Here is a 60,175-nt window from a genome sequence, read left to right on the forward strand (position 1 = left end):
GGGTCACTGCAACCTCCGCCTCCCGGATTCAAGTGATTATCCTGCCTCAGCCTCCCGAGTAGCTGGGATTACAGATGTGCGACACCACGACACCATACCCGGCTAATTTATGTATTTTTTTTTTAAATTTATTTATTTATTTATTTTTATTGATCATTCTTGGGTGTTTCTCGCAGAGGGGGATTTGGCAGGGTCACAGGACAATAGTGGAGGGAAGGTCAGCAGATAAACAAGTGAACAAAGTTCTCTGGTTTTCCTAGGCAGAGGACCCTGCGGCCTTCCGCAGTGTTTGTGTCCCTGGGTACTTGAGATTAGGGAGTGGTGATCACTCTTAACGAGCATGCTGCCTTCAAGCATCTGTTTAACAAAGCACATCTTGCACCGCCCTTAATCCATTCAACCCTGAGTGGATACAGCACATGTTTCAGAGAGCACCGGGTTGGGGGTAAGGTCACAGATCAACAGGATCCCAAGGCAGAAGAATTTTTCTTAGTACAGAACAAAATGAAAAGTCTCCCATGTCTACCTCCCTCCACACAGACACGGCAACCATCCGACCTCTCAATCCTTTCCCCACCTTTCCCCCCTTTCTATTCCACAAAACCGCCACTGTCTTCATGGCCCGTTCTCAATGAGCTGTTGGGCACACCTCCCAGATGGGGTGGTGGCCGGGCAGAGGGGCTCCTCACTTCCCAGTAGGGGCGGCCGGGCAGAGGCGCCCCTCACCTCCCGGACGGGGCGGCTGGCCGGGCGGTGGGCTGACCCCCCCACCTCCCTCCCGGACGGGGCGGCTGGCTGGGCGGTGGGCTGTCCCCCCCACCTCCCTCCCGGACGGGGCGGCTGGCCGGGCAGAGGAGCTCCTCACTTCCCAGTAGGGGCGGCCGGGCAGAGGCGCCCCTCACCTCCCGGACGGGGCGGCTGGCCAGGCAGGGGGCTAACCCCACCACCTCCCTCCCGGACAGGGCGGCTGGCCGGGCAGAGGGGCTCCTCACTTCCCAGTAGGGGCGGCCGGGCAGAGGCGCCCCTCACCTCCCGGACGGGGCGGCTGGCCAGGCGGGGGGCTAAGCCCCCCACCTCCCTCCCGGACGGGGCGGCTGGCCGGGTGGGGGGCTGACCCCCCCACCTCCCTCCCGGACAGGGCGGCTGGCCGGGCGGGGGGCTGACCCCCCCACCTCCCTCCCGGACGAGGTGGCTGCCGGGTGGAGACTCTCCTCACTTCCCAGACGGGGTGGCTGCTGGGCAGAGGGGCTCCTCACTTCTCAGACGGGGCGGTTGCCAGGCAGAGGGTCTCCTCACTTCTCAGACGGGGCGGCCGAGCAGAGACGCTCCTCACATCCCCGATGGGGCGGCAGGGCAGAGGTGCTCCCCACATCTCAGACGATGGGCGGCCGGGCAGAGACGCTCCTCACTTCCCAGATGTGATGGCGGCCGGGAAGACGTGCTCCTCACTTCCTAGATGGGATGGCGGCCAGGCGGAGACGCTCCTCACTTCCCAGACGGGGTGGCGGCCGGGCAGAGGCTGCAATCTCGGCACTTTGGGAGGCCAAGGCAGGCGGCTGGGAGGTGGTTGTAGCGAGCCGAGATCACGCCACTGCACTCCAGCCTGGGCGCCATTGAGCACTGAGTTAACGAGACTCCCTCTGCAAACCCGGCACCTCGGGAGGCCGAGGCTGGCAGATCACTCGCGGTTAGGAGCTGGAGACCAGCCCGGCCGACACCGCGAAACCCTGTCTCCACCAAAAAAATACGAAAACCAGTCAGGCGTGGCGGCGCGCGCCTGCAATCGCAGGCACTCCGCAGGCTGAGGCAGGAGAATCAGGCAGGGAGGTTGCAGTGAGCTGAGATGGCAGCAGTACCGTCCAGCTTCGGCTCGGCATCAGAGGGAGACTGTGGAAAGAGAGGGAGAGGGAGACCGTGGGGAGAGGGAGAGGGAGAGGGAGAGGGAGCTAATTTATGTATTTTTAATGGAGACAGGGTTTCACCATCTTGGCCAGGCTGGTCATAAACTCCTGACCTCAAGCAATCTGCCTGCCTCGGCCTCCCAAAGTGCTGGGATTACAGGCATGAGCGACTGCGCCTGGCCCATCATTGAGTTTTAATAATACTTGTAAGTTTTAAATTAGTACAAGACCCAGGCATGGTGGCTCACCCCTGTAATCCTAGCATTTTCAGAGGCCGAAGCAGGAGGATCGCTTGAGCCCAGGAGTTCAGACCAGCTTGGGTAACATAGTGAGACCCTGTCTTTACAAAAAATTTAGAAATTAGCCAAGCGTGGTGGCACGTGCCTATAGTCCTAGCTACTTGAGAAGCTGAGGTGGGAGGATTGCTTGAGCCTGAGAGGTTGAGGCTGCGGTGAACTATGATCACACCACTGCACTCCAGCCTAGGTGACAGAGTGAGCCCCTGTCTCGAAAAACAAACAAATAAATAAATAAATTAGCACAAGTGGTCACATAGAATTGAAGTAACTTAAGGTTTGTTTCTTTACCTTTAAAATCACTGTGTCATCATTGCTTATTCTGCAATAACTGCTTAATCTCAGGAATATGTTGCATCATGGAGTTGGAGACCCCAACAGAGCTCAAAGCCAGCTTGAATGATTCCAAACTATGAAAAAATTACTTTCAAAATGAATATGTGTAGCTGAGTCTGTGTGTGTCAAGAGGCCAGTTATACAAGTGGGATTTCTCCCAATTGACTTTGGCACACATGTTTATTAAAAGCTAAATACGGGCTGGGCGCAGTGGCTAATGCGTGTAATCCCAGCACTTTGGGAGGCCAAGGTGGGTGGGTCGCCTGAGGTCAGGAGTTCGAGACCAGCCTGACTAACACAGTGAAACCCCATCTCTACTAAAAATACAAAAAATTAGCTGGGCATGGTGGTATGCGCCTATAGTCCCAGCTACTCGGGAGGCTGAGGCAGGAGAATCGCTTAAACCCAGGAGGCGGAGGTTGCAGCGAGTGGAGATAGCACCACTACACTCCAGCCTGGGAGACAGAGCGAGACTCCATCTCAAAAAAAAAAAAAAAAAAAAAAAAGCTAAATACAATTGGTATTCGGGAGCTTTGCATCGGTGGATGCCACCAACTGTGGATAAAAAATATTTGGGGCCAGCCGGGCGCGGTGGCTCAAGCCTGTAATCCCAGCACTTTGGGAGGCCGAGGCGGGCGGATCATGGGGTCAGGAGATCAAGACCATCCTGGCTAACACGGTGAAACCCCATCTCTACTAAAAATATAAAAAATTAGCCGGGCGTGGTGGCGGGCGCCTATAGTCCCAGCTACTTGAGAGGCTGAGGCAGGAGAATGGCGTGAACCCGGGAGGCAGAGCTTGCAGTGAGCCGAGATTGTGCCACTGCACTCCATCCTGGGTGACAGAGCGAGACTCCGTCTCAAAAAACAAACAAACAAACAAACAAACAAAAACATATTTAGGGCCAGGCATGGTGGCTCATGCCTGTAATCCCAGCCAAGGGATTTAATTGGGAGGCCGAGGTGGGTGGATCGTGAGGTAAGGAGTTCAAGACCAGCCTGGCCAAGATGGCGAAACCCCATCTCTACTAAAAATACAAAAATTAGCCGGGCATGGTGGCAGGCACCTGTAATCACAGCTACTCGGGAGGCTGAGGCATAGAATCGCTTGAAGCTGGGAGGTGGAGGTTGCAGTGAGCCTAGATCGTGCCACTGCACTCCAGCCTGGGTGACACAGCAAGACTCTATCTCAAAATAAATAAATAAACAAATAAATTAGCCAGGCTAATGGTGACATGTGTCCATAGTCCCAGCTACTCCAGAGGCTGAGTCAGAAGAATTGCTTGAACCAGGAGGCGGAGGTTGCACTGAGCCGAGATAGTGCCACTGCACTCCAGACTGGGCAACAGAGGGAGACTCCTCCTCCTTTTTTTTTTTTGAGACGGAGTCTCACTCTGTCGCCAGGCTGGAGTGCAGTGGCGTGATCTCGGCTCACTGCAACCTGTGCCTCCCGGGTTCAAGCGATTCTCTTGCCTCAGCCTCCCGAGTAGCTGGGATTACAGGTGCGTGCCACCACGGCCAGCTAATTTTTGTATTTTTAGTAGAGACAGAGTTTCACCATGTTGGCCAGGGTGGACTCCTCAAAAAAAAAAAAAAAAAAATTGGGGAGGGCTGGGTGTGATGGCTAACACCTGTAATCCCAGCACTTTGGGAGGCCACGGCAGGCAGATCACTTGAGGTCAAGAGTTCGAGAACAGCCTGGCCAACATGGTGAAACCCCATCTCTACTAAAAATACAAAAATTAGCCGGGCGTGGTGGCACACACCAGTAGTCCCAGCTACTCAGGAGGCTGGGGCAGGAGAAATACTTGAACCCTGGAGACAGAGGTTGCAGTGAGCCAAGATCATGCCACTGCACTCCAGTCTGGGCAACAGAGTGAGGCTCCACCTCAAAAAAAAAAAATGGGGGGAAAAAACTGAATAAAATATAATAATACAACAATTAAAATAATACAAATTTTAAAAATAATACACTATTTACATGGCATTTACATTGTATTAGGTATTATAAGTAATCTAGAGATTACAAAGTATACAGGAGGATATACATAGATTATATGCAAATATGAAGCAATTCTTTTTTTTTTTTTTTTTTTTTTTTTTGAGACAGAGTCTCACTCTGTCACCCAGGCCGAAGAGCAGTGGTGCGATCTCGGCTCACTGAAATCTCCACCTCCCAGATTCAAGAGATTCTCCTGCCTCAGCCTCCTGCATAGCTGGGATTACAGGCGCACGCCACCACGCCCAGCTAATTTTTGTATTTTTAGTAGAGACGGGGTTTCACCATGCTGGTCAGGCTGGTCTCGAACTCCTGACCTCAGGTGATCCACCCGCCTCGGCCTCCCAAAGTGCTGGGATTACAGGCATGAGCCACTGCACCTGGCATATTAATAAATTTTCTATCAGAGACTTGAGCATCCAAGGATTTTGATATCCCTAGGGTCCTGGGACCAATCCCCTGAGAGTACAGTGGGACAACAGTAATAAATCTGTGCTAATTTTTTTTTTTTTTTTTGAGACAGAGTCTCGCTGTATGCCCCAGGCTGGAGTTCAGTGGCGCTATCTCAGCTCACTGCAACCTCTGCCTCCCAGGTCCAATAGATTCTCCTGCCTCAGCCTCCCAAGTAGCTGGGATTACAGGCCTGCGCCACCATGCCTGGCTAACTTTTTGTTTTTTTAGTAGAGACAGGGTTTGGCCATGTTGGCCAGGCTGGTCTTGAACTCCTGGCCTCCAGAAATCAGCCTGCCTGGGCCTCCCAAAGTGCCGGGATTACAGGCGTCAGCCACTGCGCCTGGCCAATCTGTGCTAATTTGAAGCTTACATGTATAGTATTAAAGCTCAGCTGTTTCCGGGTGCGGTGGTTCATGCCAGTAATCCCAGCATTTTGGGAGGTTGAGGTGGGCGGATCACCTGAGGTCAGGAGTTCGAGACCAGCCTGACCAACATGGCAAAACCCCGTCTCTACTAAAAATACAAAAATTAGCCGGGTATGATGGTGGGCACCTATAATCCTAACTATTCGGGAGACTGAGGTAGGAGAATCACTTGAACCAGGGAGGCGGAGGTTGCAGTGAGCTGAGATCACGCCATTGCACTCCAGCCTGGGCGACATCGTGAAAGTCCGTCTCAAAAAAAAAAAAAAAAAAAAAAGCTAGGCTGGGTGCAGTGTCTCATGCTTGTAATCCTAAGCACTTTGGGAGGCCGAGGTAGGCAGATCACTTGAGTCCAGGAGTTCGAGACCAGCCTGGGCAACAGGGTGAAACCCCATCTCTACAAAAATATACAAATATTAGCCGGGTATGGTGGTGTATGCCTGTAGGCAGAGCTACTTCGGGGGCTGAGATGGCAGATCATTTGAGCCTGGGAAGTTCAGGCTGCAGCGACCCATGATTGTGCCACTGCACACCAAGCCTGGGCAACAGAGCGAGACATTGTCTCAAAAAAACAAAACAAAAAACCGAACAATTCAGCAATAAATAGAGCCACTATTTAGAACTCAGACAGTGAAATATTTTTTTCAAAAGTATTTTTTTAACATTGTTTAGAATGTCAATGCAAGGTAATAGTAAAAAGCAAACTGACTTTTAGTCATTTTTATCTTGGTTCTTAAATTCTCTACACATGATGCACTTTTATTTCACACATCTGGGGCAGACCCTGCCCATCATCCTACCCTTGGTAGGCCACCGCAAGCCATACTGGAATCCAATTCGACCTGGCAACTGTGGACCAGAGGGGAGTGACAGGGGCTGCCCCTTGGGAGTCGTTCAAGTTTTTAACCCTTAATTCAGAGGATATTCTCAGGTATTACCTCCTACAGGAGGCCTCCCTTTGACAGTCTCTCCCTGCTTGAACCCAGGTCAAATATTTTTCCTTGTCAGGTATGGTGGTATACACTTGAAGTCCCAGCTACTAGGAAGGCTGAGGCAGGTGGGTCCCTTGAGCCCAGGAGTTTGAGTCTAGCCTGGGCAACTTAATAAGACCCTCATCTCTAAAGATTTTTTAAAAAAATTATCCTTTATATTCCCAAAGCACTGTGTGCTTAATTCTGTCACTGACCTCGCACTGTATTCTATTTTTTTTTTTTTTTTTTGAGACGGAGTTTCGCTCTTGTTGCCCAGGCTGGAGTGCAATGGCGCGATCTCGGCTCACCGCCACCTCCGCCTCCCAGGATCAAGCAATTCTCCTGCCTCAGCTTCCCGAATAGCTGGGATTACAGGCATGCACCACCACACCCTGCTAATTTTTTTGTATTTTTAGTAGAGATGGGGTTTCTCCATGTTGAGGCTAGTCTCGAACTCCTGACCTCAGGTGATCCACCCACCTCAGCCTCCCAAAGTGCTGGGATTACAGGCGCGAGCCACCGCGCTGGCCTTGTATTCTATTTTTATATATTCTTCCACTTCTAGGCTGAATGCACTGAAGGCAAAGACCATGTCCTTACCAGCCAAGTGCGGTGGCTCACACTTGTAATCCTAGCACTTTGGGAGGCGGAGGCAGGAGGATCATTTAAGGCCAGGATTTCAAGACCAACGTGGACAAAAAACGAGATCTGTTTCCACAAAAAATTTAAAAATTAGCCAGGCATGGCGGTGTGCACCTGTGGTCCCAGCTACTTAGGAAGCTGAGGTGGGAGAACCACTCAAGCCCGAGGGGTCCAGGCTGCAATGAGCCATGATCACGCCATTGCACTCCATGCCCTGTTGGTCAATTAGAGCTCAATGTTCTGGCCACACTGGGACATGTCTAATATGGCTGTCCCAAAGTGGAGTGGTTTGGGGAAGGGACTGGCAGTACACAGGAGGTGATGTTGAGCTACCTCAGGATATTACGGACCCTCATGGTGGGAAGCGGACCTTGCAACTAAGACTCTTATTCTGTGTGTTTGTTCAAGGAATGCCTTGCCCATATCACTAGCCCTAATTTGCAGATGAGGAAATTGAAGCTCACAGAGGTCAGGAGGGTTGCCCAGTTATAGAGTGAGTCACTGGCCAAGCCTAGAGTAGAGCACACATCTCCTGCAGCCAGGACATCAGCCATAGGCCTGTGGTCTGGTCCATGGTGGACCTGGCAGTTCCAACCTCAACTGCCTTGCCAATGTGCTCATGTAACCACCAGGGGGAGCGAGATCGCCATTCATTGGGAAGCAGGGCACAGGCTTCGGGTTGGACTGAATGTTCCTTTGAGAGGGCCCACGGGCACACACAGTGGAGCTGGGGAGTCCTGTTTAAAGAAAGATTGTGTGTGTGTTGAGGGGCGGGGGTGTTGTAACAGAGCTGGAGTTCAGGAGCGTTGGCGACTGGGATGAAGAGAGGAGGAGGGAAGGGCATTTTGCTGCCTTTGTCTGGCCCTGCCTAGTCTGGCCCTACTGGGGAAAGGGCAGAGCTGGGGAAAGGGAGGGATCTCCAGAGGGGATGGCTTCTGCCTCCACCTCTGCTCTCTTCAGGCTCAGTCACGGCCTGAGGAATTGACATTCCTCAATCTGCAGCTGGAAACCAGGAAATCAGACCTGGAGGCTACCTCCCTGCAGCCTGGGCCAGTTCTTCCAAAGCCCTCCCTGCCCCCCAGGGCCCTGCTGCCTCAGAGGAGCCACACTCCAGGCTCCTAAAGGCTGAGTCTCTCCTAGAACTTCTGTGTTCTTCCCTCCTTCCCTCCTGGCTCCTCTTTCCTGAGCTATGGGATCAGACCCTTCCTGTGAGCACCACATTTGCATAAGAAATTGCTGTCCTGGCTCACACCTGTAATCCCAACACTTTGGGAGGCTGAGGCAGGAGGATCACTTGAGTCCAGGAGTTCAAGACCAGTGTGAGTAATATAGCGAGACCCTGTCTCTACAGGAAAAAATTAAAAATAATTAACCAGGCATGGTGGTGTGTGCCTGTATTCCCAGCTACTCAGGAGGCTGAGACAGGAGGATCCCTTGAGCCCAGAAGGTTGAGGCTGCAGTGAGCCATGATGGTGCCACTGCACTCCAACTTGGGTGACAGAGTGAGACCCTGTCTCAAAGAGGAAAAAAAAAAGAAGAGGCCTGGTGCGGTGGCTCATGCCTGTAATTAATCCTAGCACTTTGGGAGGCTGAGGCGGGAGGATTACTTGAGGCCAGGAGTTCAAGACCAGTCTGGGCAAGATGGCGAAACCCTGTCTCTACCAAAAATACAAAAATTAGTCAGGCATGGTGGCATGTGCCTGTAGTCCCAGCTACTTGGGAGGCTGGGGTGGGGGGATGGTTTGAGCCAGGGAAATGGAGGTTGCAGTAAGCCAAGATCTCATCACTGCACTCCAGCCTGGGAAACAGAGCAAGACTCCATCCTCCCCACCCCCCAAAAAAAGAAGAAAGAAAAAAAAAAGGAAATCGCTATCCACAGAGTGCCAAGTCAAGTCAAACTCATGGCCTGTTCCCATCTCTCACCAGGATTGGTGCTCCTGTCTGGACTTCTCACTACCACTCTTCCCCTCTTTCCTCAGTCCCTTCTCCAGGTGGTAGTCCTGATCATCTTTTCTCAAATTGTTAATCTGACTATGTTGCCCATCTGCTGAAACCTTTCAGGCACTTTCCCAGCACTCTTGTAATAAACTCTTACTTAGCATGGCGCATGGGTCCTTCGTGGTCTGGTCCTTCCCACCTCTCTGACACCGTGCTCCCTCTCAATCTCTAGGTTCCGGCTACACTGCCCATGCTCATTATGGGGACTTCACGTGTGCTGTTTCCTCTGCCTGGAATCTCACACCTCTTTAAAAAAATTTTTTTTGAGACAGAGTCTCTCTCTGTCACCCAGGCTGGAGTGCAATGGCATGATCTTGGCTCACTGCAATCTCTGCCTTCGGGTTCCAGTGATTTTCGTGCTTCAGCCTCCCGAGTAGCTGGGATTACAGATGTGAGCCACCACACCCAGCTAATTTTTGTATTGTTAGTAGAGACGGGTTTTTCTTTTTTCTTTTTTCTTTTTTTTTGAGACGGAGTCTCACTCTGTCACCCAGGCTGGAGTGCAATGGTGTGATCTCGGCTCACTGCAAGCTCCGCATCCCAGGTTCACGCCATTCTCCTGCCTCAGCCTCCTGAGTAGCTGGGACTACAGGTGTCCGCTACCACGCCCGGCTAATTTTTTTGTATTTTTAGTAGAGACGGGGTTTCACCGTGTTAGCCAGGATGGTCTCAATCTCCTGATCTCGTGATCCGCCCGCCTCGGCCTCCCATAGTGCTGGGATTACAGGCATGAGCCACCATGCCCAGGCTAATTTTGTATTTTTAGTAGAGACGGGGTTTCACCGTGTTAGCTAGGGTGGTCTCGATCTCCTGACCTCGTGATCCGCCTGCCTCGGCCTCCCAAAGTGCTGGGATTACAGGCTTGAGCCACTGTGTCCAGCTTATTCACTGTCTTTTAAAATTTTAGTTTGGTTTGGGTTTTTTTGTTGTTTGAGACAGGGTCTCACTCTGTTGCCCAGGCTGGAGTGCAGTGGCACAATCACGGCTCACTGCAGCCTCAACCTCCTGGGCTCAAGTAATCCTCCCACTCAGCCTCTTGAGTATGTGGGACTACAGGTGTGCACCACCACATCTGACTATTTTTTTGGTATTTTTTATAGAGACAGGGTTTCGCCATGTTGCTCAGGCTGGTCTCAGGCTCCTGGACTCAAGAGATCCCTGCTCTTCGGCCTCCCAAAGTGCCAGGATTGTAGGAGTGAGCCACTGTTTGTCATAATTGTAATCGTAATTGTACATTTGTTTGTAATATTATTTAATTAATTACTAATAAAGTTCCATGAGGTAAGAACCATGTCAATTTTTGCTCATCTAAAAATCTCCAGCACCTCTGAGCCTGGTACATAATAGATGCTCAATAGATGTTTGTTGTTTGTTGTTTTTGTTTTTTGTTTTTTTTGAGACAAGGTCTCACTTGGTCGCCCAGGATGGAGTGCAGTGGCGTGATCTCAGCTCACTGCAACCTCAGCCTCCTGGGCTCAAGCGATCTTCCCATCTCAGCCTCCCGAGTAGCAGGGACTACAGGCATGCACCACCAAACTGGACCAATTTTTGCATATATATATACGTATATACATATATATATACGTATATATATGTATATATTTTTTTGAGACGGAGTCTCGCTCTGTCGCCCAGGCTGGAGTGCAGTGGCATGGTCTCGGCTCACTGCACTCCACCTCCGGGTTCACGCCATTCTCTTGCCTCAGCCTCCGGAGTAACTGGGACTACAGGCACCCACCACCATACCCGGCTAATTTTTGTATTTTTAGTAGAGACGGGGTTTCACCGTGTTAGCCAGGATGGTCTCAATCTCCTGACCTTGTGATCCACCCACCTCGGCCTCCCAAAGTGCTGGGATTACAGGCGTGAGCCACCGCGCCTGGCTTATTATTTATTTATTTATTTATTTTGAGAGGGAGCCTTGCTCTGTCGCCCAGGCTGGACTGCAGTGGCACAATCTCGGCTCACTGCAAGCTCCGCCTCCCGGGTTCACGCCATTCTCCTGCCTCAGCCTCCCGAGTACCTGGCACTACAGGCGCCCGCCACCACGCCTGGCGAATTTTTTGTATTTTTAGTAGAGACGGGGTTTCACCGTGTTAGCCAGGATGGTCTCTATCTCCTGACCTCGTGATCTGCCCACCTCGGCCTCCCAAAGTGCTGGGATTACAGGCGTGAGCCACCATGCCCAGCCCTGCATATATATTTTTTCTATTGAGGCAGGCTTCCACCTGGTTGCCCAGGCTGGCCTCAAACTCCTGAGCTCAGGCAGTCCACTCGTCTCAGCCTCCCAAAGTGCTAGAATTACAGGTGTGAGCTACTGTGACCAGCAAGATGCTCAATACATGTTCTTTGAATGAATAAGTACATTTATGTTACACACTCCTCTCCATCTCTATCTCCCGAGCATGAGCCTCTATCATCTCTTATCTGCACCTCAGCAATCACTTCTTGGTTTGTCTTCCAGTTTATAATCAAGTTTCTGTCGATCAGTTTCCCACCAAAAAGCCAGAGTGGTCTAATAAAATAGCCTATTTGGCTGGGCGCGGTGGCTCACGCCTGTAATCCCAGCACTTTGGGAGACCGAGGCAGGGGGATCCCCTGAGGTCAGGAGTTTGAGACCAGCCTGACCAATATGGTGAAACCCCATCTCTACTAAAAATACAAAAATTAGGCCAGGCGCAGTGGCTCACGCCTGTAATCCCAGCACTTTTGGAGGCCGAGGCGGGCGGATCACGAGGTCAGGAGATCGAGACCATCCTGGCTAACACGGTGAAACCCCGTCTCTATTAAAAATACAAAAAAATTAGCCAGGCGTGGTGGCTGGCACCTGTAGTCCCAGCTACTCGGGAGGCTGAGGCAGGAGAATGGCGTGAACCTGAGAGGTGGAGCTTGCAGTGAGCCGAGATCGCGCCACTGCACTCCAGCCTGGGTGACAGAGCGAGACTCCGTCTCAAAAAAAAAAAAAAAAAAACAAAAACAAAAATTAGCCAGAGGTGGTGGTGTGTGACTGTAGTCCCAGCTACTCAGGAGGCTGAGGCAGGAGAATTGCTGGAACCCCGGAGGCAGAGGTTATAGTGAGCAGAGATCACATCACTGCACTCCAGCCTGGGCCACAGAGCAAAACTCCGTCTCAAAAAAACAAAACAAAATAAAAAAAAAACTGCCTATCTGATCATGCCACCCTTCCACCCCCTGTTGAATAGCCTTCAGTGGCTTCCCATGGCCCTTGGAATAAAGTCCAAGCTCTTGACCACAGCCTTACAAGGCCTTGCATGGTCTAGCTCACCTCATGCCAAGCTCCACCTCCTCAACTGACATTTCTTAATTCAACAAATATTGAGTGCCTGTTCCACCAGGCTCTGGGGTGAGCAAAAACAGACTCCTTCAGCTCTGCTTAGTCCTCTAGATACTTGAACATACCTCCTTCCCATCCACAGCCTGTGCATGTGGTTTCCCTTGTTCTGGAATCCTCCTTTCCCTCTCCTTCTTTCTCTACCTTCCTGACTTTGCCCAGTCAACACCTACTCACCCATCAGATCTGATTACACACCATTCATTCAGGGATATCTTATCTGACCTGAAGCTAGTTTAGGTCCCCCTGTATACGCTCTTAACTGCTCCCTATATTTGACTTCACAGCACTCACCACATTTTCTATTTTTACATTTGTTCCTGTGGTGATTTGGTGATTTGGTTTATACCCATCTTCCTTGCCAGGAAGCGCCAGGAGCTTCTATGTCTGGTTTTTGCTTACCATCGTTTCCCTCCAGTGCTCAGCTGGTGCTCCACAGGCAATTTACTGATTGACTAAATGAATGAGTAAACGATTCCCCCATAAGAGTATTCAGAGTTCTGCCCTTCAGGGAAATGTTGGCCCTCTGCCTCACTGTACATAGGAGCTGGTGGGTGATGGCTGAGGAGGGGAGGCCGAGAGGGGCATACATAGGAGCTCTCACCAAGCAGAGAGCTGAATGAGTGTGCTAGTCCCTTCCTGCCCCTTACTGTCCCTAGAGCGCTGTGACTTAGCCCTGCCCACCTCTCCAACCCCATCTAGCACCTCTCCCCTTTGATGCTCCAGCAAGAGGAGCTCCTGCTCCTTTGTCCCTGGAATTCCCAGCCTCCTGCATACTGACCCCTCCACCTGCAACTTGCCTCCTCCTTCCTTTCACAAGGCTGGCTCCCCCCTATCCTTCTTCAGGTCCAGTTTAAATGCTGCTTTTTTTTTTTTTTTTTTTTGAGATGGAGTCTCGCACTGTTACCTGGGCTGGAGTGCAGTAACAAGATCTCGGCTCACTGCAACCTCTGCCTCCCAGGTTCAAGCGATTCTCCTGCCTCAGCCTATTGAGTAGCTGGGACTACAGGCGCGCACCACCACACCCGGCTAATTTTTTGTATTTTTAGTAGAGATGAGGTTTCACCATGTTGGCCAGGTTGGTCTTGAACTCTTGACCTCGTGATCTGCCTGCTTCAGCCTCCCAAAGTGCTGGGATTACAGGCATGAGCCAGCATGCCCGGCCTAAATGCTGCTGCTTTTTTTTTTTTTTTTTTTTTTGAGACAGAGTCTCCCTCTGTCGCCCAGGCTGGAGTGCAGTGGCGCGATCTCGGCTCACTGCAACCTCTGCCTCCCAGGTTCACGCCATTCTCCTGCCTCAGCCTCCCGAGTACCTGGGACTATAGGCGCCCGCCACCACGCCCGGATAATTTTTTGTATTTTTAGTAGAGACAGGGTTTCACTGTTAGCCAGGATGGTCTCGATCTCCTGACCTCGTGATCTGCCCACCTCGGCCTCCCAAAGTGCTGGGATTACAGGCGTGAGCCACCACGCCTGTCCTGTTTTTGTTTTTTGAGATAGGGTCTCACTCTTGCCCAGGCTGGAGTGCAGTGGCACAATCAGGGCTCACTGCAGCCTTGACTTCCCAGGCTCAGATGATTCTCCCACTTCAGCCTCCTGAGTAGGTGGGATTACAGGCATGTGCCACCACGCCTGGCTAATTTTTGTATTTTTGTTAGAGATGGGGTTTCACCATGTTGCCTAGGCTGGTCTTAGAACTCTTGGGCTGAAGCAATCCACTGGCCTTGGCCTCCCAAAGTGTTGGCATTACAGGCATGAGTGCAGTGTTTTTTATACCTAATCTCAGATGTGACACACCATCACTTCTGCCGTGTTCTATTGGCCACTCAACCCAACCCTGATACAACATAGGAAGGAACTACACAAGGGTGTGAATACTAGGAGGTAGGGGACATCATCGAGAGGTCATCACAGAGGCTGACGACCACATTGTCAAAAATGAGGATGCCGCTGGCTCACGCCTGTAATCCCAGCACTTTGGGAGGGCGAGGCAGGCGGATCACAAGGTCAGGAGATAAGAGAACATCCTGGCTAACACAGTGAAACCCCATCTCTACTAAAAATACAAAAATTAGGCAGGCGTGGTGGCTGGCGCCTGTAGTTCCAGCTACTCGGGAGGCTGAGGTAGGGGAATCGCTTGAACCTGGGAGGCGGAGGTTGCAGTGAGCTGAGATTGCACCACTGCACTCCAGCCTGGGCGATGGAGCCAGACTCCGTCTCAAACAAAAAAAAAAAAATGAGGATACCTTTCCTGAAGCCCCCAGGAGGCTTCCCTTCATGTCTACTGGCTGAAACTGTGTCACATGTCCATGCCTACACCAGTCAATCAGGAGGGGTTTGGGACCATTGTTTTTGGTCCCAGTCACAATCACGATTCACCCCTGGGGCTAAGATCCACCTCCACTGAAGCACAGGGTGCCATCTAAAAGAAAGATGGCTACCTGAATAGAGATTATTTGGAATGAGGAAGGGGCAATGGGAATAGATGTTGAGTGGGCAGCCCACAGTGTCCACGACACTCACTCCAACCTGGGCGTGAGTCCAACTAGACTATAAACTGCACAAGGACAGAGATTACATCCTTTCTGACTATTGCATCCCCAGTGCATAGCCTACTGCCTGACACAGAGTAGATGCAACAGTATTTGTTGAATAAATAAATGAATGAATTCATGACTAAACTGGAAGACCATAGGGCAGGAGTTCAGGACTAACACCACCAGCCCGAGGCTTCTTCAGTTCTTAGAACTCAGGAGGCCACCTGCTCCCACCTCCGCCACCAGCTCCAACAACAGGCAGGATTGGCAGAATTATTCTTTATTTCTGGAGACATTTAATCAGATGCAGTAACACTGATTCCAGGCGAGGGCAGGGGGCATGGGTACCCCTGAAGCAACCAGTATCCTGTGGCCCAAGGTGTCCCCCATCCCCAGACCTGGGATCCCCCTCAGTTACAGTTAAATAGAGAGAGGAAGATCTCCCCAGGGGGCTTTGGGGGGAGGGTCTGCCTCCTGCACCCACCCTCTCCACGCAGAGGAGTCTGAGCACAAGCTATTTACAGTATTCACATCCACTGTACCCCACCAAATCAAGGCAAATACTACAGGTGGCCCCTCCCCAAGGGAAGAGGCCAGAGAGGCTGTGAGTGTATATGTGTGTATGGGGGAGAAGGGATGTCTGCGCGTGCGAGCACACGAATGCACTGAGGGGCAGATCTGGCTCCAGCCAAAGAGACATCAGTCTATAAGGTGCAGATTAAAAACAACAGAGAGGACCCACCCCCAGGGGCCCAGGCCACTTCCATCTTTGTTCTGTCTTTTTCTCCTCCAGACATCCTGGTAGGTGATGCAGAGGAGCCCTCACAACTGTGCCAGGATCCAAGGCAAACCCTCTTAAAGGACTTCTGGGGAAAAACAGGAAGGGAAACAGTCAGGGCAAACAGCACTCAAGCCCAGACAGCTGGGGGTCTTCAGGGTGGAGCAGGAGAGGGTGCCTGGCAGAGCCAGAAGAGAAGGCAGGGCTGAGGAGTACAGGGAAGGCTGCTGGGAGGAATGGAGCTGGGTCCAGGAATCAGGAGATCTACCTGTGACCTGCGGGGGCTGCACCACAGCTTTCTTGAGGAAGGCTTCTGCCTCTGCAAAGGGCAGGAGTGCCTCTGGTGTTCGGCTCAGACTCTTGTCCCCAGAGGGTCCCTTGGTGGAGAAGCCATTCTCCTGGTGTGCTGGGAGAGGCTGCAGGCCATTCACCAGGGACGCTGGCAACTCCTTGCTTGGGAGACTGTGGATGCAGAGGCCAAGGCTCAGCACCTCACCTCCTAGGAAAGCCCAGGCCACCCCGCAGCTCCAGCTGCAGTCTGCCTCCCTGCTCAGGGACCCTGGGATTGGAAGCTGGTACCTCCACTGAGGCTCCTGTGGGATGGGCTCCTCTTTCTGCACAGCCTCCTTCTGCAGCCCTGGGGACCGAGCCTCCACAGCTTTCACAGGCTCTGTCACAGGGAAAGAGGGGCCATCAGCCAGGGGCTGGCAAGAGAGGTGAGGATGGAAGAGGAGGAGGATGGCAAAGGGAAGGGAGGTGAGAGGAATGGGGGCTTTACCTGGGCTGGAACCGTTGGCGTTGGCCTCCTTGCTGTCCTGCTTCTGCTTTGAAGAGGAAGAGCAGTCAGGCTCAAGGGACAGCCGGCCCCAGCCACTTCGGACTGAGTTCGGCCCTCCCCTTGCCCGGGCCGCGGCGGCCTCCCTGACAGCCTCGCTCTCCGTGGCCATGGATGCCTTTCCGCAGCCTCCTTTTCACACCCTGCCCCCCCACGCCCAGCACTGCCCTTCGGGGGAATTCTGACCTTGGTTTCAGAAACTTCTGACTTCCGAGTCCTCTTCATGATCTCCTCCAGACGCTGTTTGGAGGCCGCATATCAGTTAGGCTCGAGCCCCGCCCCTAATCCTAAACCTCCCACCAGCCAGCCCCGGCCTTGGAGTCTTAGGGCCTCCCAGCTCATAGCAGCCCTCTCCAGGACAGGAACTGGAATTTGCCCCAGCGCTTTCCCGTCCCGTCCGCTCTAAGCCCAGGCCCCGCCCACCTGGCCCGCCCTGCCAAGGCCCCGCCCACAAATCCCCGCCCAGGTCCGCGCACCTTTCTGCGCTCTTGCCGCTCTTGCTCCTGCTGCTGGAAGTGCTTTTCCCGCTCCAGACGCTGCCGCTCCGCCTCTTCCCGCGACCGAGCTTCGGCCTCCTCTTTCTGCCAAAGACCCCCATGAGCGTGGGGCACTTGACTCCAGCCTTCCCTCCCGGCCCGCGGCGCCGGCGCCCAGCCGCTTCCCGCCCGCCCGCCGGGGGCACCTGCTTCTGCAGCCGCTCCTGCTCCTCCTGCTCGGCCTGCGCCTTCTCTCGTGCCTCCTGCTCCTCCCGCCTCCGGGCCTCCGCCTCCCGCTCCGCCCGGGCCTCGGCCTCCCGTGCCAGCTGCTCCTCTCGCATTCGCCTGGGGGACGGAGCAAACGGCTCAGGCTCGGCCTCTCCTTCTTCTCCAGCGCCCACGAGGGCCCCCTCAGTCCCCGAGGCGCACTCACTTGTCCCTTTCTGCCTGCAGCCTCCGCTCCTGCTCCTCGCGCTCCCGCTGCTCCCGGGCCTGGCGCCGCTTCTCAGCCAAGAGCCGAGTGGCTTCTTCTCGGTCTGTGGTGCCGGCCATTGGTTTGCTAGGGGTCACCGGGGGAGCAGGGGCTGGGGGTGAGGTCAAGACAGCAGCGTCTGGAGGGGGATCCGGGATCAGGCGTCAGCACACCCACGCAGGCACCGCCGTCATCTCCCAGCGGCCTGTGTTCTGGGCCTGGGGCTGCTGAGGGCAGGAGTCTCCTCTTTCCATGTTCCACTCCCAGTCCTCAGGCATCTCTGGCGGCCCACACCCCCACACAGGAGAAGCTGGCTTCTCTCGCTCGGCCCACCCCTCCCCTCTCTTCATTCCTACCTGTAGGGGTCTCCGCGGGGGGCTGCTCCTTCTGGGGCGGGGCTGGGGTGGGCGAGGGCGCCGGCGAAGGTGCCGGTGAGGCTGGGGCTGCTGACTCCTTCTCGTTACTGGCCCTGCGCTTGCTCTGGCTCTTGTCCTCGGGCCCTGCGGCGCTGGGGCTCTCCTTTGCCTCCTCCTTCCTCCGAACCCGCCCCTTGGGGGATGCAGTGGTGCCTCGGGGGGACGGTGGCTTTGGAGGCAGAGTGTGGCCTGGCCCTGGGCTGGGGCAGGGGGAGGCAGGCCTGTGCCAGGATGTGGAGGGAGAGGATGGCCTGGCCTTGGATTTGGGGCTAAGAGAAAAGGGAAAAGGGAAGGGTTAGGAGACACACACATCCACACGCTGAGAACTTGTTCCTTCCTCTGGGAGGTGCCCCCTCCCCCAGGCTACATCAGCGCCGCCCCCCGCCCCCTTGCTCTCACAGAAACACACCATTCCCTTTTAGAGCATACACCCTAGTTTGTAATGACATGTTTCTGTGGGATTCTTTGATTATTGTATGTCCCCCGCCAATAGCCTGTAAGCTTAATAAGAGAAAAAACCACGCTTGGGTTAGCTCAGCAACGTGTCCTCAGCACCTTGAGTGCTACCTGACAGGTCCATTCATTCAGCAGGTTTTGTTGTTGTTGTTGTTGTTGTTGTTTTTAAGACAGAATCTGGCTGACCCCCAGGCTGGAGTGCAGTGGCATCATCATACATAGCTCACTACAGCCTCGACCTCCTGGGCTCAAGCAATCCTCCCCTTGGCCTCCCAAAGTGCTGGGATTACAGGCGTGAGACACTACCCTGGCCCTTCAGTAGGTATTCACTGAGTGGTTACCAGGTGCCAGGCACTATTTTAGGTGTTGGGGTACTTCAGTAACCAAAACACTTAAAAAAAAAAAAAAAAAAGAACAAAAAGAAAAATGGAGGCTGGGCGGGGTGGCTCACACTCACACATGTAATCCCAGCACTTTGGGAGGCCAAGGCGGGTGGATCACCTAAGCTCAGGAGTTCGAGATCAGCCTGGACAACGTAGCGAAACCCCCACTCTACCAAAAATACAAAAAATTAGCTGAGCGTGGTGGCGCGCCTGTAGTCCCAGCCACTTGGAAGGCTGGGGTGGGAGGACAGCCTGAGCCCGGGAGGTCAAGGCTGCAGTGAGCCGAGATTGTGCCACTGCACTCCAGCCTGGGTGACACAGGGAGATCCTGTCTCAAACAAAACAGAGAAAGAGAAATCTACCCTCAAGGAAGTTGCATTCTAGAGGTGGGTGCCCAACAAATATTTGTGGGTGATGAATAAATGACCCGGTGAGGGGCAGGGTCCCTCGCACCGCCCGCGCCCACCTGAGCTCAGAGGCGGTGCTGGCGGAGAGGCGGGCACGTGGGGAGGCGGGCAGCGACTGGCGCTTCTTGAGGCTGCGCTCCCGGGCTAGGGCACTCTTCTCCTTCTCGTTTTCCCGCTCCTTGTCCTTCTTCTCCTTTTTCTGCACCTGGCAGGGAAGGAGGAACGGAAGAGGAGAGTAGAGGTCAGCAGCGCCCGCGTTCCCCAGTTCCAGGCTGCCTGTCCCCACCTGCGCGGCCACTCGAGCCAGTAGAGCCACTCACCGGCGAGGCCTCCGGCCGGCGGCGCACCGGAGCGGGGCTGCCCCCGGCGCTGGGCTTGCGGCGCTCCCCGCGCTCACCGGCGGGGGCGCAGCGGTGCACGCTTCGGGGGACGCTGCACGGCGTCAGGGGGCTGGCGGAGGCCGAGCGCGGGCACACCGGCACGGCTGCAGAGGGATGAGTGCGGTCGGGTTGCGGCCCGCGCGCCAGGCTGGCCCCTGCCCGGCCCCACGTGGGGCCTCTCCCAGGGTCGCAGCCCCTACCCTGGTCCCGGCCGTTGCGGGGCAGTGTGACCGCGCTGCGACTCCGAGCAAGGAAGGAGAGAGTGGGCGTCATCAGACGATCCACGATGCTGCTCTCCCATGCGCTCAGCTGCAGGCTGCGATCTGGGGGTAGAAGGCCAGGCGAAGCCGGTCACCGTGGGGGCCGTAGGAGGCAGGAAGAGGCAAGGGGGCAGACCAGGCACCATCCCCATGCCAAGGCCAAGGCTTCTCACCCGGGAGTCCTCTCCCCACAATCACACCGGGGCCACACTTGTCCTCCCTATGATCTGGACTTCCACTGCAGACCCAGGCAACCAGACACTTCCCAGGGCAACATCCTGCATCGGATGAGGGTCCCCGCCTACAACGCTCCCCAGGTGAAGGGGCCCTGAACCGCGCATATAGGAAGGAGCCATCCAGGATTGGAGGAAAACCCAATTGCCCTCTGCCATGTCCCAGTGTAAGGTCTTGCCCCTCCTGCTGTCAGAGGGCTGACCCAGCCGAGGCTGTCCCATGGATTCAGGACAGTGAGGGTCCTTGTGCTCCTCTGACCCAGCTTTTAGCAGTCCTGTGCCAGGGAGAGGCTGCTAGGGTGCCTGCCTGCCCTAGGCCACCCTGCTCTGTCCCCTCAGCTGCTGGGCTATTTTTAAGCCTCAGTCAGGTGGGGTTGGTACAGCAGCTGATTTGGTTGCTAGGCAACAAAGCAACCAAACAAATGCAAGAGAAACTTATAAATAACTCCTACCATGGCTCCTTCACATATGAGCACCAGGGCATGGTGGGAATGCAGGGGCTATGCCACCTTGGTTGGCTCAACTCTGGGACCAGCCAAGGCCATGGCTGGGGCTCTGAAGACAGAGAGGGCAGGATTGCATGGGCCCTCTAGGGTGGAGCCAGAATGAGGGACCCCTCCACCCCACAGCACCCAGGCCAGTCTGACACATGGGGACAATGCCACCTGGCTAAGGTTGGCCCAGACCAGCTGGCTGTGGTTGCAGAAAAGGCTGCCTGACTGTCCCCACCCCCAGCCACCACCTCCAACTTGCTCTTGAGGCCCCTGCCAGGCTTCCTGCCCTCTGCGGCATTATGCTTTGTCTCTGTTCTCCTCTCCTACAGGGCAACCTCTGTCCTCAGGGTCCAGACCCATATGCCGGCTCCCCCGAGGGGCACAGAGCCCTGGGTAAGGTAGAGTGGGGATGGGGACCTGGAGTATGTGAGGGCTCCAGGGACCTGGTGTTCTTGCTGAGCTCTGGAGGAGGCTTGGTGGGAGCTACAAGGGGCTCTGGAGGGGGAAGGGCTGGGCCTTCTCTTACTTCTACTGGGGGAGTTCCAGAGCGTGGCAGAGGACTTTGAGAGCCGCTTGTTGATTATAGAGTCCACGTGTTTGGGCAGGTTAACTGCCGACACGGAGCACCTGCTCCCACCTGGAGGGGGAAAAGACACGGCATTAGGGCCGGGCCCGGCAGGAGCCAGTGGGGGGCACCGAGGCCTTCCATGCAGGATGCTCCGAGGGCGGGGTGGGAGAGGGAGGAGTGGGCAGGCTAGGATGAGGAGCAGGAGGCAGCCTTGGCCCTGGGAGAGGGAGGGTCGGGGGTAGGTGACCAGAGACAACCTGGGTTGGGGGAGCCGACGGAGAAGGAACAAAGGGAGGAGATGAGTAAAACTAGAGAAACTACAGCTTTCCTGGCCAGACCAAGGAAGCCATTCCTTACGGCTGAGTACTGCAACCCCTCCCCATAACCACCCAGCATTAGCACTTGCTGACACTGCCCAGCCAAGGCGTTATGGATACAACACCCCCGTACTGGGATAAATGCAAAAACGCTCCTAAACAGGACCTACACAGTCACAGTCACTTGCACAAATCCACGTATTCATCCAGAATCACAAAAAGACATGCAGACACAGGCATATAGAGTGGCAGATACTTCGGCATGCACACATGTGTGCAGACATGCACAGGGACAGAGACACAAACACTAACAGATAGTGTGTCAGACCCAGATGCACACAAGCCACCAACACATCGAAGCAACCTCATCATGACATTTGTAGCAGCTCACATTTGTTGATGCTTACCATGTGCCAGGTACTGTGTGGGGCACCACACACATGTGACCTCATTTGATCCTTCAAACATCTATCTACCACCTCAGGGGCAAGTAGTATCACTATCCCCAGTTTATAGATGAAGAAAGTGAGACTTCGAGAAGTTAAAGGTTACGCTGCAAGTGCCAGAGCTGGAACCCAAGTCTGTCTGACTTAGGAGCCCTCACTGAGGTACACAAGGTCACAAACACGCCAAGGCAAACACATATTAAGACACACAATGCACGGGTCCAGGAGCACATAAACGGAAGATACACAGCTAGAAATACTGAAACTTGCCATTGCATAAAGACATCCAAGCACAGTGGTACATACATGCCAGCAAAGAATCAGACCAAAATCCATGGTGGCCCTACGCGGAGAAAACTCAGAGACAAAAATCTACCTTCCGAGACAAGGAGTGACAGTTTCTTTAAGATCCAGTGTCTGTAGGGCATTAAAGTCTTTTATGTATCAACAACTAATAATAATTGACAGGCGCAAAGAAGGCTAATCCTAAAATGACAGAGGTTTGAAGAGCAAACCAAATGGAGAGAATCCATCTCTGATTTGATAGTGGAAGTCCTTGGGAAGGGACAGTTTGGCTTACAGACCATTCTAGAAGACACAAGTCACATAAAGCAAGGCACACCTGCTGCAGGGAGCCACCAGCTTTTTGTAGGGAAGTTGTTCCCTTCCCTTACTTGCCATCCCAGCCTTGCCCACCCACTCCCCAGCCCCTCCAGCCTACTCACTGGTCTTATGTCCTGGAGAGCTGTGGTGCAGGGCCCCTGCCCAGGACCAGCGCTGCTGCCGGATTTCGGCCCATGTCTTCTTCACTGACCGTTGGATGGCTGCTTCATAGCGCTCCTGGGGGAAGGTGGGGAGAAGAGAGAGATGTGGACTCAGAACATTCATCGAATTTGGGATAGAGGCCCTTCTTCCTCCTGTGACAATGCCTCCCCCACTCCCTTCCCTTGGAGTCTTTTCCTGACTCATTGCAGGTAACCAAGGTTACCAAATCCTTGCTATGATTAAGGACCAAGATCCCTTTCAACTTGTTCTTGGGGAGCTTTTCACTGTTCTTGAGTCATTTCCTGAGTGCATGAGTTGATTCTCTGAGGATTGGGTGGACTCCCCCTGCCTGGGGCTCCCAGGCAAGGCCACATCTCAGGCACTGAGGGTCCTGACCTTGGGACTATGTGTTCCCTCTAGCCTGAGGCCCTCCCAGGTAGGGCCAGGTGGCCATTTCCTTCATTTCCTCACCAGCACTCAAGCTAGGGCTTTACCCATGTCACAGAGCTAGGCACGCTCACACAGATGCATACCTGCATACATACAGACACATGGGGTACATGTACGAACACAGGTACTGACAGTAAACAGTTACAGGGGCCTACAGTGGCACATTCAGAAGCAAATGTGCCTGCAGTTGTACAAGTGCCCAGATATTCTAACACAGGGACACAACTGTAGATGTGAACACAAATAGGACCACACAGACACAGATAAGCCAGAGCCGTGAACATGGATGTACACACTGCACCAGTATGCAGACGGTGAGCACACGTGTACACGGATTCACGGAGACCCATCCTGCACCTTGTTTTTCTCGAGCTTCTGCCGCTGCCGTTCCTCCAGGGCTGCACGGCGTTGCTCGGCTTTAAGACGTTGCTCCTCCAGCCGGCGCCGGCGCTCCTGGAGCTGCTTCTCCCGCAGCGCCTTGGCCTTCTCCTCCTTCTCCAGCCACACTGCCTTCTTGGCCGCTGTGGACAAAGGAGCCTAGTGGCGTGTGTGAAGGGTTCTGCAGAAGGCCCGGGCCAAGAACATTTCCTCCAAGTGGCCAGCCCTGCTACCCATGCCCTGGGTGGGTCTTTCTCCCGCCTGCTTAGGTGGAGCTTTCAGTCTGAGACAACCCCCTCAAATTGAGAGGCTTACTGAAGACAGGACTCAGGAGAGGCCTATTTCTCCTCCATTGGCCTTATGGGCTCTCAGGGCTGAAGGAGAAATGAATGCTTTAGTGCAAGATCCCCATCTGACCTGGGGGGCCTACCAGACAGATGTCCACATACTGTGATTAAGAGCATGGGATGTGGGGTGGCAGGAGGCTTCTGGGTCTGAATGTCAGCTACTCTACTAGCTGTGTGTCTTAAGCAAATGATTTCATCTCTCTGAGCCTCTGTTTCCTCCTCAAAATGGGTTGAGGATTAAATTAGATGTGTGTCCTGCTCTTAGCATAGTGCACATAATTAAGTGTTGCAGAAGTGTTGGTTTTTTTTCGTTTTTTTTTTTTTTGAGACGGAGTTTTGCTCTTGTTGCCCAGGCTGGAGTGCAATGGCACAATCTTGGCTCACCACAACCTCCGCCTCCCAGGTTCAAGCAGTTCTCCTATCTCAGTCTCCCGAGTAGCTGGGATTACAGGGATGTGCCACCATGCCTGGCTAATTTTTTGTATTTTTAGTAGAGACAGGGTTTCTCCACATTGGTCAGGCTAGTCTCAAACTCCCGACCTCAGGTGATTCGCCTGCCTCGGCCTCCCAAAGTGCTGGGATTACAGGCGTGAGCCACTGCGCCCCAGCCTGTTGGTGTTATTAATAGGATGCTGATGATGACAATGAAGAAGATGATGAGGCTTCCTGCTCACTCACCCAGGTACTTGGCCCGCTCTTCTCGCCGCTCCTTTGCCAGCTTGTGTCTCTCTCCTGCCTTCTTCACCTCTGAGCAGAGGGAACAAGAACAGACAGGTCAAAAGGCTGTCCCCAAAGAGGAGTCAGCCTCAGATCCCTCCCTCCGGGCCTCACCCCATCCTTTCTTTATCTCCTCTAGGGCAAACAGGACTCTTTCAGTTGGCATGATCCAGGGCCAGGACCCTGAGCCAAGAGGTTTAGGCCCAGGCCGGGGTCATTACACACACCTTGCTTGGTGGGAGTGCTGTTGGAGGCTGGCACTGCTGTTGGAGATGGCTGGCTGCTCCTTCGAGGAGGTCTGGCATCCCGTGGGCCCGTGGCTGGTGGGGTGGGTCCTCTGCTCTTTGCTTCAGAGGAAGGGGACTCTTCCTGCGGGGGGGCTGGCCTAGGCCCGACCTGCCCTGAGGGGCTCTCTGGTTCCAGTGGGAGCTGCTTAGAGCTAGTGGCATTCTTCATGGCAGGAGGGGTGTCCGGGGGAGTGTCGGGGACCAGGGCTGACATCGGTGGTGGTGGGGGGGAAGGGTCACCTTCTGGAGAAGGTCTTGGCTCTGGGGGCGTCCTGGCGACCACAGCTGAAAGACCAACACAAGAGAGGAGAGAGGTCAGATTGCTCATCTGTGCCATCAGCTCCATATGTGGCCCTCTCCCTTGTTCAACCGACTTCTTCATTCACTTATGTTTGAGTTATTTCTATGTGCCGGGCCCTGTTCCAGATACTCATGATATAATGGTGAGAAAATAGCCATGATCCCTGCCTCTGTGGCGCTTACCCTCTAGCAGGGCAGACAGACAAATAGCTAGGCAACTACAGTAGAGAATAAATACTATGTCTGGGGCAGCAAAGCAGAGATAGTTAACCTATATGGGGAGGGCTTGCTGAAGAAGTAACAACCAAGCTGAGATCCGAAGGATAAGCTGGAGTCAGCAAAGCAAGGAGGAGAGGTGTTGGCAGAGAAGAGTATATGTGAAGGTGCAGAATGGAGCAGGGTGTGTTGGAAAAGCTGAGAACAAGCTTGTAGCACTTATTCGTGCACCAAATGCACTGATTTGTTTCCATGTCTGCCTCCCTCTCCTTTCTGCTTTACTTCTGGGTGACTGTGCCCAACCCAAGGTCTGTTCACAGAGGGTGCCAGTGCTGGGCACATGGGACTGACCAAGAGGAAGGACGTAAGTATGGGCTCTAGTGGAATGCTTTGCTGTGAAGATTCCATTGGCAACAAGCTACGTCCACTTTATAATCTTTTTTCCCCAAGCCACACCGAAATTTCTGCTTTTAAGACATGACTATTGTAGGAATCCTGTAAAAGACATCGAAGTGAAGTAAGGGAGCCACACGATTTGACATATACACATGTGGGGCAATTGAGAGACAGGCTTCAGAGTCAGTCAGATGAGGAAGATGGGAAGAGACGGCTTGTTTCCCCAGCAGACAACCATGGACAAGCCAGTCAAGCTCCCTCAGCCTCAGGTTTTTTTGTTTTGTTTTGTTTTGTTTCCCCCCAAGTCTACTTGCTGCTAGTGAATTTTTCAAGGGTCTAGTTAGTTCCTTTAAGTCCCTTTTTTTTTAATTTTTATTTTTTAAGAGATAGGGTCTTGCTATGTGGCCCAGGCTGGATTCGAACTCCTGAGTTCAAGAGATCCTTCTGCCTCAGTCTCCCAAGTAGCTGGGATTATTACAGGCCCATGCCTGGCTCAGCCTCAGTTTTGATACCTGTAAAATGGGGATAACAAGCCCAAGCTAGTAGGGAATGTCAGCAAGGTGCCTGGCACTATCCACATGCCAGCCAGCAAACAGCACTCCCTGTTGGTCTTATGAAGCCTCCTGGTCTCCCAAACAGAAGCTTCTGTATGTTGAGCCCTGGTGCCATCTGCTGCTACCATCCAGGCACTGAGGAGATCAATGGGAACACAGCTACCAACTTGCTTAGGGAGCAGGGCCGGCATCTGTGGGAAGCTTCATCTAAGGAAACGTTTTTCATTTTTTTTTTTTTTTTGAGATGGAGCTTCGCTCTGTCACCCCGGCTGGAATGCAGTGGTGCAATCTGGGCTCACTGCAAGCTCCGCCTCCTGGGTTCACCCCATTCTCCTGCCTCAGCCTCCCGAGTAACTGGGACTACAGGCGCCCGCCACCACGCCTGGCTAATTTTTTGTATTTTTAGTAGAGACGGGGTTTCACGGTGTTAGCCAGGATGGTCTCAATCTCCTGACCTCATGATCCGCCCGCCTCGGCCTCCCAAAGTGCTGGGATTACAGGCGTGAGCCACTGCCCACCGCGCCCAGCCTTTTTTTTTTTTTTTCAAGACAGAGCCTTGCTCTGTTGCCCAGGCTGGAGTGCACTGGCATGATCTTGGCTCACTGCAACCTCTGCCTTCCAAGTTCAAGTGATTATCCTGCCTCAGCCTCCCAAGTAGCTGGGATTACAGGCACCTGCCACCATGCCCAGCTAATTTTTGTATTTTTAGTAGAGACGGCATTTCACCATGTTGGCCAGGCTGGTCTCGAACTCCCGACTTCAGGTGGTCTGCCCGCCTCGACCTCCCAAAGTGCTGGGATTACAGGCATGAGACACCATGCCCAGCCTCAGAATTTTTATACACATTAGTTCTTTTTTTTTTTTTTTTTTTGAGACAAAAGTCTCACTCTGTTGCCCAGGCTGGAGTGCAATGGTGTGATCTCGGCCTACTGCAAATTCTGCCTCCCAGGCTCAAGTGATTCTTGTGCCTCAGCCTCCCGAGTAGCTGGGATTACAGGCATGAACCACCATACTCGGCTAATTTTTGTATTTTTAGTAGAGATGGGGTTGTGCCATGTTGGCCAGGCTGTTCTCGAACTCCTGGCCTCAAGTGATCTGCCCACTCAGGCTCCCAAAGTGCTGGGATTACAGGCATAAGCCACTGCACCCGGCCTTATATGTTATTAGTTTTAATCCTCACTGACAATAGTTATGAAGGAGTCCTCATATAGATGAGGACAGTAAAGTAAAAAAAAGATGAAGCAAAAAAAAGAGGTAATTGGAGATCATTCAGCTGGTCAGTCAGGGAGCCTGGACTTGGACCCAGTAGCTATCATCAGAGCCTGTCCTTACCCATTATACCCTCCTGCCTTGTTGAAGGCAATATGAGGGAATAGGTGTTATGCAATAAATTATCTGAGGCTCACACTATTTTCCCCCTCATTCCTTCCCATCCAGCTTTCTAGGATCCAGGCAAGAGCCCCAGCTGAGGCCCTGTCTTCCCCATTACCCCTCCAACTCCACCAACTCCTAGGCTACATGACAAGCCACCCATCTCTTCCCACACCAGCAGGAGACGGCTGCCTAGTCATTGCTAATCTATTTCCCAGCCAACTGCAAACTCCTTTACCAATTCCAGTAGTCAACAAAACCAGTTACTCACTCTAGTGAGTGCTTACTACTCACTAACAGTGATGCACCCTGTGTCCTCGCAATTCTGAGAGGCAGAGATTCTTATCCCCATTATACAAGTGTGGCAACCAAGGCCCAACCTGCTAAGTGATCCACACAGAGTCGTAGAACTAGTATGTGGCAGAGTTGGGCTTTTTTTTTTTTTTTTTCTGAGATGGAGTCTCACTCTGTCGCCAGGCTGGAGTGCAGTGGTGCGATCTCGGCTCACTGCAACCTCCGCCTCCCAGGTTCAAGCAATTCTCCTGCCTCAGCCTCCAGAGTAGCTGGGACAACAGGCAGGCACTACCACACCCAGCTAATTTTTGTATTTTTAGTAGAGACGGGGTTTCACCATGTTGGCCAGGCTGGTCTCCATCTCTTGACCTCGTGATCCACCCTCCTCAGCCTCCCAAAGTGCTGGGATTACAGGCGTGAGCCACCGCACCCAGCCTAGAGTTGGGATTTGAACTCAGGACTGTCTGAAGCCAAAGCCTGGGTGTGTAAGTATTAAGCTTGAAGGTTGAGGGTGAGGTCTGTTTATTGCCATTCTCCAAGCACCTGTGCGTGCTGCAGGTGTTGCAAGGAAAACTGGTAGGCGGGTGTTTGTCTACACCTAGGCAAATCACACCCACCAGGCAAGACAGTCAGTGAGTCCCCAGCGAGGTCCCGACTCGCTATGTGAAAGGAGGCTGGGAGGAGGTAGAGGAGTGAGGCTTGGAAGAACCTGCACCCAGGCATCAGATGCAGTGGAGCAGAAAGGTCACAGGCTTCAGAGTCTGACAGGCCTGACTGAGGACCTCGGCTCCCAGCAAACCTTGGGCAAGCCCTGAGCCTGTGTAACCACAGTTCCCTCATGGAGTTGTTGGCACACATGGGGAGTTGGTACAGACGGGTACATCATCGGTGGCACCTGGCAGGGGCTTGGTAAGCAGCACCTGCCCCGAAGAATATATCCATGTCTCCTCATCTCTGCCAGGAGGAAATGCTTCAGCCAGGCCTTACCCCCACTGCTCTGCAACATTGCACTTCTCAAGGACACCCGTGACCTCCATGCTGCTAAATCCAGCAGGCAGTTTTCCAGCCCTCATCTTCCTTGGCCACTATGCAGCTGCATCTGCCACAGTTGATTTCTGACTGCTCCTTGAAACACTGTCTTCACCTGGCTTTGAAGACAGCATATTCTCCTAGTTTTCCTTCTACCTTGCTGACTGTCATTTCTCAGTCATCTCTGCTGATCCTGCCTGAACTTCCCAATCTCTCAGCGCTGGAGTGCCCCAGGGCTGAGTGGAGGACCTCATTTATTTTCTATCCACACGCACTCCCTTGGTGACCTCATCCAGACTCACAGATTTAAATACCATCACTGCTGACGACAACCAAATTTGTGTCTCTAGCCCAGGCCTCTCCCTTGAGGTCTAGTTTCACTCATGCAACTCCCAGCTGCTTGACACCCCTGTGTGTCTCAAAGATGCCCCCAATTTAACACATCCCAAACTGAGCTGCTGATCTTCCCCCAAAAGCCTGCTTCTCCCCATTTTCCCCATCTCAGTTAATGACAACTACATCACACCCCATGTCTAATCTCTCAGCAAATCCTTCTGCCTTTATCTTCAAAACAGATCTCAAATCTAATCATTTCTCACTATCTCCACTTCTATCACTTGGATCAGAGCTACTATCAGCTCTGATAAAAGATTCCCTGCTCCAGTCTTTGTTCCCCCTGGGTCTTTTCTCAACACAGTAGCCAGAGTGATTCTGTTTAAAAATAAGTCAGATTGGCCGGGTGCGGTGGCTCACACCTGTAATCCCAGCACTTTGGGAGGCCAAGGCAGGCGGATCACGAGGTCAGGAGATCGAGACCATCCTGGCCAACACGGTGAAACCCCGTCTGTATTAAAAACACAAAAAATTAGCCAGGCGTGGTGGCAGGCGCCTGTAGTCCCAGGTACACAGGAGGCTGGGGCAGGAGAACTGCTTGAACCCGGGAGGTGGAGCTTGCAGTAAGCCCAGATAGCGCCACTGCACTCCAGCCTGGGTGACAGAAGGAGACTCTGTCTCAAAAAAAAAAAAAAAAAAAGTCGGATCACGTCACTCCTCTGACAAAATCCTGCAATGACTCCTCATCTGAGGGGAAGAAAAAGCCAAAGTCATCATGATAGCCTATTAAGGACTCCCCAGGATCCTGACCTCTTCGACCTTGTCTCCTCTTCTCCCCCTGCTCAGTTTTTCAGCCACCGTCCCTTAAGGGTGTTGGGGAGATTTCTGCCTCAGGGCTTTGTACTGAGGAAACAATATTTCCTCAGTGGCTGTTTCTCTGCCTTGAATTCTCTGCCCCCAGATTCTGCGTGCCTCATTCCCTCCCCTCCTTCAGGTCTTTATTTTGATGTCACTTTTAAACGGAGCCTTCCCTTAGCCCCTATTTAAAACTACAAACTGGGCTGGGAGCGGTGGCTCACGCCTGCAATCCCAGCACCTTGGGAGGCCAAGGCAGGTGGATCACCTGAGGTCAGGAGTTCGAGACCAGCCTGGCCACAATGGCGAAATCCCGTCCACTAAAAAACACAAAAATTAGCTGGGTGTGGTAGCATGTGCCTGTAATCCCAGCTACTCGGGAGGCTGAGGCTGGTGAATCACTTGAACCCAGGAGGCAGAGGTTGCAGTGAGCCAAGATTGCACCACTGCACTCCAGCCTGGGTGACAGAGTGAGACTCCGTCTCCAAAAAAAAAAAAAAAAAAAGCTACAAACTGCAGGCGTGGTGCAGTGGCTTATGCCTGTAATCCCAACACTTTGGGAGACCCAGACAGGAGGATCCCTTAAGGCCAGGAGTTTGAGATCAGCCTGGACAACATAGTGAGATTCCATCTCTAAAAAAATTTTTTTAAATTACCGAGGCATCATGACATGCTGAAATAGAGACTGAGGTTACAGTGAACTATGATCATGCTGCTGTACTCCAGCCTGGGTGACAAAGCAAAACCCTGTCTCTAAAAAAAAAAAAAAAAAAAGAAAAGAAAAAAAAGAAAAATTTTAAATAAAATTAAATAAAGGCCAGGCAAGATGGCTCACACCTGTAATCCCAGCAATTTGGGAGACTGAGGTGGGAGGATCACTTGAGGCCAGGAGCTTGAGAACAGCCTGGGCAACACAGCGAGACCCTATCTCAACTAAAAAATAAAAAACAGCTGGGCATGGTGGTGCACACCTGTAGTCTCAGCTACTTAGGATGCTAAGGCAGGAGGATACCTTGAGCCCAGGAGTTTGAGGCTACAGTGAGCGATGATTATACCACTGTACACCAGCTTGGGCAACAGAGTAAGATGCTGTCTCAGAAAAAGAAAAAAAATTAAATAAAACTACAAACTGCAGTTGAAGTCTCCCTCCCAGTTCCAACTGTAGATTTTTCTTTCCAAGTCTTCTTTTTCTCCATAGGCATTAACACCATTTTAAGTCTCCCACTGCTAGAATATTAATCTCTATGAGGGCACAAATTTTTGCCTATTTTGTTAGCTGGTCTATCTCTAGGGCCAACAGAGCCTGGCACATAGGTGCTCCATAACTATTTGTTGAATGAAGAAATGAATGAACTACACCCAGGCAGATATCATCACCACCATCATCGCTCTCACCTGGATGACTACAACGTCCTCTCACTGCTCGCCTGTACCCATTCCCACTCTCTGCTCCACTGAGCAGCCAGAGCAAATGCAAATCTGATCACGGTGCTCTTTGCCACTTGAAACTTGTCAGTGGCTTCCCCTTCTTGAACTCACCCTACTAGTCCAGTATAATCTGAAGTTCCTGACTCCCTCCCCCTACTTCTTGGATCTCCTCTCCTACCCTGCACCCCCCTTGCTCTCTGAACTCCAGCCACACTGACCTTCCTTTAATGCTGATGACCATCCACACTCCCTCCTGCCACGGGGCCTTTGCACATACTCTCTTTTCTTAGCTAACTCCTATTTGCCCTTCATATGTTAGTTCAGTCATCACTTCCTCATGGAAGCCTTCCTTGGCCTCTCTGATTAGGATAAATTCCCTTGTTGTATATAGTCATGGTTTCATGTGCCTTTGGAACACTGTCACTGTTATGATTTTAAACTTCCTTGCATGGTTCTTTCCTTATTGTCAGCCTCCTCCTAGAAGGTGAGGGAGCCCCACAAGAGCTGGCCATGTCTACTTTGCTCACTGCTGCATCACCAGCAGCTACCACAGTGTCAAGTATACGGAGATAGTCATAAAATATTTGAATAAACAGTATAGCACAAATAAAGTGCTATACTATGAGGCTGCCCTAGCCTAAAGCATATAGAAGGAGATTTTTACTCTAATAAAGAGTAGATCCAGGCTGGGCACAGTGGCTCACGCCTGTAATCCCAGCACTTTGGGAGGCCAAGGCGAGCAGATCGTTTGAACCCAGGAGTTCGGGAGCAGCCTGGGCAAACGGCAAAACCCCATGTCTACTAAAACTACAAAAATTAGCTGGGCGTGGTTGTGCACACCTGTAGTCCCAGCTACTTGGGAGGCTGAGAGAAGAATCCCTTGAACCCAGAGGTGGAGGCTGCAGTGATCTGAGATTGCACTACTGCACTCCAGCCTAGGCGACAGAATCAGACGCTGTCTCCAAAAAAAAAAAAAAAAAAAAAAGTATATATCTATGTGGCAACTTATAGCAAAAAGATAAACATTTGAAGAGAAGCAAAACAACTCCATCTCAATAGTGTTTGGGCAGCTTCCTGGACTAAGCCACACAGGTAGAAGTTAATAAAAATAATAATGAGTGTTTACTCCAGCAGCTCAACAAGAAAAACTTCTCAAGAGGCAAACAAGAAGTTTGGAACTCCTCTTGTGACCTGGCACACTATTGACCCTGAATACAAATATTTTCTTCACAATTATGCCAACCCTGATGAAATGTCATTGGCACAGTGTTATGTGGAGCAAATCACATTAAGCCAAAACTCCTTGGTTAGTTATCTATACAGTATGGTTAATCTATTTATGATCATTCTCGTTTTTAACCATCAAATATGATCCTTCGGCTACTTAATTTTATCTTATTTTTGGTCTATGCCAGATTGTGAGGTTTTGCCACTGTCAGTTTTATTTTGCTACACTAATATCTACCAGAAGTATTTGTTAAGAATGAGATAAGAGACAAATAATTTGTATTTATTTCTTGGCACAAAGAGCATTAGCAGGGCAAAGGTGCAGTGGTGGGTTGCATTGTGGGGTCAAAAAGTCCTGTCTTCCTAAGAGCTCCAAGAGGGGCTGTGCCTGGGGTCTGCAGAAAGATCAGGGCCAAGTCCCTCAGAGAGACTGTCACATGTCTCAGAATACTAACACCCCATCTCCACCCTCTGAGAGCTGGCAGTCCTTTCCTTTTGTTTCTCCCTCCTCCCACCCCAACAACTCTTGTTGGGCCAAATATTCCTCTCACAACACTGATAACTCAGTCTAGCTTTTCTGTTTGCCTGCCACCCCCTGCCCTTGTCAGTGTGAGAGCTTATCAAGAGAAGAAACTCAGTCTTAGTCCTTTTTGCAGTCCCAGAGTTTTATACAGGACCTGCCTGGCACAGAGTGGGAGTTCTGTGTCTGTTTAATGAATGTCCGATGGGTGGGTGGGTGGCTGGGTATGGAGATATGTGGGTGGGGGTACTGCAGAAAGCTACCTAGCTAGTGTGTATTTAGACCCTCAAGCTGCTCCAAAGCTTAGTCTCTCTAAACACTAAATGTCATGTTCATCTCAGAACCTGCATGTCCCCAGCCAGTTTCCAGGCCCAAACTAATTTACTGAAGCTCTAACATAAACCAAGCACTTTCCCTATCCCATTTGATTCTGATGACAATCCTAAAAGGAAAGTTCTATGATGGCCCCCATTTCACAGGTGAGAGAACTTACTCAGACAGATTAAGTGGATTGTTCATGCCAGTGTCAGAGGTAGGATTTGAATCCAGAGTTGTCTGATGACAAAACCCTTAAAACCCTTATGTCGTGCTATTTCTGGTAGGCAGTCACATCACCCCGCCCTGAAGCTCCTGCGTGTTCTCTGAAGAAGGAAGTGATTCCGTGGTTCCCCCAGGGAGACTTCCCCCACAAAAGTGAAGGGTGCAGGTGGGGCAAGCAGGCACTGAGCTCAGAGCACAGGAATGTAGGGAAGGCAGGCTCCTGCCCAGGCTGGCTCCCAAGAGGTGGGAAGTGAGGTAGGGGAGAACAGCCCACCTCCAGGGGCAGCGAGAGGGAGTGCCTGGGTGAGGGCTGGTTGTGGCGTGGGGGGTGCACAGACAGCACCTCAGGCAGGAAGCATGGGAGAGGCAGAGGCATGAGGCCGAGAGAAGACAGAACAGAGATCAGCACCTCTAGCAAGAGCCCTCCTGGCCCTCACTGCAGATTCCTAGGTGACAACACTAGAGCAGGCGAAGACAGAGGCAGGCAGAGGGCAGAGGCACACAGACGCGCACACAACAGAGACAGACACCAGACAATGTAAACAGGGCCTGCACAATGGCGAGAGACAAGACATATTCTCTCTCTCTCTCTCACACACACACACATACACACACACACACACACAGAGGAAACAGACTTACTGGGATTCAAAACTCTACACATATCTGAGACACACAGACGTACCCACAGAGTACGGGGCCAGGTACCTCCTTTAAGAAACAGACAAAGCCTCAGAGACACACACAGCACACAGAGACACAATGTCCCCGGAATATTTATACAGCGTCATCCAGGTCACTTCTGCTCCTTCTGAGCAAATTATTTCCCTAGGCCCAGAGAAAGTCCGATTAACAGGAGCAACAGCTAATGCTTTTGTCAGGCACAGCTAAACACGTTAAACTCATTAGTTCATTTAACCTTTGCCATAATCCTATGAGGTAGATATTATTACCCCATTTTACAAACGAGGAAACAGGTTCAGAGATTAAGACACTTACTTAAGCTCCACAGCTAGTGAGTAGCAAAGCTGGGGTTTGGACCCAATCAGCATGACGGTCTTTACCCTGCCTGCATCCCAGTGGGGACAGCCTCCTGGGTTCCTTCTCCTGGAGAGATCTGGGCTGGGAGAATAGGAGGTCGGTAGAAAGGGCAAACTCTGGGGAATGCCTAATTGTGGGGCCAGGAGAGGAGGGACCCTTAGGGGGCAGCATTATCCTTGGCCTGGACAGAGCTAAGCCGCCTCCGAGAGGGAGTGCCCTAGGAGAGGGCAGCGTGCTCCAGCAGTTGGGCAGTGGGGCACTGGGACCAGGCCACTGGCTTCTGTGGGTGATAAAGCCGGGAACCCGACTGAGACTACAGATCTGAAGGAGCTCTCTGGCCCGGCTGGCGGCCATTGTTCCCAGCCTCCAATCAGGAGCACCCACTTCCTGTTATTTTAGGCGGCAGGAAATGACCCCATCCCGCAGCCTGGGCCCCACCACATCCCTCCCTCAGCCCCAGCAGGGCTGCCCAGGCTGTTGCCCAGATGCTGAAGGCAGAGGCCCAACCTCAGGCCAAGGCCTAGAGATGCCCCCCCAGCTGGACTATTACCACCACCTGGGTCTGGGGCCTTCCTCCTGGTTCAACTGCTTAGGCTCCAACCTGGCAGGCTTCCCAGAGGACCCTGGGCTCTGCTGGGGCTACCTCTGCCAGCCAGGGAAAAGATTATGAGGTCCCCAAGACCAAGATGCCCACAAAGGCCAGTCACGGGAGGGAAGCAGGCCAGACCTTGTCACTGGATAGCTTAGCCATGATAATTCAGCTTAGAGGTTTAGGGCACAGACTTCAGAGTCAGACAGATTTGAGTTCAAATCCTGCCTCTGCCAGTTGTTAGCTCTGTGACTTTAGGTAAGTGATTTCATCTCTCTGAGCCTCATCTGTAAAATGGGGATAATGCTAGTCCCTACTCATGGGACTGTGGTGAGGAACAAATGAGACAATGCCCGTGACATGCTGAGCATTGTGCCTGGCACAGAGAAGGCCCTTAATGAATAGGAGATAATAAGTCAGAGATAATTAATGGGAAATAACTTGATTCATCGGGGAGTCTCTACCTGGCTCACATCATCTCTTACAACTGCTGAGGAGCGCTAGTAAGGGCAGCAGTACCATGTTCCCTACGCCTTCCCAGGCTCTCTGCTCCCCTCAGGGCAGAGCTGCAGCTGAGAAGTGGTGGAGGAAACACTGAAGGCTGTGCCCCTGGGTGCCAGGCAGAGCTACCACCAGCCAACAAAGCTGCATTATCTGGGTCTGGCTAGTTGGCTCCCTCAGTAGCCCCAAGGCCCAGCAGGGACCTAAGGACATGGGTCCCAGCTGCCTGTGGCCTAACTTCCAGCCTGGGTCAGACCTGAGACCTGACCTGATGGCCCTCAAGTATGGCCATTCTAGTCTGGGCCCAGCTTTCAGTCCCTTCCCTCAGCCCTTCCCCACTATCATGTTGGGAAAGGGGACCTGAGCTGGCCTAGTGTCCCTTCTACCTCATTTGCATATGCGTGACTGCATATTAGGGGCTCATTAGAGGCCTCATTATTGGGCCCACCAGCCCAGGAAGGGACTAGGAAGCTGTCATTGGGAGGTGCCAGCCAGCTGGCTGCTGGATGTATGGCCACAGCCCACTGCGCCAGTCTCACCAACGTCTACTCATCCTTTCAGATCCACCTCAAATGCTGCCTCCTCCGTGAAGCCTTCCACAAGCACAGCCCACTGCACACTATCACCATTATACCTGGTTTCCCTGCAGTGAACACATCTGCCTTCCTCGCCGGGTTAAGAGCTCCCCAAGGGTCAAAACTCCGTCTGATTCACTTCTCTGCCGTCCACATAGACTACACCGAGCTGGCATACGGTGGGGCATCAGCATGGGTGTGCTGGATAGCCGGTTGCACCTGTTTCTTGGGTCTTCTCTCCTGTTCCCACTGTTCCACTTCAGGTATGGGGCCCCTCAGTTCCCTGGATACACCCTAGCTCATGTCTGCCTAGAACTCTCCTTTCCGCTGCCTTCTTGTCCTATACTTACCTCCTACAATTCTAATCAATCACATCTCAGGCTTCTGACGGAATTAAAAATAATGACAAAAAACAAATAGCTAGGCTGGGGGTGGTGGCTCACGCCTGTAATCCCAGCACTTTGGGAGGCCAAGGTGGGAAGACCACGAGGTCAGGTGTTCGAGACCAGCCCGGCCAACGTGGCAAAACCCTGTCTCTACTAAAAATACAAAAATTAGCCGGGCGCGGTGGCAGGCGCCTGTAATCCCAGCTACTCGGGAGGCTGAGGCAAGAGAATCGCTTCAACCTGGGAGGCGGAGGTTGCAGTGTGCTGAGATCGTGGCATTGCACTCCAGCCTGGGTGACAAGAGCAAGACTCTGTCTCAAAATAAATAAATAAATAAATAAATAAATAAATAAATAAATAACAAATGGCTAGCACTTATTGGGCACTGGCTATGTGCCAGGGCCTAGTCTAAGTGTTTTCTGTTTTCATCTAATTTAAGGATGCCAATGTCTCTATGAGATAATTTCTAGCATTATTCTCATTTTACAGATGAGCAAACTTAAGACTTAGGTTAAGCGACTTACTGAGGTCACACAGAGGTAAGTTATGAAGTGGAGACTTAACCTGTTTAATTCCAGAATCTACACTCTTAAACAAATTGACTTCCAATTCCTGCTCCCACCCTCCCCTATATTTCATACCTCCCTGCTGGCACCGGTTGCAGAAGCATAACCACAGTAATGGTAATAACACTTTATTGCAGGTGTCTGGTGTCTGCGTGCCAGATTCCTTGAGTTAAATCATCTCTAACCCTCACATCAACCCCACAAGGTTGACAACACTGCCCCTATTTTCCAGGGGCAGAAACTGTGGCTCCAGGAGGTAAGTCACTTGCTCCAGTCCAGTAGCCAGTACATGGCTAACTGGGATTTCCATCCAGGTTTTCTGACCTGAAAGTGGTCCCCACACTTGTCCTCTACTCCACGCCACCCCGTTACTGCTCAGTGTCCAAGAGCAAAAAGGAACTCAGAGGGAGCAGGGTTCGTGTCACATGCTCTCGGAGTGTCAGGCCCATGCCTCAGACTATCACAGGGCACATGCTGTGAGCACATTTACTCCCAGAAAGCCCCACAGAGGACTCCTGTCACCTTTGACTATTCTGTGTGGGGAACTGCCACCATCCTGATCCAGGTTCTCATGTGACTCCATCTAGATCCCTCCCAGTATAGAAGAGTCCTCCCAATGCAAGAAGCCTATATGCAGTCCGCCCACCGGCCCCTGACGCAGCCCTCCCCGCCCACCGAACGTCCCCCCTGCCCCTAGGAGAGCCAAGCATCTCACCCATGCTCTCATATTCAGTCTAGGCATCCTACCCAAGTACCCTAATTATAAACTAGCCACCAGCTCAGGCTCTGTATCCCAGTCACCACCCCCATTCAGGCCCCCAACTATACACCAGTGCCAGAGGCCCTCAGGTGCAGAGGGCCAGTAAGCTGAGGTTGGACTCAGGCTGGGCCTCCCTGGGTGTCCCCTCTCAGGTTCAGCCAAACCAGGACAGACCCAGCCACCCTTGTTTCCAGCCCAGCCTACAAGCCTCCTGAAACCCACCAGTCTGATGGTAGCCTCCCCTCCCTGTTCTCCCAGGTCCCACACCCAGACAGTCCCCTAGAAGCATCCTCGCTGGCATGGGGAGGAGCCCACCCACAGCCCATCGGCCCCACCTTATCCTGGGCTCTCCGCACCCACACCAACTGTTTCATCCTGTGCCCACACCCCAAGGGGCAGGGAGGTGACAGGATTAGGCTCAGGACTCCATGGGGGTGTGGGGATGGGGCCACCTCCCCCCTGAGTCAATGGGAACAGAACTTGGGTCCCCAGTAATCACGTTCTTCCCTCCCCTTCCAGGAAGAAAGAGAAATCGCCTCCCTCCAAAACCAAGCCCAACCAGAAACCTGTCCCCACCCCCTCATCAGCTGCTCCCAGATCCGAATGGGATTTGCAGAAGTCCTGAGCACTGGTAGTTGGTGGGGTGAGGGAGGGGAGGGGAGCTTTGGTGGTCTAAGGTGTGGGCAGAAAGAGAGAAAAAAAGAGAGTAAGGGGGGAGGTATCAAAGCCTCAGGCTGGGGAATGATGTGGCAGGTCCAGGGAGTGCCGGCTCGGAGCCTTTACCTCATTCTCTAGTGGGAGATTCGGGCCCAGAGAGGCTGGGAAGGAGGGCAGGCAGGAGAAGCAGATTTACTTCTGTCCCCCTCCTCCCCGAATCAGGCTGGGTGGGCTCCAGAGTAGGCCTGGCTGCAGGGGAGGCGGCCCACTCCCCAGCTCCCGCCCTCGCCCCAAACAATGCCGCCTCCCCCTCCCCCTCGCCTTTATCCGGCGGGTTACTTGGCAGCAGCGGCTAGAGACCTCCCTCTCCCCTCCCTCCTTTCCCCTCCCCGCCGGCCCGCAGCAGCAACAGGCCCTTTGCGCGGCAGCTGGACGGATGGGGTGGGGGCGAGGTCTGGGCCAGGGCCTGAGGGTACGGGCACTAAGGCCGAGGCGTCGGTATGCAGGGCCCAGGCCTGAGAATATGGACCCCCGAGACACTCAGGCTGGGGTCACATGTGCCACGGGGGATGGGGAAGGGGACGGAAGCCCTAGCTCAGTAGAAGAGGATCTTCAAGGCCCGGGGTGGATCGGGAAGGGACGTGGGGGCGGGGAAGCTGAGATGGCACTAAGCTGGGGCAGAAGGGTCACCCCAACAACTCCCGCGCGGGGTCCCTGCGGCTCCCGACGCCCGATGCGTCCGGCACCCGGGGTGGGGGAGGGGGAAGCTGTCAGAGGATGCATCGCGAGCCTGGAGCCGCCGCCGCCGCAGCCTTTATTTTTAAACTTCCAAGTGGTCAGAGGGCGCGGCAGCGGAGGGGTCCCCGCCCAGCCGGCCGGCCTCATCCTCGGCCGCCCTGCAGCCCCTCCATCTACCCCCATCTCGCCTCCGCGTGGCTCCCGGCATACCTGGGGGTGCGCCCGCCCCCAGCTCCGCACGCGGGCCGCTCTCCATGGCTGCGGCGTCACTGGGGGTCTCGGGGTCTCAGCGGCGGCGGCGGCGGCGGCCAGTGGCCAGGACAGGGGTCCCGCGGCGCATCACGCCCGGCCCGGCCCGGCCCGGCAAGTAGCGACTCGGAGGCGGGGGCGCTCCGGGGAAGGTCGAGGCAGGTGGCCCGCGAGGCTCGGAGGTGCCGGTCGCCCGGGGTCTCTCGGCTGCGGTCGCGAACCCGTTCCCTGCCCGGCGCCGGCCCAGTCCCGGCCTCGGCCCAACCCTATTGTACCGCCCGGGCTGGGCCTGGCCTCTCGCTGGCGCGTACCAAGTTCGAGGCGGGGGGGTCCACCCCAGCAGCGCCCCGGGACCCAGCCCCCCGCGCCCGCGCCCTCCGCGCCGTTCGCGCCGCCCCCGCCCCGGGGCCCCGCGCCCGCAGCCTCCCGGCCCTCTCCCACGGCCACGGCCGAGCGGGATCCACGGCTCCAGGAGTTCGCCGCGCTAGCTGCCTCCCCCTGCGTCCGCGTCTTGGTACGCGCCGCAGCGCCTGAGGACTAAGTAGGGAGCGCTCGGGTGACTCACCCGCCGCGGGGACTGGGGGAGAGGGGGAGCAGGGCTGGGACTCCCCTTTCCCACCCTGGAGTTTGGGGGCTCTGGCACTGGGGCTGAGAGGGCAGCTTCGAGTCCAAATTCTCGTTCAAACCCACCTAAACCAAAGCGGCCCGGGGGACGTCGGGAGGCATGAAGGAGAGTCACAAGGAGACCCCTGAAAGGGTTTCGCTTTCTCTCCCCTGCTGATGGCTGGGCTGGGGACAGGTCTGGGAGCCTTGCTGCCGCCCTTGCTCCGGCATTCTGGGCTTGTGTCTTCCCTGCTCCTCTGGGGGTAATTACAGCCCTGCGCAGCTGCCTTACCCAGGTCTCTAATCTGCTGGGTCCCTCCAGGCTCCAAACTGGGTGGTCCTAGCCCTGGACCTCCCCCACCCCCACCAGACGACCCTGCCAATCACCCAAGAAGGATTTTCTCCCCGTGGTCTGTCGATGAGGGGGTGGTGACCCCCTCCAGAATCCACTCCCCAAAGTAGCCCTGCTTCCCAGCCCTCCAGAGTGGACTCCCAGCCCCCTTGTTGGTGCCAGCTGAGGTGAGGGCTTCAAGCCAAGCCAGGCCCAGCCCGGGGCAGAGTGGGGAGCTTGCTGGGAAGGTGGATGGATGATGGTGCTGCTGCAGGGACTTGGGTTGGGGGGGAGGAGGAGGGGCAGCTGTGCCCTGCCCACCCTGGCCCTGCCCTTTGTCCTGACTTCTAGAAGGTCAGTTCTCTAGTTCTTCATTGTCCAGAGGTTAGGCCCAGTGAGATACTGTCCCCCTTGCCCCCCTTCCCTCCAGTGTCTCCTTCCTTTAAGCAGCTCCAGAAAGCGGCCATTTGGAGGGATAGAGTGGGAAACAAAAGGGTCAGGGGCTCAGGCAACCTGGGAGCAGCCTGTCCTGGGATGTGTGCGTATCTGGGGGCTTGGACACTCTTGGGAAGGCCTGGGAAGGGAATAGTGTCCGCTCTGGCCCAAAAACATTAGAAAAGGATGATGATAGAAGGGCGGCAACTGGAGCCAGTAACCTTGAGCTAGTGACTTAACTTTTCTAAAATCTAATTTGCTCTCCTACAAAATCAGAAAAATAATAGTGCCATGAGGTATCTTGGGGTCTTTGTAAAGATTAAATAAGGCAATGGAAATGAAGTGCTGAGCACAGAACCTGGCATCTAGGAAGTGCTCAGTAAACAAGTATAATGGTGATGAAGGCATTGATGAGTAAAAGTGGAAGGACGAGGAGCAGATCCCCCATCTTTGTGTCAGTCATCTTATCTGCAGGGTGGGGGGACTGCGGGGATGATGGAGTTCATGACAGTCCTTTGTGAGGTCAGGGGCCTCACAGCCTGCCTCTTCCAGAGCTGGACAGGCCAGACCTGACTCAGGCAGTGACCAGACTCAGGATAATTCAGGAACACGTATGGAGAGAGCCCTCTGGGATGGTTCTTCTCCCACCTCCCACCCCTTGTCTTGAGATTACTGCAGGGATGGAGATGGATGGATGGATGGATGGGAGTCGCGAGATACCCACATTGGCTCTGGCTCAAGACTAGTGGCTGGCTGTGGTGGCTCACACTGTAATCCCAGCAATTTGGGAGGCCAAGGTGGGAGGATCCTTGAAGTCAGGAGTTCGAGATCAGCCTGGCCAACATGGTGAAACCCTGTCTCTGCCAAAAATACAAAAGTTAGCCAGGTGTGGTGGTGGGTGCCTGTAATCCCAGCTACTCCAGAGGCTGAGGCAGGAGAATCGTTGGAACCCCAGAGGCAGAGGTTGCAGTGAGCCAAGATAATGCCACTGCACTTCAGCCTGAGCAACAGAATGAGACCCTGACACAACAAAACAAACAAACAGCCAAACAAACAAAAGGAATAGTGGAGGTGGAAATGGCAGCTAAAAATGAACAGATAGGCCAGGGACAGCCCACGCAGGAGGACTTGAATGCCAAATGCTTGGAAACGAGCATGGGGAGCTGTTGAAGATTATGGGGTTTTTCAGTAGAGGAAGGGTGAGCAGACATTAGAACTGGAAATCTATTGTCTTTGGGATTGACTGTGGGGAGCTCACTAAAAAGAGCGCCTGGTATTAGCCTACGTCAGGGGGTTCTCAACCAAGGGCAATTTTGCCCCCCAGGAGACATTTAGCCGTGTTTAGAGACACACGGCGGTGGGCGGGGGGTGTGTCTCTAAACATGGCAGCTACCGCGTAGAAGCCAGGGATGCTGCTTACCATCCTACATTGCGTAGGACCATCCTCACAATAAGGAATTCTCAGGTGCAAAATGTCAGTAGTGCTAAGGTTGAGGAACCCTTCCCTAGCTTAAGGGTGAGGCACTCACAAGATGTTGGTGCTGGAGACCAGCAGAGCATCTGGGAGTTAGGCAGCTTAAACGACAGTTCTCCTGGCCAGACCCGAAGGTTTCCTGTGCTGCTGAGTCCACAGGGAGTGTGGGGAGGATGGCTGAGGAGGGGCCTGGAGAGCACCCGTGTTCCGTGATTGAGGCAGTCGGTGGACAGAGGAAGTGGACTCCTCTCCATTCTCCTCCTCACTGGCCAGGATCCCTGGCAGATTCCAGGCCCCAGCAACCAAGAGGGTTAAGAGTGTCTCTCTCTGAGTTTGGGGCTAGGTAACGCTGCATGGGGCACCACAAATAGACATCCCAGAGAAGGAGCAAGTAGGGTACTTGCTGAAACCCTAACATAAGAGGCTGAAGTCCCAACAGCATTCCCTGCAGTCTTTGGCGAGCGACAGGGACCTCTGGACCAGGGCAGTCTCCTCAGGGCAGGAGGAGATCGTGGCCCAGGGCGGTCTCCTCCTTCTGCACGGAAACAGGCATGAGTGAGCTGTTCCTTTCACCGCAAGGTTGGGCTGGGGCTGGGGGAAGCCCATAGAATGGGGATCAGAAATATGTTCCTATCCTGGCCAGGCACAGTGGCTCACGCCTAATCCCAGCACTTTGGGAGGCCAATGCAGGCAGATCACTTGAGCTCAGGAGTTCGAGACCAGCCTGGGCAATATGGCGAAACCCTGTCTCCACCAAAAATACAAAAAATTAGCCAGGCATCGTGGTGCGTGCCTGTAGTCTGAACTACTCAGGAGGCTGAGGTGGGAGGATCACTTGAGCCCGGAAGGTCAAGGCTGCAGTGAGCCATGTTTGTGCCACTGCACTCCAGCCTGGATGACAGAGACCCTGTCTAAAAAAAGAGAGAAAAGATAGTAAAAAAAATATTTAAAAAAAGAGTATACTAAAGAAATTTTTGGCCAGGCGGGGGTGGCTCACACCTGTAATCCCAGCACTCTGGGAGGCTGAGGTGGGCAGATGACCTGAGGTCAGGAGTTCAGGACCAACCTGGCCAACTGTCGAAACCCAGTCTCTACTAAAAATACAAAAACATTAGCCAAGCATGGTGGCACATGCCTGTAGTCCCAGCTACTCAGGAGGCTGAGGCAGGAGAATCACTTGAACGTGGGAGGCGGAGGTTGCAGTGAGCCAAGATCACACCACTGCACTCCAGCCTGGGCGACGGAACAAGACTGTCTCAAAAAAAAAAAAAAAAAGGAGGCCAAAAAAAAAAAAAAAAAAAAGAAAAAGAAATATGTTTCCATCCTGTTTCCCCTAGGGGAAGAAAGGCAAGGATATTTTCAGCCTCCTAGTTTGGTGGGGCAGGATCCAGGATGAACCTGATGGAGAGATGAAGGAAATCACTGGGAGAGTTAAGAAAGTTAACAGATCTCTCAGAACTGAGGCCTTGGATGCTGCTCCCACACCCACAAATTACTGCAGGAAGTGGGAGGGGCCTCACAGTGGGGGCAGAGGAGAGAATAGGCACCCATTCTCACTCCCACCCCAGCCTCAAGGCACTGCCCCAGCCTCAAGGGACTGCAGCAACACAGGGTCTCTAACCAGCACCGGCCTTCCTGGGGGGCCTCAGCCCCCAGGGCCCACTCCCTGGGGCTGGTGATGCCAGCTGCCCCTCCCCGTCCAGCTCTTGGGGAGGCGGGGAACTCAGATACAGGACTAAATAGGTTCAACCCTTTGGGTTCCCAGGAGAGAGTCTTTGTCTAGAGCCCCTGATAGGAACAGAAAGCTATCCCTTGTGTTGTTTTCTAGGGAGAAGGAGAAGAGGGTGGTGAGGGGACATCTGGTGTTCCTAAATGTCCTGGCCCCTAGAAGTGGTAAGGAGGGTTGGGATTTGGGAATGATGGAAACCATACTGAGAATCCTTGGAACAGCTGTCTAAAGAGTTTTGTTGTTGTTGTTGTTGTTGTTGTTGTTGTTTTGAGACAAGGTTTCAGTTCTGTCACCCAGGCTGGAGTGCAGTAGTGCAAACATGGCTCACTGCACCCGCCACCTCCTGGGCTCAAGTAATCTTCCCACCTTAACCTTCCTAGTAGCTGGGGGCCAGGGGTGCACACCACAATGCTCAGCTGGTTGTTTTTTTTTTTAATTTTTATTTATTTTTGTTAAAAAAGTAAATAAAGAAAAGAGTGGCTATTTCATAACAGAACAGCCTTTTTAAAAATTATTTTTTATGGAGATGGGGGTCTCACTATGTTGCCCAGGCTGGTCTCAAACTCCTGGGCTAAAGTGTTCCTCCTGCCTTTGCCTCCCAATGTGCTGGGGTTACTGGCATGAGCCACTGTGCTCGGCCTAAGAAGCCTTTAAGAACCTATCTGAGTGAGGAGGGGATCATATAGATCAACCTGAGATGGCCCCCACCCCCACTGTTAATTCAGGACTAATGACACTGCAAGTCCCAAAGAGAAAGAGACGCCAAGAGGAGGAATCCCAGGCAGAGAGAGGCAAAATCTCAGAGGCTGTTGGACAGGCAGGGAAAGGCTCCACCTCCAGTCTCTCTAGAACCGCCCTGCTTGACAGCAGGCAGGGTGGGGTCGGGTGGCTGGCTGTGAGTGTGACTCAGGTTTCTGTGGGCAGCCAAGGGCAGCCGGCAGGGAGGAGCCCAGACCGACAGACCGGCTGGCCAACTGCAGCTTTCACCTCAGCTGTCCTCTGTCCTGGGAATGCAGAGGGCTCTTGTCTAGCTGAGCTGGCCCTTGGGGGCTAGTTGACCCCTGCTTTCCTCCCCCAACCCCAACCAACCCTCAAGTTCCTTCCCAGAGCCCTCGGCCCTTGGCTTCCTCCCCTGTGGCATTACACAGGATGGAGAGTGAGGGGTCACTGCCTCTAGGGAGGAAACAATGTCTGGGGAAAAGGGTATAATAATGATTGGTCCTGCACCCTGAGGGAGGGACTGGGGGAACCCTGGGCACCAGCTTGCAGCCTCAGCGGCCCCCCAGCCCTCCCTAGCCTGGCTGGCTCGTGTCTGGACAGGCTGGTTGTCATGGTGAGGGCTAGGGGCCAGAATGCAGCTGCTACAGTCAGGCTACCAGGCCTAAGTTGAACAGAGAGTGCTCAGGGACCCCCCAGCCCAGCTTCCTCAGAGTTGACCAGCTGAGAGACCGCGGGAGCTGAAACCAAAGAGCTGTGGTCAGGGACTATAGACTTCCCCTTGGTGATGGGTGAGAGTTCAGCCAGCACATTCCCTTCGTGTTTCTGGTGCCTGTTTGTTGGCTTGATTTTGGAGGGTGGCTGGAAGGGAATACACGTTTCTTTTATGCCTTTTATGCGCCCAAGTGCTGGGCATGCGTGGCTCACCAGTCTTTACAACAACTGAGAGAGATTTAGCAACTTGCCTAAAATGGCAAAGCTGGGATTAGAACTCAGAACTGACGGCCACGACAGTTAATGATCTTTGTTTCCTGGGAACCAGGCAGTGTAGCTGTTCTAGGGGGAGGGAGGGGGAGAAAGTGACTTGAACTTTATCTAAAAGACTGGATATTCCATCACGAGGCCACAGGTGGTAGAATGCAGGTGCTGGCATCATTTGGGGTTTGGCAGTCTGAAGAGAAAGACACTAGCGAAATGCTTGGCACATAGTAGGTCATTAAATATTTTTCTAATGAAGAAGCCAATTCTGTGTGAGTCATTGCTAGTTTTCTGGGACATCTTGGGAGCTTCTGGAGCTGAATCGCAACAGCGGAAGACGCTAGCTCGAAAGAGGGACTTTCCAAGACCAACCCCGGCGAGAGAGGAATTTGCGGAGCATCATCTCTGAGCCGGGCGCGGGGGGAGGGGGACAAGGGGGAAGCGTGTTTATGACCCAGGATTACCGAAGGCTGCGGACGCCACCCAGCGGCCGGGATGCTGCCCAGGGCAAGCCGGGCTCTACCAGGCAGGCGCGCGCGGAGCACTCCGGGAGTTGTAGTTGACTGTGTTAAGAGGCGGTGCTGCCAAAGGGCCTGTTGGGTGTTGTAGTCTGACGTTTGTTGGGCGGGAGTTGCCCACGTCGGCCGGACCACTAGTCCCGTGGTGCCCCGCGGGAGGCCGCGCAGGCGCAGTGAGTCAGTGCCGGTCGGTCTTGTGGGCTGAGGGGCAGCGGCTTAGGCTCCGGCGTCTGCAGGGGTCGCCGAGCTAACCCGTGGCTAGGCGAGTGGGGCGGGGCGGCCGGCACCATGTCGAGGCAGGCGAACCGTGGCACCGAGAGCAAGAAAATGGTAACTTGGAACGCGTGACCTCGGCGGGCGGGGCGAAATTGAGGCGTACAGGGAAGGGGCCCGGCGCCTAGCGCGAGGCGCGTTTGGAAAAGGGCCTTCCTGTGAGCTCTGGCAAGGGGAAGCCTCTTGCTGGGTCACTCCGGGGGCGTTCCAGGCAGGTGAGGGGACCGTCGGAGAAGTTCCCCGGAGGAGACCCCGCCCCCAAGGCCTGAGTGCAGCTCTGTCCTAAGCCAACAACAACGACGGTAATAAATACCAATAACTGCCACTTACTGCTCTCTTACTATGTGTTGGGCACCGGGTCACGCACGTTACAGCATCTCAGTTAATCTGCAGAGTAGCCCCTATCAGATGGATAACATTGCCGTTTTACAGCTTGGAGAGCTTACGTAATTTGCCCATATTTACACCTGGAAAGTTAGGATTTGGACCCGTGTTTAACTCCAAAGCTAATGCTTCAGACTGTTAGGCTTTACTCTTAGGCTACAGTGTCTCGTACTGTGGCGTGGGTATTGTGAGAGATGTTCAGATACTGGTCGTGCCAGAAAGGAACGTTTTATTCAATGGAATAAGAGATGGGCCAGAGTAAGCAGTGAGTGGTGCCCCTCTAATGGAGTGGGTGGCTCCCTTCTTTCCCAGGGAATAGTTTGGACACCATATGGTCCTATAAAGTTGGACTAGGGGCTGGGGCTGCAGACTTAGGTCATTTTTCTTTTGTTCTTCCCTCCCTCCCCCCGCCCCCAGACGAAATCTCCTCTGTCACCTGGGGTGGAGTGCAGTGGCACTAACTTGGCTCACTGCAACCTCTGCCTCCCAGGTTCAAGCAGTTCTCCTGCCTCAGCCTCCCGAGTAGCTGGGATTACAGGTGCCCACCACGCCTGGCTAATTTTTGTATTTTTAGTAGAGATGGGGTTTCACCATGTTGGCCAGGCTGGTCTTGAACTCCTGACCTCAGGTGATCTGCCTGTCTCGGCCTCCCAAAGTGCTGGGATTACAGGCGTGAGCCACTGCGCCTGACCAATTTTTGTATTTTTAGTAGAGACGGGGTTTCACCATGTTGGCCAGCCTGGTCTCGAACTCGTGGCCTTAAGTGATCTGCCTGTTCGGGCTCCCAAAGTGCTGGGATTACAGGGGTGAGCCACCGCATCCGGTCAAAAGACGAGAATATTTTGTTAGGAAACAATGTCAGGTAAGGGGAAACACATGGACCTTGGTTGGAATTCTGACTTACTTGATTGATCTTCAATTTCTTTACCTATAAAATGGGGATAGTAATGTCTACCTAATATTAAATGGGATGGTGTAAAATGTGAGGGGCATGGTAAATGTTTCTTTCTCCTTTTCCTATGAGATGAGTAGAGGTCTTCCTGGTTAGTTTTTGTACTTTGCTCTCATTTTATCCATTTTTTAAGCCTGAAATCAATATTGAAATCTTTAACAAAAACCTGCAGACTCTACCCCCAACCCCCAGTATTCTTCGTTTCAGTGAAGTAAGGAAATTAGGGAGGGGCAGCAGCATACTCCTGCCTTCAAGGCTCTTGGAATTCCCTTCCTCTAGATAGTCACTTAGCCCACTCCTGCCTTCATTCATAGTTACTCAAATGTCACCTCCTTTGAGAGGCCTTCTCTCCTGATTACCTGCCTAATTCTCTAACCTCTAACTCTATGCTGGTTGTCTTCATAGCACTGTCTATTTAATTTTAAATGATATACCCAGGCTGGAGTGTAGTGGCATGATTGAGGCTCATCCAGCCTGACCTCCCGAGTTCAAGCAGTCCTCCCGCCTCAGCCTCCCAAGTAGCTGGTACTATAGGTGTGCACCACCATGCCTGGCTAATTTTTTTTTTTTTTTTGTAGAGCTAGGGGTCTCCCTGTGTTGCCCAGGTTGGTCTCGAGGTCTCGAACTCCTGGGCTCAAGCAGTCCCTCCAACTCTGCTTCACAAATTACTGGGATTGCATCTGTGCTCCATTTAAGCTTTCCAAGACCTAAATTGTTTTGTTTTGTGTTTTGAGACAGAGTCTCGCTCTGTCACCTAGGCTGGAGTGCAGTGGCCCGATCTCAGCTCACTGCGGCCTCCACCTCCCAGGTTCAAAAGATTCTCCTGCCTCAGCCTCCCGAGTAGCTAGGATTACAGGCACCCACCACTACGGCCGGCTAATTTTTGTATTCCCAGGTTGGTCTCAAACTCCTGACCTCAAGTGATCTCCCCACCTCAGCCTCTCAAAGTGCTGGGATTACAGGTATGAGCCACTGCACCCAGCCTTCGTTTTTTGTTTCTTGAAGCACCAAAAGCACAGATTTATTGAAATGAAAGTACACTCCACAGAGCAGGAGCAGGCTCAAGCAAATGGCTCAAGAGCCATCTAAATTGTTAGTATGCCCAAGTAACTAGATTTTAGTCTGTGCAAACAGAAACAGCCCTTTTGTCCAATAAACTTTTCCTTAGCCCCAACTATATGCAGAGCTCTGTGCTAGATGCTGTGGGAGATGCAAGGATGAAGTCCTAGTCCCTAACTTTGAGAAGCACATACTCTGTGAGGGAGACAGAAATGTATACCATATATACTGTGTGTATCTTCTAGCAGTGGAAAAATAAAAAGAAATGTTTGCCATACAGAGGTGTAGTTACCGCCTGCACCTGAGTTCTAGTTTCACCACTTACTTGCCTTGTTACCTTGGGCAAGTTTGTTCATTGTTCTAGCATCAGCTTAATCATCTTTTTTTTTTTTTTTTTTTTTTAATGAAGTAGGCTGGGTGCGGTGGCTCATGCCTGTAATCCCAGCACTTTGGGAGGCCAAGGCGGGCAGATCACGAGGTCAGGAGATGGAGACCAGGGTGAAACCCCGTCTCTACTAAAAGTACAAAAAATTAGCCAGTCGCGGTGGCGGGCGTCTGTAGTCCCAGCTACTCAGGAGGCTGAGGCAGGAGAATGGCCTGAACCCGGGAGGCGGAGCTTGCAGTGAGCTGAGATTGCACCACTGCACTCCAGCCTGGGTGACAGAGTGAGACTCCATCTCAAAAAAAAAAAAAAAGAGAGACCATCCTGGCCAACATGGTGAAACCCCATCTCTACTAAAAATACAAAAATTAGCTGGGTGTGGCAGTGCACACCTGTAGTCCCAGCTACTCAGGAGGCTGAGGCAGGAGAATTGCTTGAACCCGGGAGGCGGAGGTTGCAGTGAGCTGAAATGGCGCCACGGCACTCCCGCCTGGCGACAGCAACACTCCATCTCAAAATAATAAATAAAATAAAAAGGCCTGGTGCTGTGGCTCACGCCTGTAATCCCAGCACTTTGGGAGGCCAAGGCGGGTGGATCACGAGGTCAGGAGATCGAGACCATCCTGGCTAACACGGTGAAACCCTGTCTCTACTAAAAATACAAAAAAAAAAAGTTAGCCGGGCATGGTGGCGGGCGCCTGTAGTCCCAGCTACTCGGGAGGCTGAGGCAGGAGAATAGCGTGAACCCGAGAGGCGGAGCTTGCAGTGAGCCGAGATCGCGCCACTGCACTCCAGCCTGGGCGACAGTGCGAGACTCCGTCTCAAAACAAAAATAAAAAAATGAAGTAATAATAGTACCTATATTATAGGGTTGTTCTGAGGATTAATTGAGAGAATGCATGTAAAGCTAGCAGTGTAACGGTGCACTCAGAACACAGTTGACACCCAGTAAGTGTCCTCTAGATGTGTTATTAGTAAAGCTAGTAGCCTTCATGTGCCTGTACGGGGGTTGGCTCTGGAATCCCATGGACAATGAGACCTGCCCTTCTCTTGCGTTGGCTTACTGTGACCCAACCCAGTGTCTATTCCCCTGAGCTCAGGTGAGCCATTACTTAAGTAGTAGCACTTGGAGTCTCCATGACAGAAGGCTGGAGGGTAAGAGAGTTGGCTGGATTTAGTCTTGCTTTTGATCCTCCTCCAGCTGCTAGAGGGGATTCACACTGGATTACCTATTTTGACAAAAATAGTATGAGTCTTGGAGCATTGGCTCTAAAGATCAGCCTCCTGGCCAGGCACGGTGGCTCACACCTGTAATCCCTGCACTTTGGGAGGTGGAGGCGGGTGGATCACGAGGTCAGGAGATGGAGACCATCCTGGCTAACACGGTGAAACCCCGTCTCTACTAAAAAAAAAAAAAATACAAAAAATTAGCCGGGTGTGGTGGCGGGCGCCTGTAGTCCCAGCTACTCGGGAGGCCAAGGCAGGAGAATGGCATGAACCCGGGAGGCAGAGCTTGCAGTGAGCCAAGATGGCGCTACTGCACTCCATCCTGGGTGACAGAGCGAGACTCCGTCTCAAAAAAAAAGAAAAAAAAGATCAGCCTCCTTAAGGAGATTTGACATTTTGTTTGGGGCACTAACAGGAAGAAAGGCCTCCTGAAAACTGTCAAGTGGTGTCTCACCTGAGTGTAGAACTGGTTTCATTTACTTTGTTCAGGTTGTGCCTGAAGTACTTGGAGATCATGTTAGCATAGCTGCTATAAATCCTGTGGTTTCTTGTCTGCAAAGCACATTCAAGTCCATTATCCTACTAGATCCTACCAACAACCCTGTGAATGGCATGACAGATTTTACTGTTTTACTGTTACTTTTTTTGAGTTAGAAGATTGAGGCTTAGCCCAGTGAATTGATTTACCTAAGTACTCACAGCTGTTAAGCAGCAAGTCCAGACTCAGAATCAGGCTTTCAGGATCTTGCTGTGTTGTCCAGGCTGGAATGCAGTGGTGTAATCACAATTCACTGCAGCCTTGACTTCTCAGGCTCGAGCCATCCTCTCACCTTAGCCTCCTGAGTAGCTGGGACTACAGGCATGCACCACCATGCCCAGCTAATTTGTTCTATTTTTTATAAAGATGGGGTCTCACTGTGTTTCCTAGGCTAGTCTCAAACTCCTGGGCTCAGGTGACCACTTCCGACCCCTGCCTCCGCCTCCCAAAGTGCTGGGATTATAGGCATGAGCCACCATGCCCAGCCAGAAAGTTGTTTATATTGATTCAAAATCTTCTTTCTTTATGACTTGCCCTCCTTTTTTTTTTTTTGGAGACAGGGTTTCGCTCTTGTCTCCCAGCCTGGAGTGCGGTGGCATGATCTTGGCTTACCGCAACCTCTGCCTCCTGGGTTCAAGCAATTCTCCTGCCACAGCCTCCCAAGTAGCTGGGATTACAGACACCTAGTACCATGCCCAGCTAATTTTTGTATTTTTAGTAGAGACGGGGTTTCACCATGTTGGCCAGGCTCGTCTTGAACTCCTGACCTCAGGTGATCCGCCCGCCGCAGCCTCCCAAAGTGCTGTACTTGCCCTCCTTGAACCTAGTTCAGGGTGTGATCTAGCACCACACCACATGGAACCAGTTTAAGAATAAAAATAAGTATGTATTTCTTGAGTACCTGCTGTGCAGCAGGTGCTCCACAAACATTATCTGATTGGAATTTCATTGGAATTACACAGTAACTCTGAAAGGCAGGTAACGTTGTCACCATTTTACAGATGGGAAAAACTAATGTTCAGGAAGATTAAGCAGTGGCTTAGTATAACAAAGCTTTTTACAGGATAATGCTCAGCTATAAGAAGGCTGTTGAGTCTGTTACTTAACCTGTCATCTGTAAAATGGGGATGAATAATATTTGTTCTGCTAACCTCTCGTGGTTGTTATGAGAAACTGTTACAAAAATAGATGTGTTGCAGAAGTGATTCATGTTTCTGGTGGTAGCTGAGATGCGGTGCTTATGTTCAGTGAAGAGATTGGGCTGGTTGACCTTTATGACCTTTATGATCCCATGAGAACTTTTGTTTTAAAAGTCACAAGGGCTGAAAACCCAGGTCTTCAGACTCTGCAACCTCCCGTCACTTATCTGATTTCCTCTTCTGTTCTCTCTTGCTTACTCCTCTCTAAGGCCAAGAGTCTCCCGCTGTTTCTCAAACACACCAGGCATACTTACTTGTACCTCAGGATCTTTAGAATTAGTGCCTAGAATTTTTTCTAGACCAGCTATCTATCCAGATATCTTCATGGCTTACCAAATATCACCTTAGTGAGGCCTTCCCTGATTATTCGATTAAAATTAACCACCCCCCCAACACACACACACGTAAATACCCCCAATCTGTTTTTGTGCTTTATTTTTCTCCATAGCACCTATCACCATCTGGCAAATCATGTATTTTATTTGGCTGTATTGTCTCTCCCCCTCCTGTTAGATAGCCTGGTACACAGTAAATGTTGAATCAGTGATTTGTTTTCATTATACCATAGCCCATTCCTATTTTATTTGTTTATATTTATATTTATTTTTATTTTTTGAGACAGAGTCTCACTCTTCTACCTAGGCGGGAGTACAGTGGTACAATTACAGTTCACTGCAGGCTTGACATCCCAGGCTCAAGCCATCCTCCCGCCTCAGCCTCCCAAGTAGCTGGTACTATAGGCATCCACCACCATGCCTGGCTGATTTTTAAAATTTTTTGTAAAGTTGGGGGTCTCACTATTTGCCTAGGCTGGTCTCAAATTTCTGGGCTCAAGTGATCCTTCTGCCTCAGCCTCCCAAAGTGCCGGGATTACCAGTATGAGCCACTGCACCTGGCCATCCCTTCTATTTTTAAAGCATAAAGGCCTTTAAGTTATACATTTATGTCACTCACAGTTCCACAGAGGCTTGGTTCGTAATTGAAGATGAAGATAGACTTGCAAATCAAGAGAGGGTATGGAGAGCCTAACTCAGGGATCCCATTCCGAGATCCCAGGTATATGGATTCCATGACCACCAACAGATCTGTCCAGGACCTTGATTGTTCTTATTGGTAAATAGGAGGTAGCTGCATGTATAAGGTGCTTGATAAAATCATGATTTGCTTGTTACTTGGCATCATGGTGGCCTGAGGCTCTTGAAGTCTCCATCCAAGGGCTCATTAATAATGGAATGAAAGCTCTCCTGATTTAATGCAGTGGTGCCAATTCTCTGGACTGGTAACTGCTGGATTGTTTCCATCCATTCATGCTCAAACCATTCTAGTGCCAAGCCCTTGACTTTACTAAAAAAATCATTCCCCTCCTTAACAGCTTCCCCTTAATTGCCATATTTGGTAAATAGTCTCTTGGAGACACTGATCTGACTGTTTATTTGAGTTCAAAGGGCCTCCTGATCCTGAAACTGATTTTCTTTGACTCTAGTGCAGCTAAGTTTTTTGGGTATTTTTTTTCTTCTGTTTTTGTTTTTATTGAGGAGGGCTTATTAATACTGCAGTTGTGGGGAAGAGTGGATAGGTTGACCATTGGCTTGGAAACCTTTGATTTTTTTTCTCCCCAAATTACTTTTGTCAATAATTAGCTGTTTGTCCTTGGGCACGTTCTTTTTTTTTTTTTTTTTTTTTTTTGGGAGACGGAGTCTTGCTCTGTTGCCCAGGCTGGAGTGCAGTGGCGTGATCTTGGCTCACTGCAACCTCCTCCTCCCGGGTTCTAGCGATTCTCCTGCCTTAGCCTCCTGAGTAGCTGGGATTACAGGCATGCGCCACCACACCCAGCTAATTTTTGTATTTTTAGTAGAGACGGGGTTTCACCGTGTTAGCCAGGATGGTCTCAATCTCTTGACCTTGTGATCCGCCCGCCTCGGACTCCCAAAGTGATGGGATTACAGGCGTGAGCCACCGCGCCCAGCCTCCTTGGGCACATTCTTTAACCATTCTGGGTCTCAGTTTCCTTATCTCTAAAGTGGGGTTAATTCCTGCCTTTCCTGGATTACTGTGTTATCATGGGATAGATAATGAGATACAAGTAGAACACAGTATTTAAGCAAAAGGCATTCAAATTATTATTCTTGTAGTGCCCCCATCATCAGGCCATGGGGATGGCGTGAGGAGCATTGGGTCCTCAGAGCCTGGGCTTTTACATTTCTTAGACTTTCTTCCCCAGAAAACTTGAAGAGAGGAAGGTTCTTTGCTTCAAATCTGACAAATCTCCATTCAGAAGGAAGAGTGTGGGTGGTTATCCTGATTTTTCAGCCTTATTTCTGAGTTAATTCATTGGTCCAGATGTGCTGTTAATATGTTTCTCACTTTAACCCTGATAATGCCTTTCCCCCTGCCTGCTGCTTTCATTCTGTAGTCTTGGTATTTGTCGCTCATTTCACCTTCTACATCAATTTCTTGGTAGATAAGTGACAGAATTCTTTTTTTTTTTTTTTGACAGAGTCTCGCTCTGTCACCCAGGCTGGAGTGCAGTGGCATGATCTCGGCTCACTGCAAGCTCCGCCTCCCGGGTTCATGCCATTCTCCTGCCTCAGCCTCCTGAGTAGCTGGGACTACAGGTGCCCGCCACCACGCCCAGCTAATTTTTTGTATTTTTAGTAGAGACAGGGTTTTGCCATGTTGGCCAGGTTGGTCTGAAACCTCTGACCTCAGGTGATCCACCCGCCTTGCCCTCCCAAAGTGCTGGGATTACAGGCATGAGTCACTGCTCCTGGCCCCAGAATTCTTTATGTGAGAAGGAGTTTCTGTGATTTTAACTGCTATTGTAATAGAAACCAGTTGATTCTGAAGAGTCACCTCTTTTCCTGGAAATATTTTGGCTGTGAGTTAAGAGGAACATTATTTTCTCCCATGCTGGTGACTTTGGAAAGGGGTTGTCATCAGTGCAATGAACTTGGTCTGGGACTTCCTTCCTTCCCCATGGACTGGGCCCCTGGGTCCTCTGTTGCTTCTGGGAGGGGCCTTGGGAGTACAGTTTACTCTAGGCCAGGACATTCTAAGACATGTGGAAACCATTGGTCACACCTGCCAGCAACAGAGATTAGTTTGTAAATGTCTGTTTCAGGTGTTTCACAGCATCTAGTGAATGACGATTGCTCCCATACCAGATTCTGGTGACCTGATCTTAGGCTTGACAGCTGTGGTGGAGACTTGGGTTGGCAGAAGCCTACCTTGGTGTGTTGGAAGAGTGATTGCTTAGTGCATGAGGTGCCTTTTACAGCCCATTTTGCAGTAGTTCTGGCTGCAGCCCTGCTGCTTTGACCTTGCAGGCCAAATTTCCTGGCTCCTCCAAAGGGGATGATATTCTTTCCCTCCAGACACAGTTAGAGGGAATCCTGACAGTTGCATCAAGGCTGGTCCAGACTCTCACCACACTTTCTCTTTTGTGCTGCTTGGTCCTGACTGCCTTTTGAATCTCTTTTAGAGCTCTGAGCTCTTCACCCTGACCTATGGTGCCCTGGTCACCCAGCTATGTAAGGACTATGAAAATGATGAAGATGTGAATAAACAGCTGGACAAAATGTGAGTGAGCTCCTTCACAGGAGAGACAGAAATGGGGCTCCCAGCACACTGAGTCTACATTGTCCTTTAGAGCTTAAAACAGGGTTCTCTCTCTTTCTTAGCCAACATTTTGGGTACATTTCTCACTAAACTCATTTACTGGGATGTTTTTGAGATTATCCCCATTTTCCCTTTACCACCAACAACCTTATGTTCAAACATAAGACATTTAGACTCCATCATAGTCTCTTCTCTAACTTCCTTCCCAGGGGCTTTAACATTGGAGTCCGGCTGATTGAAGATTTCTTGGCTCGGTCAAATGTTGGGAGGTGCCATGACTTTCGGGAAACTGCGGATGTCATTGCCAAGGTCATTATTCTGGGCCACCTGTCCATGCTGAAGAATTGCTGCTGAGAGGCACTGCTTACCACTCTTTCTATCTCCCTTAGAGAGGCCTTTAATCTCCCAAAAGACTGGCTAGGCAGCTCTTTGGGTCAAAAAAACATTCCAGGTCATTAGGGAATAGCATAGATTATTTAATCCCTGTGGATTAAAGCCCCACTGAAATCAAAGCCTGAGCTTTTCCACTGTGAAGGTGTAGCAGAGTAGCATGGGGGTAAAGAATACAGACTCGGTCGGGCGCGGTGGCTCACATCTGTAATCCTAGCACTTTGGGAGGCCCAGGCGGGTGGATCACAAGATCAGGAGTTCAAGACCAGCCTGGCCAAGATGGTGAAACCCCATCTCTACTAAAAATACAAAAGTTTGCTGGGCGTGGTGGCGGGCACCTGTAATCCCAGGTACTCTGGAGGCTGAGGCAGAGAATTGCTTGAACCCAGGAGGCGGAGGTTGCAGTGAGCCGAGATCACATCACTGCATTCCATCCTGGGTAACAGAGCAAGACTCCATCTCAAAAAAAAAAAAAATACAGACTCACAAACCTGGCTCCAGTACTTACTAGTTTTGTGTTTTTAGATAAGTTAAATTTCTTTAATTACCAGTGACCTCATCTTTTTTTTTTTTTTCTTTTTTTCTTTTTTTTGAGATGGTGTCTCACTCTTGTTGCCCAGGCTAGAATGCAATGGCGTGATCTCGGCTCACCACAACCTCCGCCCCCCCGGGTTCAAATGATTCTCCTGCCTCAGCCTCCTGAGTAGCTGCGATTACAGGCATGCACCACCATGCCCGGCTAATTTTAATTTTGTATTTTTAGTAGAGATGGGGTTTCTCCATGTTGGTCAGGCTGGTCTTGAACTCCCCACCTCAGGTGATCTGCCCACCTCGGCCTCCCAAAGTGCTGGGGTTACAAGCGTGAGCCACTGTGCCCGGCACCAGTTACCTCATCTTTAACATGAAGAAAATAAGAGCTACCCCCAGGGCTGTTTTAAGGAGTAAATGAATAATGGACATGAACATTTAGGTAAAATGCTAGTGTTTAGCATAGTGTTGTGCATATAGTAAATGTTTACTATTACTAGTATTAGTGCTGTCTATTGTAGTATTAATAAATGACATAGCACCCATAACTTTGTGGTGTCAGTTACTTAAAAGTTGGTCTTTCTGTTGTAAGCTTGCTGGTCATACCCAAATCCTAGAGGATTGACAGTGGAGAGAGCTTTGTGAGAGTTTGGAATTAGGAGGGTGGATAGGGTAGGACTTTTTCTCTGCCCAGTAATGTGTATTCACTTTCAAGAAGGTGCATTCAGGTAGCACAGACAGAGGAAAGAGAAGTGGGTTAGGGCCTCTGCACTCAGGCAGCCACTGTGTCGAAAGACTAGTGCTCCCTTCCACTGAGAAGTACAAGCACACAGTGAGTGAGTTGTTGCTTACTTGTATGATGCCTAGGAAAGAAAAATGTTTCTGGGAAAACAAAACAAAACAAAGCGACAGGCAAAATTGTATGATGCCGTGAAGGAGAGGGGTGCAGCATCATGTACAGATGCTTCTCCTTTGTTGTCCTGAGTATCTGAAGTGTCATCTTGCAGAGGCCACAGGTTTGTTCCTGAGCCACTTAATTCCCCTTTGCCAGTTCTGTCACCTTCCCTGTGGTACAGTTCCTGCTGCTCTTCCCCAAAGTGCTGTTGTGTGTCCCCTGACAGGTGGCGTTCAAGATGTACTTGGGCATCACTCCAAGCATTACTAATTGGAGCCCAGCTGGTGATGAATTCTCCCTCATTTTGGAAAATAACCCCTTGGTGGACTTTGTGGAACTTCCTGATAACCACTCATCCCTTATTTATTCCAATCTCTTGTGTGGGGTGTTGCGGGGAGCTTTGGAGATGGTGAGTGCAACTCTTTATCTTCTGGGACACCCGAAATGCAATAGGGACTTGATAAGTGTTTAAATGAATGAAAGAGAGAAAAGAAAGGGCTTTGGCTCACCCCAGTGCTTTACTGCCTGAGATGGTGATGCTGCTGAGGTAGGATCCAAGTCGGACATCTTTACATGGTGATACTCCTCCATACCAGGCTGGAAGGTGGTGCTGTCAGTCCCCAAAGCCCAGGAACATCCATTCTCAGATAGGCTTATTTGGTGACAGTCTCATTCTTGGGTATTCTTTGCTAAGTTTCTCCTTAAGGGTTGGAGTCATTGTCTTATGCAACGGAATGTTGGCGCTGTCAATCCTGTCCTTGTGGGAAACCAGCCCCCCTTTTTTGGCTGCTGTGGATGAGTCAGTTATGCCCCATCCCCACTGGTTCCCTAGAGGCTGTGGCCAGGCAGCTACCCCTTCATTTTCCCACTGTCCCCCAGGTCCAGATGGCTGTGGAGGCCAAGTTTGTCCAGGACACCCTGAAAGGAGACGGTGTGACAGAAATCCGGATGAGATTCATCAGGCGGATTGAGGACAATCTTCCAGCTGGAGAGGAATAACCATCCCTACAACTCGAGGATAGCCATCAGGAGCACTGTTGGAATCAGCAGGCCTCTGTGCTCCCTCTGCCCTCCAGAACTCAGTGACTCTTGAACATGGATGTTATATATTCTTATAACCTGTTTCCATTCTCCATTCAAATAAAGAGCAGACTGCGATATAGTCCATTTACCCCATGTGTGCACATTCAGGAGCAACAGTCTCTGCCCCCATTCCCTTGAGAGGGGCTGGATGTAATCACCCTTGGTTGGACTAGAAAGAGCTCAAACCATTTTACATTCCTGTTTGAATTTTTCCAAAGCAAAACTCACTTTGACCCCATTAAGAGGCAAGCCTGGCACATCTATCCCTGGGCCTTTAGAAAGCCATTTGCCTCAAATGGCTATAGGGTTGTGGGGTGGAGGGAGGAAGGTCTGGGAGGGAGTGGGGAGGAATTGCTAGCTGTAGTGTGACACATTGTAGTGTTTGCCAGGAAAGGAGCCAGTCATGCCGGAAACACTGACTTCTGGGAAGCCACCCAGGTCTCATTCCTCCCTGCTGTTGGAGGCAACATCTCCTCTTTTTACAGAGGGTACATCCTTTTTTCTTACAAATTCTTCAATAAAGACACATTCTTGAGTGAAATCCCAATCATGTCCTGTTTTCTTTCTGCTTATCCCCAGGTGTTTTGTTACAATGGTGTGAGGAGACCAGGTAGGTTCATGGGCCCTGTCTTTCTTTGACTTGGTTTAGCAGTGGCTTCTCTCCACAGACGAGAGAGTCTGGGAAACCTGGGAGCCAGTATAAGCAACTGAAGCCCCTTCAGAGTCGCTTTTGGCTCTAGTGTGTGCAGCAAAATCTAGAAGCAGACCATTATTCCAGACATACCTAAAATGAACTATCCTGGGCACTTGGCCACCAAGTTGGAAGGTTTGGCTAGAAAGGCCATATAAACCCTGTTGTTGGGGTGCTATTTATTGAGTGCTTACCACTTGAAAGACACTACTGAACACTTTGCATGCATTAGCCAGCTCACAAGAATTCCATTTTTAGAGTGGAGGCCACAAGTT

General features: G+C 52.0%; 2 protein-coding genes across 13 annotated transcripts; one reads left to right on the plus strand and one right to left on the minus strand.

Annotated features, from left to right (window-relative positions):
- Positions 1–15,170: 15,170 nt before the first annotated feature.
- On the minus strand, positions 15,171–40,215 carry MAP7D1 (MAP7 domain containing 1). Of its 11 annotated transcripts, none has more exons than XM_055391782.2 (18): positions 39,858–40,209; positions 24,712–25,056; positions 24,446–24,514; positions 23,400–23,563; positions 22,553–22,667; positions 21,023–21,133; positions 19,710–19,832; positions 19,450–19,613; positions 19,189–19,334; positions 17,824–18,152; positions 17,429–17,606; positions 17,202–17,340; positions 16,996–17,100; positions 16,706–16,759; positions 16,463–16,508; positions 16,264–16,354; positions 15,953–16,146; positions 15,171–15,772 (listed from the first exon to the last, which is right to left on the minus strand). In XM_055391782.2, the coding sequence occupies exons 1-18, from the start codon at positions 39,901–39,903 to the stop codon at positions 15,762–15,764; spliced, it is 2,430 nt and encodes an 809-aa protein (XP_055247757.2). In that variant the 5' UTR covers positions 39,904–40,209; the 3' UTR covers positions 15,171–15,761. The 11 variants fall into 11 exon arrangements, with proteins under 11 accessions (XP_055247757.2, XP_030865382.3, XP_055247752.2 ...); XM_031009522.3 differs by having other exon boundaries at positions 16,463–16,505; positions 39,858–40,207; XM_055391777.2 differs by having other exon boundaries at positions 17,429–17,579; positions 19,450–19,832; positions 39,858–40,215.
- A 6,514-nt stretch (positions 40,216–46,729) lies between these two features.
- On the plus strand, positions 46,730–59,750 carry TRAPPC3 (trafficking protein particle complex subunit 3). 2 transcript variants are annotated; one of them, XM_004025455.5, is made up of 5 exons: positions 46,730–47,011; positions 56,177–56,274; positions 56,523–56,622; positions 58,353–58,535; positions 59,006–59,750. In XM_004025455.5, exons 1-5 carry the CDS (start codon positions 46,970–46,972, stop codon positions 59,123–59,125), a joined length of 543 nt encoding a protein of 180 aa, XP_004025504.1. In that variant the 5' UTR covers positions 46,730–46,969; the 3' UTR covers positions 59,126–59,750. The 2 variants fall into 2 exon arrangements, with proteins under 2 accessions (XP_004025504.1, XP_004025505.1); XM_004025456.5 differs by lacking the exon at positions 46,730–47,011 and adding an exon at positions 47,032–47,256.
- The last annotated feature ends 425 nt before the right edge of the window (positions 59,751–60,175 follow it).

The sequence above is a fragment of the Gorilla gorilla genome, chromosome 1, assembly GCF_029281585.2.
Source record: "Gorilla gorilla gorilla isolate KB3781 chromosome 1, NHGRI_mGorGor1-v2.1_pri, whole genome shotgun sequence".
Lineage (NCBI taxonomy): Eukaryota > Metazoa > Chordata > Mammalia > Primates > Hominidae > Gorilla > Gorilla gorilla.

Excerpts from the sequence above, each read along its gene's own strand:
- MAP7D1 (XM_031009519.3), bottom strand. The coding sequence starts at position 39,903 with ATGGAGAGCGGCCCGCGTGCGGAGCTGGGGGCGGGCGCACCCCCAG. Across the intron at positions 23,564-24,445 it reads AGAGCGGGCCAAGTACCTGG|CGGCCAAGAAGGCAGTGTGG; the intron begins GTGAGTGAGCAG and ends CTTTGTCCACAG. Across the intron at positions 21,134-22,552 it reads CTCTCCAGGACATAAGACCA|GTGGGAGCAGGTGCTCCGTG; the intron begins GTGAGTAGGCTG and ends TTCCCCCTCCAG.
- TRAPPC3 (XM_004025455.5), top strand. The coding sequence starts at position 46,970 with ATGTCGAGGCAGGCGAACCGTGGCACCGAGAGCAAGAAAATG. Across the intron at positions 47,012-56,176 it reads GCACCGAGAGCAAGAAAATG|AGCTCTGAGCTCTTCACCCT; the intron begins GTAACTTGGAAC and ends AATCTCTTTTAG. Across the intron at positions 58,536-59,005 it reads TGCGGGGAGCTTTGGAGATG|GTCCAGATGGCTGTGGAGGC; the intron begins GTGAGTGCAACT and ends ACTGTCCCCCAG.